The following is a 72089-nucleotide window of genomic DNA, read 5'->3' on the forward strand; positions in this document are numbered from 1 at the left end:
ACTGCTTTACACTATTACACTGCTTTACACTCTGAAATAGTCATAAATATCAAGGCAAATTTTAGGGCTGTATCTTTTGTTACTTTAGAATTTGCCCTGGATGTTGATTTTAGTTGGTCAGTCTGGTGTATTCATGCAAAATAAACAGTGTCTCTATGCAATTTTATTTAACTTGACTTTGAGAAACAAAACCAAGCGGAACAAAAATTGCCTAGAAAGAAAGGGAGGATAAAATAACAACCTTGTAATAAGAAAATTTAGGGGAGAAAAAGGAAAAAAAAATATTACTTTGCTTCTATCAAACATGTAAAGGAGGAGTCCTTTCAAAAATATTCATGTTTCTTTCCTCCTTGTTTATTTTTTTCCTGCAGAGTATCATGCAAGTCCAGCAGGCTGACTAGACAGTGTTATGCAAAAACAAGTGTGTGGCAACGAACCATAGCTCTTTTCTGATGGTTTTCAGTTTTTAATAAGGCTCTTGGCTGCAGCTCAAGTTGAAAAGATGGCAAAGGAATTTCATTAATAATCCTTTTCTTGTCAGTTGATAATTTTCTTCTTCTTCACACTAAAACCATCAAGGCCTTCCATTTGACCTTGTCTGCAGATCAGATATAGTATGGAAAACTGGAATTATTGGAAAAAAAGGGAAAAAAATCCCCAAAACAAAATAAGCAGTCCTTTTTCATATTACATGCAAATCCAAATAATCCTCTCCCTCCCACAGTCTGACCCAATTTTGCCTGGGCAGACTTTGTGCTTGTAAGCTGGGCACTTTTGAAACAGCAATTTAGCAGATACTACTGAATGTGAGAGCACAGCATTTGCAAAACCAAGTCTAAAGCTACTGCACTCATTGCATGAAAATGTCCAGGGTCCTGGCAACTTGCCTGTTCTAATCAAAAGTCCTCCTTAGCCATGGTCACCTAAATGGACAAGCTAAAGCCAAGAGTTTCATTCTTTCAGCAGTTTTAGATAGGAGAACATTTGCCCAAGCCACATGAGGGGAACATCCTATTTGCAGGTAGGAGTATTTAAATATGTTCATCTGCTTATTGCCCTATATACTTGGAAAATGGACACAAATCAGTAGCAAGACATTGGAAAAAAAATGTGTTGATTTCATGCTTTTTTGCAAATAAGCTACAAAGAAATCCCTCCTTCCCAAACACAACACCATAGTTGAGGGACAACTGCTGTTTTTCACCTCAGATCACAAAGCAGTAAGGGGAAATATTCACAGATTTCCTTCTTTTGTTCATCTCACTCTTTTTTCAATCCTTACACATTCCATAAGATGAAAACACTGAGCATCTTTATCAAGCATTTTTCAGAACTGCAATCATTGACACAACTCTTCTCATTTTTTATTAATGCTTTCTAAGAGTAATGCCTAAGAATCCCTCTGTAGCCTACAGCTGCATGATTTCTTCCTCTTCAGCCATGACAAGGAAAATATGGGAAAGTCTTAGAAATAATGTTTTAATTTGTCTTCATAATATCCCACATTTCCTTCTTCTTTAACTCGAATTATTTAGTTTGAAGCAGTGTACTTTGCAAATTTAAGAATCCTTCTTTTTACCTGGAATTTTTTCATTACGCGATCAAGCAGTCAGGATCCAACATTCTCTGAATGCAGAAATGTATTCAACTTGAATGAAATAATTGAGGGATTATAAACATGGGGTAACAAAACCAGCATTGTAATCACTCTGTGACTTAGGCTAGGTCTATGTTAGCAAGCAGCAGGATTCCAACAGGAAAAGCTCTGCAGTGCAAACCAGCTATGTGAAGGATGTAACCTTCTCCCTCTGGAAGACTGGTTTCAGACTGGCTCCATCAGGGGCTAGAATGCAGCTTTTTTTAATGTTTCAGGTGGAACATTTCTTACTGTGTATTTTGGGGCTGTTCTACAAAATGAACCAAAGAGCACGAAAGGAGGGCAACCAGAGATTAGCTTCAAAAAATACATACCTCACCTAAAACAAAATATCAGTGTAGATGAATGCACACTTAAGTTTACCCTTATGAACAAATGGATGGTCATATCTGTGGCAGATTTAATCTGAAATAAACTGATGGAAAGACAGCAGAATAAAATCTTCTTTCTGTAGAAATTTTAAGAAAGAGCTGTTATGGAATAAAGTTCCCTTGTCTATTTTTTGTTGAAACAAGGAAAAATACTTTACATAGATTTGATAACTCCCTGAGGAACAATTAGTTTATCAAAGCATTGAAGTCAAGTTCTTGGTCAAAAGAATAAAGTCCCCTGAGACCAGCAGGTCAGCAATGCCAGCAGCAGGCCCCACCACCCATTCCAGCACTACAGCTGCACCCTGAGAAACACCTGGGCATCATGTCGGGGCACAATGCCACTGGCAAAAATACCATGAGGACTTCACAGAAAATGGACAGGAATTTCCTTGATGCAAATTTTCATCTGTCAACAGAACTAAATTGCCAACACCCATTTTCTAAAACTCCCCCTTGCCCTGATTTCTATCCCTTTCCTCAGGAAATCAATCTCCTTTTTCCAGTCCTTTCATCTTTTTCTCCTTCATATATCCTGGGGTTTTTTTCCCTAGGATGTTGTACTTTTTATTTATTTATTTATAATATTGAAGTTTGGTCCTTCTGAATCTTTCACCAGACAGTTTTATATAGATCAAAGCTGAGAGCCTGTTTTGCTGGCAAAAGCAATGAGGAAGAGCAGTTGCAGTATGCAGCCCTCATCATCCATGAAAAAACAGAGAGAAAAACATAAAATAAGAAACATCATGAAGGTGACTTAGAGTAGGAAAATGTTGTCCATGCTAACAAAAACTGGGTACATTGACCAAACTAGGTTATGGAAAGAGAAGCCCTCCCCATGAGGAAATCCATCAAGAAGGGCTTGAATAGACCTTCCACTACAGAACCAGAAAATGTGAATGTTATGATGATTGGCATCTGGTCCTAGTGATGTAAGCTTTCCTATAAAAATGGGAAGGAAGAAAAATTCTGTAGGGGCTCTTCATTCTACTGCATCATTCACATCTTCATTCACAGTCATCTGAGTAAGGTCTTTCATTTTCCATTCTTTCCTGGGATATATCTGCACATCATAGCCTTATGAAAGGTGATTATTCAGTACAGCACTGAAGTGAGGCAGAACAAAAATATGTCTGGAAAATGAATGAAGAATTGAAATCCTACAAATAAGCAGTTTGGAAGTTTGAACAGGCCTTCTCCAAAACAAAAAACTGTTCCCTGTCATAATTGTTCTCTATTCCATTAAGAAATTTGCCTGTATAGTCCCTTTTTGCTAAATTTAACTATAGCTAATTATGACTTTTTTTTGGTGGCAAAATTGTGTGGCTGACAGGTAGCACTATTTCACATTTATGCACAGATAACCAAGGTTTATAAATCTCACTGATATTAGTTTTTGAATGCTAGAATGTAAGAAAAAAATTTGATTTCTGAAAATGAGTTTATACTGGCAATCACAGAGAGAGCTATTTAATTGTGTTCGTCTCATTCTTTCATTTCAGCCTTTTCCCATTCTGGCCATCCTTTGTGAATCCTTTCTTGGACAGAGTGGTTGCTCAGAGTAACATCTGACAGCAATGGCAAAAAAGGTGATGTTCATTCAGCCTTTAGGTGTTTTCACCATCCTACCAAAAAATTTGCCACTACAGGACAAGTGACAATTGGAGCCTTGTGTACACCCACATGGGGTGGAAAAGAGTGATGCAGACACTTCATGCAACATCCCTGCAATTCTCTGTTCCAGTAGTCGATCACCTTGATTCCTACCTGTCTCTGCAGTGTTTTGCTTAAGAGCTCTTTTTGGATAAAATTTCTGGAGTACTCAGGACAAGTTAATAATTATTTTCTTTGAGAATTTTTATCCCAGAACTTGCTTCATATTTTGATGTATTATGGGAAAAATTTGTCCACACTTTACAGGAAAAAAAAAAAAAAAAGCTAAGAAAAAAAATATTATAGCCTTTTCAGTATTTAGAAATTAAGTAAATACATATAATGGTACTAAAACTAGTTCTCTTTTTCAAAATAGGAGAAGTTGCTCAGATCCTCTGAGGATTCTTATCAGCACTGAGATAAGTAATCATTCCAGCTCTTCAGAAGTAGAAACTCTTACCCCTTCTTATTGCAACAGAACCTTAGCTCTTTTCCTTCCACTCTCATCAGTGGGTATTTTGCAAGGTGCTTTCATTTAAACAAATTTACTCTTAAACAAATTCCAACACAAAATAAAAGCTGCAACAGCAAGAGACAAGCATTGTCACAGATAAATTATTTCCCCCCAGCTTGCCAAGCTGTTTTTCAGAAGACAGATTCCAAAACCCAGGAATCCGAGGTTTTGGAGTTGTGACATAAACGCTATTACGACGAAAATCTCCAAGTGATGGCACACAACATTAATCACGTATTTAAAATTCCTCTTGGAATTTTAACACCTAGCCATTGAGGAAATAAATTTACTAGAACATTGATTCCTGAGAAACCAAGTAAAGCCAAAAATAAACCTTGAGGTGATATTTTATTCAGGTTTTAAAAACTAGGCAATTTGATTTGCCAATCACAGAGCAATAGAATCACTGAGCTTGGAAAATACCACCAAGATAATCCAATTCAACCTTTGAGCTATCATTACCTTGTCAACTAGACCATAGCATTAACCCTTGTGTCCAGCCATTTCTTGTAAAACTCCAGGGATAATTTTTATTTCTTTGGGTTTTTTCCCTTAACTAAACTTTGTTTTTTAGCCTTAACTAAAAGGCTTCTAAATCTCCCGGTAAACCTGGACCTTTTCTGTCGGAGCGAGATGCGTACTTAGGATGCAGTCTCATAAAGCACATGGGGTGCGGACAACTGAGGTGTTACAAGTCGTAAACACCAAGGGGCCCAACTCAGTCAAGGTGACTCAATCACGGGACGCAGATCCCATCAGGATGCAGATCCCATCAGGATGCAGGTCACAGGACACCTCCATGCCCGCTCCGCTCCACAGGCGCACCCCAGGGCTCAGCCTCCTCCCCTCCCCGGTGCCTGGGACTGTCAGAGCCTCTGTTCGAGGAAAGCCTCTCTGCCCCTCTGGGTCTCCGGGCCCGGGCTGTCAGATCCGCAGTTCGAGGAAAGCCTCCCTGCACCTCTGGGTCTCCGGGCCCGGCTGTCAGATCGGCTGTTCGAGGAAAGCCTCTCTGCCCCTCTGGGTCTCCCGGCCCGGACTGTCAGCCTCTGTTCGAGGAAAGCCTCCCTGCCCCTCTGGGTCTCCGGGCCCGGGCGGGGCGGGCAGCGCGGCCCCGCCTGCTGTCGGTGACGCGCCGGCTTCTCCCGGCCCTGGGCGGCGGCAGGAGCGGCGGCGGCGGCGGGTGAGCCGTGCGGGGTCGGTACTGGGATCGGGACCGGGATCGGGGGGTGTCAGACCTCCGTACAACTGGGGGCTACCGGAGCGGCTCCGGCGGGGCTGGCCTGTTGGTGGTGCGGGGCTCGGGGTGCGGCCGTGCCCCGGGCTGCGGTGCCGGAGGGCGCTGCCGGGCTCGGTGGCACCGAGCGGTTTCAGGGGCGGCTCGGCAAGCCCTGGCCCAGCGGGCAGCCCTGCGGCCCCGGCGGCGGCGCTCGGCTGCTCCCGGCCCTTCGGAGTGTGTTTCCCTCCCCGGTCTCTGGCACAGGGCTCCGCCGCGGTTTACGGCGCGGTAAATGACTGCCCTTGGCAATGATTAACGCCGGGCAGCGGGAGATTTGGTTTAAGCAACTACTAATCTTGTTTTGGTCCGCTCGTCTTTGTTTTGCTGTGGCAAATCCATCGCCCTTGGCAACTGCGATCTAAAGATCACAGGGATGTGCAAAAGCTCTGTGTGTATATATATACATATTGTTATTGTTGTGTATATACATTATATAACATGCAGTATACATATACAAATATATAATATATATCATAGCGTGCTTTTGTATTAAATGCAGAACATTCGATTCGATGTTCTGTTAGTCAGGAGACTGTCTTATGTTATTTTTAAATTTCTGTGTTATCCAAGTTAAGCAGCACGAGAAATTTTTAGGTACAAATGAAGTCAGCCTATGAAAAGTCAGTATGCAATTAAAAATAACAGATTTTATAAAGCAGAGCAAGTTCCAGTGGCTGAGGGTTGCTGGATTTGCCTTGGGTCCTGTTCTGGAGCCGGGCACAAAGGCGCGGGGGCAGCTGCCGGTGCTTTTCCTTGAGGCGCTGTGTTTGCTGCCCGTCTCGCACTCGCTGGGGTCACACCCCGAGACACAGTCGCCATCAGATCAGGACAGCTGGCTGGGTGTTCTCGCAGCCCTTCAAGGATTTTAGGGAAATACTGCCTCATTCTGCTAGCAGCCTCCAGGGAGGAAAGGCAGGTGGAAATGTGGAGGCAAGCTCTTGAGGATCAGGGTCTGGCCCACGTGGGTGTGTTTGAGGCACCCACCTGGCATGTGCCCGCATCACCCATAACCCAAGGGAAAATGAAGCTGGAGTTTTCATTGCCTCACATTGACAGAAATAGCTCAAGTGAAGGGAGACGTTTTTCTATTTGTGCTAGGGACAACTGAAACTGAAACTAATGCAAGGCAGGGCCTTCCTGAATGACACAATACTGGACTTTCTTTAGAAAAGTGGAAATACTAATGTTTTCTTTGTGTAGAAGATGCAAGTAATAATTAGGCCTGACTCAGCCTAGGGTGTTATTTATGATGCTTGACTGGAAATCCAGAAACCTCTTGTTTATAATGTATATTTTGCATTGAGTCTAAGGAGTATTTGCCTTTTAATAAATTTAAATATCTTGCATTGGTACACCGTGGTTGTGTTCATAGAAATACTTCTACCTTTATTATAGATGATGATGATTATTTTAAATTTTATTAGGAAAATAATTATACTTGATTATTTTTTCTAAAGGAGGGAAATATTTTGAAAATATTACTTCTAAGGATTTTTGCTCTTCTACTGTTGCAAAACAGCTGTGATTTTCCATGTTAACTCCTGTTTGGAGGTTAGGCAGCCCTGGTGTAGCTGCTTGAGCTAATTCTGTGATCTCTGCATGCCTTCAGTGATGAGGTGCTTTTAGCAGAGGTGCAGTGTAGAGGTTGCACATGAGTAATGATTTGCTGTGCTGAGGCTCTGAGTGTCCTCAGATTTCCCTTCCCAAGCACTAATCCATACTGAGCAAAAACTACTGAGCATTTGGGTGAAACTGAGCAATTCGCAGGCCTAAGAACAAGTGGAGCATTGAATCAAGCCATCAGTTGGCAAACATGGGGTGACCTTTTGGTGGACTGTCACCATTGAGCCAGGACTGGTGACGTGACTGATGCAAGGCAGTTCAGTGCTACCACTGAGCAGATGGGGATCATCATAATGGGGGTGAAGGCTCTGTTCACAGAAATTTTAGATCCGTTGTGCTGCTGCTAAGAAACCCTAGAGTACGTTTCCTTGATGCTTCCCTCCTTCCTTCCCCTGGCAGCTTATTTCCCCTGCCACAGAGCAGCGTTGCCTTTGGCCTGCTGGGCCAAGCCTACAGATCAGGCACTTGCTTCAGTGTGGTGTTCCCCTCCACCCACCCTCCTCCTGGGGAATGAGAGATACTCTCAAGGGTACCAATGCTGAAGTTGGGGCCTTTCTGACCATAAAGGACTGAATCAGTCTTGTGGTCTCATTTCAGTCAATTTTTGCTCAGTATGTTTCCTAATTGCCATCGTTTTGGGCAACTGCAACCTTCTCTGCTTTTATCACGCAATTCTGTAACTTATGCGTGTGAAAGAAGGAAGCACTCCTCCGGCAGGTTGATTTTAAAAGAAAATGAAAACAAAACAAATAAAACCAAACCCAAAAGAAAAAAACCCACACTGTGATAAATCACAAAACAAAAAAGTTGTGAACATTTACTCAGGACTGCTGGAGCTGTTTCTTGCTTCCTGGAAGTAGGTAGGTAGTATGAGACAGGTGACAACTTTGGTGTGTCATATCTCTGCAGTGTGTCACATGGATCTTATTTCCATGTGTGTGGTGTGTAGTATGCATAAGGTTTTGGCTTTTGTAAACAGAGGAGTAAAAGAGATCTCTATAATTTAGGGTATTGTGGTTTTTATTTCTTCTCATTAAATATTTTGCATATTTTTATTATCTAAAAAAGAAACCCTCAGCAACTTTTTTGTTCTTCCGATAAAAATACAAAGAGAAGATGTGTCCTACAGGAATTTCCCAACTTCTTGGCAAGATAAGTCTTGGAAAAGAGAAGCAAATCATGCTTCATGTCTACAGGGAGTTACATGCACAAGTTTGCTGCGTAGTGTTTGGCTCTGGGTCTTCGTATCATAGATTGCTAAATCTCTGAACAGAAATTAGGAACAGAAACATCTTTCGTAAGCATTCTTCTTCTCCAGCTTGGAGGCGGAAAAAAAAGAAAAGAAATCCAGAAGAATCCTTGATTAGTATGTTTACGAAACATTCATATTTTATATATAGAGACATTGAAAGACAGGAAGGCAAAACTAAAAATCTTGTCATGCCACTTCATTGGTGGCTGCAGGTGTGACCTCTCCACCCACAGAAAGCGGACTGCCATCACGATTTCCTTGTTGGCAAAAGCTCCAACTGAATTGCTGAGAGCTTGGTCAACAGCTCTTTGTGCTGTTAAAATCAAGCATCTGTGGGAGGGAAGGAAGAAGCAGAGAGACTGCAAAGGCAGCTTGGAGCTGGAAACACTTACAGCAGCCCTGGCACAGACAGGCCCTCATGGTGGGAGATGTTGCAGAAGGAGCAGGATCTCCTGAGGAATCCATCTACACTGCACATAGCACCAAAGTGCTGCCTGTGCAGCATCCGGAGGTTTGGGCATGGGTCAGTGGCCTGATGTCTGTGGCTGGTGCCTTTCCAGGTGACTGTCCCGAGGGATCCAAAACACTTGTGTGAGGCTGGCACATGACCCACAGTTGATCCACCCTCTTCTTGAGCAGCAGCTGAAAAGTAGGACACCTTGTGAGCATTCACAAAGACACGAACATCTAAGTTCAGCTGTCTGAATCCTGCTTGTCCAGATTTCTGTAGAAAAGGCGGAGCAGTGGGAGTTCTGATGGAACATAATCCAATGATGAAATCACAAATGGTTCTGCAATTCCCACAGTGTTCCTCCAGGGATCGTTTTTCAACTTGGAGAAATTCAAACCAGTATTTGTCTTCTCAAGGCCTAATTAGTGAAATGTCTTCACAGAATCCTTAAATATCCTCAGGGTTCCTTGTTTCAGTTTCCTTTCTGATTTTGTTGGGCCTGTTCTCCACAGACAAAGGAGCCCACATGGTCTGCCAGCCCTTGTGCTGGCCCTTGACTTGCTCCCTGGTGTGCTTACTCCTTCAGTACTTCAGGTACAGACATAACTAACATACATACTGCGTTCTTGCTTGTTTTCTGCTGCTTTGCTGAAAGTCTGCAGTTAAACAGGGCATGTCTCTAGTTTGATGCTGTGCAGGTGTTGCTCAAGGTGTCTGCAGTACCCCAGCACTGCACGTTGTCCCACTGGCACCTCAGCGTGACTTTTGTCAAACTGTCTCCCAGTATGGCAGGTGAATTCATCAACAGATATGAACCTTGAAAAAAATTATTGCAAAAAGCATCACTCTGTGGGCCTGGCCCGAAAGGAAGTACTTGAAGGACTGAAGGGAGTTTCTCTTTGCTCCAGCATCTTCATATGCCTGGTGTTACAGACTGTCACAGATCTGAGGGGCAGGATGCACACCATCAAGTTCCATTTGTTTGAGAATGGGTAAACAAGGAATGATTTCATTATGGATCTTCCCTCTTGTGCATAAAAAGAGGAAGCCAGTTACCCTCCATACTTACTTTTTTGTGGTGTGGAGGAATTTCTATTTCCTGATATTGAAAGGATTTGAGGCTTAAGAAAATTACTTCTTTCTTTCCCTTTCTTCTCTACCAGAGATGTCTAGGAAGATGCACTCACTTATAGCTAAAACCATGTTTCAAAGCCAATTGTTCTGCTTCTGTAATAAAGCTTCTGTTTTTACTGTAGAATTGACAATGAGTAATTTACTCTGACCTCTGTTTGCGTGGTGCCCACGCATCCTTCCAGTTCTTGCTCCTCCTTTCCCTCAGGGAGGCCCTAGCTGCTCACCTACCTTGCTTCTTGTGTACAGCAGCAGTCACCAGGTTGTAAGTTCTGCCTTCTATTAGTCTCATTGTTTTAATTGTGTAATGGTGATGTGTGGTTTTAAATTAGTCATAACTTTAGCTTCTGTTTTAATGAGATCTTCAGTTGTCTTCCCAGAGGGGAAGGCTTTGTTTTCCCAAGAGCAGTGTGTCTTTTCCCAGAAGAAATGAATTTCTACTAATGACATATGAAAAGGTGAGGTGGCAGTGGAGGTGTTGGGGAGTGATTATGGGGAGAAGGGACATATCTGCAAGGCACTGAAGAACATCTTGATAATGCCAGAGCCTTGACGTGCCAGGCGCTTGTGTATAAATAGTCACGTTGGCACACAGTGTCATTGCAATCGTGCTTTGGGAACAGCTGAGTCTAACAGCCTTGTCTCATGCACAGCCCAAAGACACCCTCACGTGTGTTCAGGCATGTGAAATAATAAGGGTGATGTTTAATGGCTGGGACACGAGTTGTTGTGCTCCCCAAGGATTTAGGACTACGTGGCATTTGTTAGATCTGTCTGGCCACTGTTTGCAGGTGTGACTGTTTGGAGTTGGGGGGGCAGGAAGGCAAATGGCTCATCCCAGATGAGAGAAAGCCCCTTGTCTCCCCCTCTCGGGGTGGATGAAGAGGAATCACAGAATATGCTGAGCTGGAAGATCTGTTTGACGTGCTGGTTGGGAAAAAGATGTCAACAATAGGATGTAATCCAGTGCTAAACCTCAGAGTAGAAATGCAAGATCCTCTCCCAGCTGAGGTCTTTTTTTGTGAGCTATCCACAGAGGAATTACAGGGGTTTGATGCAAACCATGGTAGGTTGGTGTTAATAGTGTGGGTCAACTTGCAAAGAAAATATCTTGATTTTCTCAGGAAAACATCAATATTTGCACCAAACCTTGTAACTAATGCAAGATAACCATAAAGATAATTTGAAGTCCTGTGGACTATCTTTAAGAAAACATAAGGCAATCTTTAGGCTTCAGTCAAACTGGGAAAGTAATATCCTATGCTATAGCATATGTGCATAAGCAATAATTTTCTTTCAGAAAAGTATTCTTTCTTTTTCTCCAGGATTTCCAGAGTCACAGATCCTTTGCACCAAGGCGACTTGTACACATTAAATATCTTCTCTTTGAGCAAACCTATTGGTTTGCTTGAAAAAGAAGGCTTTGGAACTTACAGCATCTGAACATCACTGTGTAAACACTAGTTGGCACTCCAGAATTATGTTGACCACCTGAGGATCACTAGAGCTTCTGTCATTCCAACCTTGGGTGGTAAACTGACTTGTCCTAGACCATCTGAAATAGAAATTTGTTATGAAAAAATCATGTAGGTTCATGTATATGATTGCCCTTTCACTGGGTTTCTGGCAAAGTTAAATTCTAAGGAGTGCTGCATTTTCTCCATAGGCTTGGCTAAGCTAGATAACTTTCCAACCTTGAATAGCTTTATTCTCTCTTTAATGTAGATGAAATTCTGGATTTCAGTGGTCAGTTAATAACTAGCTTTTATAATTACAAAAGTTGTATTGTTTTTAGTCTAACCATTTTCCTTCCTGTTCTGCTAGAACAATAATACAGACCCTGTCAAGGACAGTGCTATCTTCACAGAATGCTTTCTGAGCATGTAAAACACTTGCTGTGCATAATGTGGTGCAGGATTTGAAACTCACCTATAAAGGGGAAAAGCATCCTCAGTAGTGGTTGTTTACATTTCCAGTGACACCGAGTGACCTACTTGTGTCAGTTCTGCAGAAAAATTACTGGCAGTGAGGTCTAGGCTGGATACCTGCAGTGGAGCTTCCCTCTGTGGGCATCCAGCTGCAGGGGGTGTGTGGTAGCTGGTACCTTCTGCTCCTGCTTGGTCTGGGCCCTTGGTTTCTTTGGGGTGCTGTGATTGTGGTTTTGTTCTGAGAGCTGGGCTGAAAAGCAATATCACTGCAACATCACTGTGTTTCTACAAACCAGTAGGGCTAGAGAGAATCTCTTGATGGTTATCAGATCCTTCCAGCCATGTGATGGATATTTGGTATGGGTTTAACTGTAGGATCATGAAGTAATACTTCTAATACATCCATTCAAAATGTGTAGGTTTCAGCTGGTTTAGTTAAAGGTGTGGTTGTATGAATTGATACTTGTTCTAAGACTGGGTTGTGCTTTTTTTGGCCTGAAGTAAATTAAACCTAACAGGTAACAAAAAGAATGGGACTAGGCCTGTTGCAAGTGTTGCAAAAGAAAAGGACTTCTGGGACATTGTTTATGACTATAAATTATTTCAACTGGTGACTTCATATGCATTTTCTCACAGTATTTGCCTCTGAAGCGCTCACAAGCAGAAAACAGTCTGGGACTTCCAAAAGTTTAGTGTATATCTTCTGTGTTTAAAGACAGTGACTAAGAAATTAACTTGGAATAAGTGTTATTTAACACAAACCAGTTTCCTCTTGGTCCACTGTTTTCCCATAGACTTGCTATACAGATCTGTGCATTCTGCTCATTTCAGCAGCATCTACTCTGTGAGTGTGAAATCTTTCTCCTACTGAAGGCAGAATTTATTGTTCAGACTACTTAGTGGTCTAGTTGAATTCATTGTTGGAAAAACATCACGTGGTTTGGGCACTGTGAAAGCAAGCTGTGAACCTTACTTGTCCTGCAAACACTGTTTTCAACGTTTGCTTCTCTTACCACTTTATCTTGAGCAGTGTTTGTTCCAGGCTGACCAGCAACTTCTTTGACTTGGCTGTGATGGCAGAGCAGTCAAGTGCTGCTTTTCTTCTCTCCCTCCCATTTTTGTGTATTTGCTATGCCTCCTGCTGTTCTCTCACAACTTCTTAAAGAAATTTGCCACATCACAGGTAAGCCTCTTATGCCAGGAACTGGCCAAAAGCTGACATGAGTCTTATAAAGTCAGGGTGCAGCAGTGGGGTGAAAACAATAAAAATCACATCTTAAAACAATAAAACATTTTATTGTTTTATTGAAAACAATAAAATTCACATCTCTCAAATAAATGAGAGGTAGAAAATCTAGGTAAATGGATGAATCACTGATCTTCAGCTTGTTTTTCTTACTGGTCAGTCTCATGAAAAGTTTCTCCTGCCAAACACTGTTTGTTTTTTAGAATTGCCTGCTTTAGTAATAAGTAACACTATTCAGAAGCCCTTTGCTTCCAAAATACTGTTCTCATGCCACTGGCACAGAGTAGCTTCTAGAAAGGTAACAAAGCCCATTGAACAAGTGAACTCACTGTTAATACATTCTTTATTGGTTAATTTGATGGTTGATAGACCCAGGCCACAAAGTAGTGCAATATGTGTCTGCAGCTACACAAATGTGACAGCAGTAAGATTTTGCATCAGTGATGGGCCATCTGATGCATTTTTCAGGGGAAGAGAGCCCAAAGAGTGAATTGCCATAGTGTGAAGGACTGGATATCTGATCCAGCTGCGCTGTTGTAGTGATCTGCCATGGGCTTGGTCAACTTAGAAGACACAAGAAACACAAGAGTTTGAAGAGAGTTGATCAGAATGCTTTGTGGGCACACTATATTGACTGCGGTATTTCCTGTCTTACCCACTGTCTTAAGCTGCAGTTACACAGACTTACAGACTTAGGATCAGTCTGTCTCAGGATGTTACTGCTTAGCTGTTCATTTCATTTTTTACTATATCTGTGCTGGGTCTTTCCCAGCCATCTCCCCAGACCCATGTCATGAGACTGGGACTTCTAATTCTGTGGTTGCAGCCAAAACTATAACTTTTGCTTTACTTTCCTCTCTGGGCACAAGACCAAACACTAACACTTCCTGGATTGGAGCAGGTAACACATCACAAAAATAGATGCTTTGATAGCATAAGGAAATCCACAGCAGGAAAAAAGCTAAGCTGGAACGTGTAGTGCTAAGTAACAGCAATTCAAGCAGCAGACAAAAATTGTATCATAAATTAAAATATTTTGAATAAGCAGAAAATGAGAAATTTCTGGTACATGAGATTCAAAGTGTCTCAGCGGGTAAGTCAGGAAGGAAGGGGTCAGGTGATGGCAGCCTCTGCGTCTTAGAGACTGAGAAGGAAATGTAGTGATAAGACTGCATAGTATTTGCTGACTTTTGCTCTGCTTACTCAGCAGCAAAGATATAGCTTCCATCAGCCCTTCTTTTCCTGTGATAAATAAAAATTAATTATTACAGAGATACCTTGAGAAGGATACTATTTTTAAGGTAACTTTATTTTATTTTATGCAATGAAATACTTAAGTCTTGAGAAAAATATGATTTTTGAAAGAAAGACATATACATTCTCTGAACCTTCCTTCGGGAACATTTAATATTTTTCTTAGGAATTTAATCTATGTTCTGAAGTGCTGAGATGTTAGTCTCTTTACAACCCCCACCTTGTTGGTTTCTAAAAGTAACAGCTGTCTGATGTATTGTTTGTAACTTGCATCATGTAATAAATACCTAGGGCAGGTTTATCTTTCTCTGTTGGTGTACCCTGTAAGATCTGTGTATGGTTTGTGCACAGTGTGTACATCCTCACTCGTCGCTTCTGCAACTGAACGGAGCTGTCACTTGCAAAGTACACAGTGCTGCTCAGCAAGTGGCTTAGCCTGGAAATTACTTGCTTCTTTCCCTTCTCAGAGGTAGTTTCAGTGCCAGTGGTGTGCCTATTTTGTGTATGTTATCAGTAAGAAGCCTAGTGCCTGTCCAGTGTGTTTTCCATGTTGAGTACAGCTGAAAAGATGGTTGATTTGCCAGTTTGCCAAGGTTGCTGTTTCTTCTGAAATTGATTTTTTCCTAGCTTAAGGAATCTCAAAAGCTCCCTGGAGCAAGCTTACTTCCTGAAACTTTACCTTGAAGGTCACCAATGCTTCCTTCAAAGACTGCCTTATTTTTTTGTCAACCTTCTGAAAGTGTCCTAGCAACAAAACCTGCGATTATGTATGGCACAAAAATAATTTTGCATAGTTTAATCTTAGGCACCATAAAAATTTGAAAGAGTAGCAAAGGCAGGCTCCCATGGCAGACCAGCTTGACAGTCTGCCTGGAAGACACAGGAGCTGGAGCTGCAGGAAAGTTCTGAGTGGCCCCCTGGTTGTCTGCAGAAGCAGTGGCAAGCATTAGCCCTGAGGAATTAATAATTACTGTGACCAGCTCTGGCATGTACTGTTTTTTCAGTGATTTGACCCACAATTACTGTTCTGTAGTTGTTACCTGAAATCCCAAGATGCCTGTGTTAGCCTTACCAGTAGCTTCTATTAAGAGAAAACCATAGCAGTCCTCTGAGATCATCAACCCACTGAAGCTGCAGAATATCCATGAAGTCCTTTGGTTGTGGGTATATCTGAAATTTGAGCCTGAAAAAGAAAAAACAAACAAAACGCTCTTCCCTCCCAGAAACCAAACCAACCCATCAGCAACAACAAAAAGAGAATGGGGAAACATCTGAATAGCTCTCTCCTACTCTGAATAGATTTCTTAGCACTTCTTCCTTGTTTATCTTTAGGCTTTTAGAGGTTTCAGAAGGGCTTGGCACGTAACTCGTGCTGCTGTCCAGCACTATTGTATTAACTTGAAGCAACTGAAAGCGTGGTGTAATACCACTGTAATTGGAAATCTGTGACCCACACCTGACACTGTAATCCTTGTGATGTATTTATTTTGGAGGGCAGAGGGAAATTAGTGTTTTTCATTAACTCTTTGATTGTCAAGTTCCTCTGAAACAAACAAAAATTTCTTATCTATTGTCTTTTTTTTTTTTCCTTTTTTAATGTTCCAGATTCATCCTTCTGGTAAAACATGTCTTACTAGCCAGCAAGATTGCAAGACGGGGGAATGGCTGACTGGGGAGAAATGCTAATGTAATGGTTAAGGAGAAACTGTCTTATACCTCATGGCCATAAAAAAGTGTTTAAAAACTAAGTGAGGTGAAATTCCATAGGAAGGAGTAGTTAACTAAGCATCTTGGCAACAGTGCCTGGGAATTTCAAGTGCAGCCACAAAGGGATGATATTTGGCAGTGTCTTTCTACATTGTATTGTGGTGGAAAGGAAGGTGTGTGAATTCTGTTGGTGGTTTGGAAAGCTCCCATTCTTTTAAAAGCAGTTTAGACAGTGTGCTTATTTTTTTCTCAGCAGTGAAGTGATCGTGCTCCTACTGTGATACAACACTGATGAAACTGGTACTTTGATCCTGGGAAGTGAGAAGGATTTGCTCAAGGGGTACTTCATTTTGTGGACTTCACTAAGCAGGCTGCACACCCCAGACTTGTGTATAGATGAAAATGCTCATGACTTTCATATTCCTTTCACTTTTGACCAACAGATCCTTACAGTAATTTGCTGAGGGTGAGGCATATTACCATCAGGATAGATGAAAAGAGGAAATATGCTCTGTGACCTGCACAGTGTGGAGTTTCAGTGCTCACCATCTGGTTCATGGACAGTGAGGAACAGAAGTGAACTCATGGGTCTGATCAGTACAGTTGGGTTGGCCCCAGGTGTTAAATGGAGCAGGTGAAGTAGAAGGCATTAGCTTATGCTGAGTTTGAGTTATTCTGGATCGACTGAAAGTCCCTGCTTGAGGAGCAGCATCTGAATAAGATTTTTCCCATCAACAAGAGCAGTAGTTCTGTGATAGCCATGTATCAAATTACTGTAAATGCCAAGCTGTGTTAGGATGTGGTCAATTTGGCAACACAAAATGCTGTGTTTTTATAGGTGTAGGGGTTTTTTGAGCTCTCCAGAGCGTCTCTTTATTATTCTTCCTGTTCCTCCCAGTTCCACCATCACCCCGCCTGTGTATTTTCCTTACAAATCCACACAGATTGCTTGCCTTTCAGGAACATAGTGTGGCCAGGTGCACATGGGCATGTTCTTTGACAGTGAGCTCCGTGTATGGATGCAGCTGAACTTTCTACAGGCTCTAAATGAAAATTTTTATGACTTTGTTTGAGTCTTAAGGTGAGCAAACCACAAAATGCAGGAAAGACTTGTAAGCAGTTAGAGATTCAATTTTTCTCTCTTTCTTGGTCATATTGAAGCCTTGAATTAAAGTTTCATTTGATACTGATAGTGGGAACAACCCCGAAAGCACAGCTGAGGACTTTGCTTATGACTGGATAGTACTTTGAATCATCACCAAGGTCTAAAACTAAATCACACTTACCCTTTAAAGCTTGAAGGTGGTCATTTAGTTATATGATTAAAAATAACCAAAGATGGATGGATGGATGGATGGATGGATGGATGGATGGATGGATGGATGGATGGGCTGACTAGCAGCATTTATCCTTGAGAGGAAACACTGACCACATGGAATGCATGAGCACTCCCAGGGCAGATAAGGATATTGTATAGGTCACTGCCCAGTAATGAGTGAAATTGTAAAATTTCAGTGCAGCTAAATACAGCTATTGGTGAGGCAGCCAGGAGGGCTGGCATTTGTTCATGCTGTTCTTAGAGCAAGTTGATGTGGTTTTTGTCTGCACTACTGCTTGAGTTTTCATCTTTCAGTATGAGAACGCTGGGGAGGAATCACTTCCTCCTTCAGGAGCAGTCCATCTACATGATAAAAGTGTATATCCCTAGTAATGTTAGATTATCTGTTTTAATTTAGATTTTTAAATAGAAACTAATCTCTAAAATATGAAATAAAATATAATACTTGATATTATTTATCTCTTACCCTTAAGAAGAGCACTGCAGTTTATCTGTTTTCCCTAAGAAAAGTACTGCAGTACTTGTGGTTTTTTTCCTCCCTCTTCTTCCTGGTTCTTTTTCAGGCACAGGAAGTATGGCAATTCATCCTACGTAATCTTTTTGCTTTTGGATGGTTGCTGTTAGCAGCTGTGGAGCTGTTCCCTGGCAGTTTTGTTGGTTATGCAATTGAGAACCAAAAAAATATGTACTGCAAGAAGCGGTTGATACAGTATATGAAACTAATAAAAAAAAAAAAGAGAAGTTTTCAGACTGATAATGGATCAGAAGCAGAACAAAAACTTACTCAAAGCAATGTGGGGGAGGTTTCCCACCCTCAGCCGGAAGTGTTTTATCAAAACTACAGACCGACCACTGGCTTTTTTTGATTCTGTTTCCCAGCACTTGTTCATTTCCCTGTCAGAGGAAATTTTGCTTAGAGTAAAAAGACCAAAAGCCTTCTGTTTGTCTTCTGATGGTTGTTTTTCTCCATCACTGGTATTTTGAGTAGTTTTTTCTCAAGATACAAAGATAACTTCTTAAGCAGAAGTTTCACTAGGTTTGCTGTGTGTTCTGCTTCACTGGCTTCTCTATGTGTTACAGAGGTTCCCAAATATATGTCTTGCTACCAGACAGAATATTGCATTCAGTATATTTGCAAGTGGCTGCAGTGTGACTGGGCAATCTCACTGAAATCAGTGAAAGAAGGCAGCCTTGGGGGGCTTGCATTTCCATTATTGATTTTTTTTTTCCGAATTACTTGATGAAAAACTGATGTATTTTAAATATTTTAGGAAGCTTTTTGGTGTTGAAATATTAATTTTTTGCCATTAAATATTTTAAATCGTGGTGGCTGTTTGGAGTTTAAGCCGTTCTTGCTAACCTGTACCAACACATAACTCGGTCATTAGAAAAACAGATGACAGAATGAAACGTGCTATTTCAGCCTTGTCATTTGCTAACAGTGTTAGGAATGAGATATTTTGGGCTTGCAAAATTTCTCACTTGAATCAGCTTAGAGGCAGGAGAGAAACACACTGCAGAATTTGATGGAATAAAGATACATAACTGGAAAAAAAATTTTGCATTGCCATTTTGAAAAAAAACCTCAGCACACTCAAACAAGAAAGGGGGGGAAGTTACATCAAACTATATGGGTTTATAGCTGTACTCAGTGGGGAGAGATAGCACAAAGAATCTTCTTCAAACAGCCCAAGCCAAACATAGCTGTTTTTTTTTGTCTGTACTCAGCACTTGTGAGGCTGCACCTCGAGTCCTGTGTCCAGTTCTGTGTCCCTCACTTGTGAAGGACATGGAGGTGCTGGAGCCAGTCCAGAGAAGGGCAAGGAGCTGGGGAAGGGTCTGGAGGCTGAGTCCTACGAGGGGCAGCTGAGGGAGCTGTGGGTGTTCAGCCTGGAGAAAAGGAGGCTCAGGGGAGGCCTTATTGCTCCCTACAGCTGCCTGAAAGGAGGCTGGAGCTGCCTGGGGATCAGCCAGTGACAGGGGAAGAGCACGAGGTGGTGACAAGGGGAAGTCAGTGACAGGGGAAGCTGCACCAAGGAAGGTTCAGGTTGGACCTCGGGAAGAATTTCTTCACAGAAAGGGTTGTTAAGCATTGGAATGGGCTTCCCAGGGTGTGGTGGTGGATGGAGGTGTTCAGGAAACAGCTTCACATGGGCTTTGGCGCCATGGTATAGTGGACAAGGTACTGGTCAGTCAAAGGTTGGACTTGATGATCTTGGAGACAGCTTAAATGATTATGCAATTCCATGAAAGGCCTGTGATGTGTGCTGGTGCCCTCCTGTGAGGTAAAAAGCTAATTATCTCCCTAAAAGGAAAGTTTATAATATACTTTTGCATTAACAGCAGTTAGCATCAGTGAGCCAAATTTTTACCCCCACCTTGCAGAGAGGCTTGACACTGCTGAGCCTGTGCAGCAAGAAGTGTTTGAGTGCTCTTCTATAACTTCAGCTTGGAACATACATGCTAGTTAAGCATATGTAAATGGAGTTTAAAAAAAAAAATATTTAAATATGTTTTTGTTATTCCTACTTTATCACTACCATTCTAGCTATAGAAGTGAAATGATGGCCTTATCTTTGTGGAAATGGGAACTGTACAATGGCACCCTTTAGGATGAAGTCTTATGTATGGTCATTTTTATTTGGAAACAGAGTATCCTATTTTGATATGACTGACCCTATAGAAATTTGACAACAAAGTGGTTGTTTGTTCCAGAGTAACTTCCTGGTCCAAGAAGTGTATATGTGCTTATCTTTGTGCTCTGTTTTATTAAAATGGGTGGGGTTTGTTATTTGACAGTCTTTGTGAGAGGCATTGGTCAGGGGTGGGGTGTTCAGCGCTCCTTGGCTGGACTTGACATAAATGTGTAGTTGTATAATAACAAGAGCAGCTTCAAGCTCTGTCACTAAACAGAAGGTAGTATGTATATAACCTGGCAAGTAAATAAAGCTGTCCCACTCTTCCCATGTGGGCACCTGTCCTGAGCAAACTGTCCAGTTTATTGGACTGCAGACACAGTTAAAGATTTCTTGGGATTTTCAGCAAAAGAGGAGATTTAAAATATAAGTTAATGACAAGATGTTTCATTTTGATCTGATTATCCCCTCCCTACATGGAGATTTGAAAACACAGATGCTGTGAAATTTAGCCTGAGTTTTAGCTCTCCTGAGGGATCAAGCAGTTTGTGTCTCCATTTCTCTGAGTTTGAGGAAGATGGTCGAGATGGGCATTTGATTCTTTTGACTCAGATGTTTTAGGGTCTCTGAACCTCAGCTGCAGTCCCACAGACTTGTTCTTGGTTCCCTGCGAGTGAGGCCCAGGCAGCGCTGCCTCGGCTGTGTTTGAGCACTGGGAATGCTGGCTCAGCAGAGCTCTTGGACGTGGGTGCGAGGATGAGCCCTGAGATGGCTCTTGGAGCAGAGAAGAAAAGCACTGACTTCCAGAGATGAACTGGACTGTCAAGTATGACAAATATATAGAGAAGGGGACTAGCCCAGTGCTTCTAAAAAGGGATTATTTTAAAAATGAATAAAGTCTGAGATACACAGGTAATGCAATGTGTTTTCTGCCATATATGGCACTAAGCCTGGCTTTTTCCACTGTCTACTAATAAAGGGCAAAAGTGATAATGACCTTTAAATAACTACTAAATACCAATCTGATGTCTATTCTGGTTTTGTTTTTTCCAGGTTGATTTTTTTTTTACAACAAACCAGTGAATATGACGCCAAAACATGAAAAACAGGTAAGTGGTATCTAAGCTTTAATAAAAAAGGATTCAAGTTGTGGGTTTAATTTCATTACAATTCGCATGGATTAGAGAAGACTGGTTGTATTCTTCATACTTTTAGTTGCCAGGATACAGAATATTCTGGAATGATGCAGTGCCAGTTTCTTCTGTTAAAATCTGGTAGAAGAATCAGATATTCATTCAGAGTAAGTGACTGTGCATAAAGGGTTCAGACACTGAGACAGGGGAGAAGGATTTGGATGGAGTCTTCTTTTTATCAGTTTTAGATGTTTTATAGGGACAATGGTTGGATCTGGATCTGAGCTCTGATTATCAGCTGCATGGACCACAAGAATCCTGTTTGCATGTTCTCTTCTGCTCAGTCCAATGAACATTAAAAGTTTCAACAAATTATTTTGTCTCAGCTCTTAGTCTCTTATCAGCCTTACTACACAGCATGCATGGAGTGAAGATGCCAACATCCACAGCATGAAAAGTCCCATGTCCTTTGTTGCTGATCCTTTTACTAACAGGCAACCTGATGGGATATGCTGTTTTTCTTGGAAGCTTTGTGGAAAATTACTCTTCAGGGGTTATTGACTAATCACATGTGTAATAGGAGCACAAGCTCATCACCTGATACAGTCTTGAGCATAGACATTTGAATTAAAATGCAGCTGAAATGATTAAATACAAGTAGTCAACCAATGTGAGATTGTTTTTATTCCTCCTTCTTGTGGCAGATTTTCCCCTAATATTAAAAATAGATATTTCCATGTCAGATTTCCTATTTTCCTAGTAGGAAAATGTTAAGAGATTTCTGAGAAAGGCACATTTTTTGTGGTCAAATTCTGTATAAGAAGGCTTCTGCCTCATCCTTTTCTCTGAGGAATCCATTGCATTATGCAGAAATATATCCAAGAAAAGGAAAGAGAGAAGGGGAAGAAAAAAAGAAACAGAAAAATTAAAAGAGAAAGATTTATTGTGTTTGCTTCAGCTGCCTTTATGGGTTGTTTTTCCTTTTGAGGCAGATTCAAAATGGAACATTTTGTTTTTCTATGCTTGTGTCTGTGTGACCTCAGTGCTGTCCTTATAGTCTCCTGTCAACACTCATGTTCTTTGCATGGATCTGTAACCATGAGGGAGTAGGTGTAATCCAGATATGGTGTCACTTTGGCTGTTTTGTCATTTATGTGTGACCCTATGTACTTGGACTGCTCCTGGCCTTGAGGACAGGGTAGCAAAATACCACCAGTGCCATGCTTAAACTGGCTGGTTTAGCACATGCAGCCAGAGAAACTGCTCTGCAATTCCTGCTTGTTAAGTAGTTCTGACTGCTTTTGGGGCAGATTTGAAGATTCTGAATATTCATGAGGATGTTTAGGTCAGCATGGCTGCTGGGCTCCGTATCAAAGCTATAGCTTTAGCAGTTTGGACAGACAATTGTTTGCCTCTGAATTTAGTAGTTTCCAGAGAAAAGGAATAAATGGAGATGCCACATCTTCCAGTACCTTTCTTTTGAGTATATACTGTTTCCAGTGCAAGAGGTCTCCTTGCCCAAGCCTGGACACTTTTAACAGCAAATTTCGGTTTTGAGAGAATTGTTGCTCTGAAGCATTACAGGACACATATTCTTGAATATGCATTGATATAAATGCATATATTGTGCCCCTCAATTAAAAAAAAACCCAACAACACAACCAAGAAAAAAAAAAGAAACAAAACTGAAATTACAAAACTGAAAATATGTGTAATGTGACATAATAGCTAGATAGATCTGCAGTTCTGGAAAAAGCAAGCAGCACTGGGCAATGGGGGGAGACACCTTGTACAGGATTGCAGCTGGCAAAAGTAAAAAGTCCCTGAAACCTTGGCGGTCTTTGTACTGAGTCTCCCATATTGTACAGCTGGACTACGGTGCAGTTTTGTGATGATTAAGTTAGTCTTTAAGTGGTCTGTGGGAGGGAGAGGTCAGCATCACCTCCCCCAGGTGGACAGTGCCTTGAGAAAAGACTTATCTATTGAGAGTGTCCTCAGTTTTATAGCAAAATGGGGAGGGAGTGGAATACATAGAGAGGAAAAAGGTAGTTATTACCCAGAATTGCTGTAATCTCCTGGTTGTTTGTGACCAGTGAATGCAGGATGCACTGAGCAAAGGAGCATTCTCGCAGAGGAGTGAGTGTTCTGCCACCCAACTCTGCTTGGACCATAACACAGTCTGTATATGAATACTGACCTTTACTCTAGGGATGCAAAAGCATAGGCACCTTTTCTGGCAGTGGATCACCACTTATACTGCGTGGTTAGTCTGCTTTGATTAGAGCAATGCTGTTTTCCTAGTGGGATCTTGTATTCTGGAGAAGACTTAAAGGTCAAGAGAAGGAACAGTCTACATGTGCAATGCCACTGTTTCAGAGCAGCAAAATCTGTAATGGGAACAACACTTCCTGGATTCAAGAGATAAATAGGGGAAGTAACCCTAAATCTTGAGACAGGCTGTACATTTTTATTGTTCATTTCTAATTGCTTACTGTATATCTTGCTTCATTCTAAACTCAGTATTGTCATTTTTTCGGTAAGTAAGGGGGGAAAAAAGGAAGAAGTAAGGGGGGAAAAAAGGAAGACCCAGTCTTCTGTTGAAATCCTAGTGTTTCAAATCAAAGCTGACAGTGACTGTGTGTGAGGGCTGCATTTTGCTGAGGTGCTCTGCTGTTCTGCACATCATTTTTCATCTTGGCTCAGTTCTTTACTGCTTAGACACTTCCTGCCACTGCATATACAGCAGGTCACATTTCTTTGGTAGGTAGAGTCTGAAGGGTTTTAACTTCCTCCTTGTTGAAACTCAGTGACTAGTTAATTGCAAGTTAAGAGTGTACAGAAGTTTTCCAGTGCAAATCTTGTGGTCTGGAATGATTTGCAAAGTAAACCATAGCTAACCAGCAGCATATCCAATAGCAACTTTTAATCACAATACTTTGGTACTGTAAAGGTTTGAAAGAAGTATTTTTCTTCAAAGACTGTTTTGATTCTGTACAAAGGAGAAGGTTATGGAAGGTTATTTGGAAATGGGGTAATTTGGGGAACCTGGACACAAGAAAAGTCAACAAGAAGCCGATACAGCAGTAAATGAGAGGAAGGAGGCTGAGGTCAGGTTATAAGCAGGCTGCCTGAGGTTGTGACTCCTGTGCTGCAGCAGTTGAAGGGAAAATGAGTGCAGTGTCCTGTTCGAAGCTTCTTGGCATAATTTCTCTTCTTCCACTTGCAGGACTGATGCATTCAGTGCTCAGCAAAGGAAAGAAAGTATGTTGAGTAAGTGGTTGCAGCTTTGGAGAAGATCGGGATGCAGGGAAATAGGAATTTGGGGAAGACAAAACCTTGTGGCATGAAAAGGTGGTACAGTGGGTCTGAAAGTCTACCTACCTGCCTACCTACCTACCTACCTACCTACCTACCTACCTACCTACCTACCTACCTACGGTAAATACTACAGGCAGTGAGGCAGGTGGAGAAAAACAACCCAAAAATGGTGTCCTCTCCAGTGTTCAGCACATTGCTGAATATCTTCTCTGGAGCTGAAATAACTTCCTCATAAGGCCCTACTAGTGTTTTTGTAAAAGTAAAGGCATGACCCTCAGCTGGTAAGAATGATTAAAGCTCTGATCATTTGTTCCTCTTGTGTCATGCTGGCATGGGGTTAAAAAGCTGCAGGGGAGAATTGGCCCTCTGGTGCTCTTCAGCGATGAAAGAAGCAGCAGAGGTGGCAGGAGGAGCCTTTCAAATGTGCTTTATTTAGCAAGGTGTTCATGATACTCACCAGAAAAGTAACCACCAATTATACAGAAAACACCCCTGGGACCAGGAGCTGGGCTAAGTAACATAAAAACAAAAGCTGTGTCCAGCCATCAGGCCACAGGCTCCCCATCTCAGTAACGCCTGGAAATCAGGGAGGGAAATTATTTCATCCAGACCTTGAATGTCTCTCTGCTACCTACAGAGCACAATGGCTGTCCAGGAAAAAGTGTATCTTCATCTTTCAAGGTTGCTATTGTTCTCCTGTCAGTCCACTGAAGGTTTGCAATGGTTCTACATGCAGGTGTGTGTTAGGGGAGAATACTTGGCTGAGGAATAAAGCTTTTATTTCTGGTGTCTTTGGTTTGGACATAGGAAGACATGCTTGGAGAGCTTTCTAGTTCAAGATTTCTTGATTTATGCAAATATGCACTAAAAAGAAGCATTTTTTTTTACCAGAGATACTGTCATTCCTCCCACAGTTGATTCCTGTACCTGGAGATCCTGTGCAGTGCCTTCTTCTCAGGGGGAATACATCTACTGCTTAAAGTGATACACTTTTCTTTAAGTCTTTGCTAAGTGATTGGCTTAGCTTTTAGGGTGAATAGCTTATTTATGCAATTGGAGTAGGGCAGACTTTACATGTCATCCAGAAGTAGCTGGTATTTAAGCACACTTTTGACCTTTGTATTTTAAAGGAATATTTTCCATCCTAGCATGAATATACAGATTTATCAGGATTTGGGGGTTTGGTTTGGTTTTGTTTTTTCTACAACAAAATTTTGATCATTAGCTGAAAGTATTGAGAAACATTTAATTCTTCAGTCTCTTCCAATTCCCATTAGTGTTACATTACAGTAACGTCCACAGGCCTTCTCTTTCTCTCTTGAAACCCCTCTAAATTATTACATAAATGTAGAAATTATGAGTAAGTAAGCTAGATATGACAACTTCTACAACAAGTACTCTATATGATTGTCCCATCAAAATGGGGAATTTTGCCCTGCAGTGTAGCTGTGTTGCTTCCCTGGGCAGGTTGATGGAACAGAAATGCCCCAATGCCACATCTGCAGCTGTGCTCTTTGTCAGTCTTGATTACAAATGTGGGAAAAGCCTGAATTACCTGCCTCCTTCTCCTTTACATGGGTGACTTTGAATGTTAGACTTTCAGTTTGTCCCTGCCAAGATCTTGTCTCCCATGCATGAAACATGTATGACTTTGCACAGTGTTACTTAATCTGAAATATTCCTTTTCAGCTAGCAATTTGGCAGGGACTTTCCCAGGCATGTGGTGTAGCTCAGATGATTCATTGCTTTATGCTTCTCCATTTATAGGGTTGCAAAATTCAATAAAACAGCAGTTCAGCTTTTAATCTGACTCAGTAGTTTGTGGAACAGCAGAACAATCAAGAGAGTCTTTAAGGCTGCCTTTGTCTTCTGAAATTAATTGCTTGATTTTTATTATGCACTTACAGGAATTTGTAACTGTCTTGGTGCGAGACCCCAGGATACAGAAAGAAGACTCATGGCATTCTTACATAGACTATGAGATATTTATTCACGTAAGTATAAAAATATGAGAACAGATTCTTTTTGCTGTTTCTGTCCAAGCCAGAGTTGTCTTTGGGGTATTAATGGAATTTCTGCTTCTGGGATGCTGAAGGCTATTATTCTCCTTTTAACAACTGGGATGCAGTGGAACAGGTAAAGTGGGTTTGCCAATTGCCACTTCGTAGGTTTAGCAGAGCTGGGGTGGAACTTAATGTGCTCACATGTGCATTCCACAGTGTCTTGCAACAACCAATCCTTAGCTCTACCTATCAACTAGAAGACTGTTACAGACAGTGATAACTTACTGTATGTAGAAGAATGTTGATGTTCAGGTATTCATGGGAAAACAACTTTCTTTTCAAGTTATTTGTACTTTAAATTGTCCTCAGTTCTTTTTGCCAAGTTATTGGTTGCTGCAGTGTGGTTGTTTTCAGTGTACCTTCACATTCATATTATACTAATTTAGTGGTGCTTGGATGTGTGCAGTGGTTGCATTTGCGTTTGTGATTGTAGTCCACCATATGTTAATGGGAGTCCACTTGGCATTATGGTGCTTTTCTGCCATAAATCTGTCCTACATAATTTTATTTTCTTGATTGTTCGTTGGTGGATCACATGTGGAAGATGTTATCCTAATTTGCCAAATCTAGATCCAAGCATTTTAACTGCAGTGTAAAATGAAGGTATTTGAGAGCACCAAGTTACATGATTAATGTTTGGCACAAGACCGAAAGCATTTCCTTATTGTGTGGAAGAGTTAAGCAGTTATTGTATGAGACCAAGCAGTCAAATGATGACTTATTAAATGCCTATGTGATAAGCACTTCTCTCCTGTGTGGCAATCAGAGTTGTGAAACTTTTAAATTTGTAATGTGCTTCAAGTACCACTTCCAAAGCAATTATATTTTTCATTTTTGGTAAATAGAAATTCTGTAGATTTGGTAGGGTGAGTGCTGTATTACTGTTTCACAGACATCAGTGCCTCCAAATAAAAATGTATTAAGGCTTTCTCAGTGACTGCTGAGTTGGGGAGATGTTGTTTAGACCCAGTGTGTCTTCATTCAACTCCAGCCAGCAGCTAAGCACCATACAGCTGCTTGCTCACATCCCCCCTGCCCAACCAGCAGGTTGGAGGGAGCAGATTTGGGGATGAAAGAGAGAAAACCTGTGAGTGGAGATAAGAACAGTTTAATAATCAAGATGTAGTAATAACATTAATAATAATATTAAATAGTAATAATAACAATACGAATAAATTTTAAAAGAAAAATAGATAAAACTGTAGAAAGACAAGTGATGCAAATGGGAACATATGCTCAGCACCAAGTAGCCAATGCCCAGCCAGTCCCTCAGTGGCAGTCCCCAGCCAGCCTCCACCCTAGTCTGTTGCTGAGCATGATGCCATATGGTATGGATCTCCCTTTGGTCAGTTGGGATCAGCTGTCCCAGCTGTGTTTCCTCCCAGTTTCCCATGCACCCCCAGCCTGCTTGCTGTTGGGCTGGGGTGAGGAGTAGAAAGGCCTGGCTCTGTGCAAGCAGTGCTCAGCAGTAACTAAAGCATCCCTGTGTTACCAGCACTGTTTTCAGCACAGATCCAAAACACAGCCCCAGCTACTGTGAAGGAAATTAACTCTCCCCCAGCCAAAGCCAGCATACAGTGATATATGATCCATCACTCAGCACCTCTGAAGTTATTAAGCATCAATTCAGCTTCCTGCCACCACAGTGCCAGGGCTTTTGGACACCAAGTCCCTGGGTCAGTCCTACCATCCAGACTTCTCAATGGACTCCAAGTATTGTGTCTGCCTGGCTTTTAGGCCAGCTGAGTTCCCGTTCTACCCAGATCTTAGAGCATTTATCTTCTCAAACTGTGTGGTATCCTGGGTGCGCTCCTCTGTTCCAGGAGGCTGACATCTTTGTGCTCTCTACAGACTGCACCTTGTGGCTGGCTGGAGTTATGGCTCCTGGCAGGCAGGGAGGGTGGGCTGGACTGCAGGCATTTTACTAATGCAGTCCTGTCTGGTGCATGGGATTTCATCTAAATGTATGCTCCATGGGAAAATTTGGCAGAAGCTTTTAATTTCCACAAATTGTTTCTCTTTTGATAAATTGGCATTTTCCTAGTGAACTAATAGTGTTCTTTGGGAAAATCTCCAAATGATGCTACTTGCAGAGAGCAGTCACTTTGGTTTCTTTGGTTTGATTTCAGGTGGGACTGCGCACTGCAAAAACTCTGTGTACCTGTTTGCAGGATTGTAACTAGAATAGCTAGAATCTTTTTCCCCTGCAAAGATTGGTATTATGTACTGAAACTTTTTTCTGTTTTTCCTGTCACTGTATTTTGTTCTGTAATCCAAATCTCTTGCTTTTAAAAAGAAAGCAATGAAAAATATTTCCCTGAGAAGCAGTAGAAACTGTCAGCAGTCCTGCCTGAGGTAAAGCACAGCCCTTAACATAAACTGAATTAATGTCAAGCTTTCCATTGGTGTCTCGGGCATTAGTATAACATTTTGGATGTGTTGCTAATACCATGCCTGCACTTTAGCTTAAGCTGATTTGCAAAGTAAATGTTTTTTATTTCCCAACAGACAAACAGTATATGCTTTACAAGAAAAACATCCTGTGTTAGACGACGCTATCGAGAATTTGTTTGGCTCCGGCAGAGGCTTCAGAGCAATGCAGTGCTTATGTGAGCAACTTTATATATTTAATAATCTGTCAGTCATGGAGGGAAGGGTTGTTTCATCCTAATTCAGAGAACTACAGAAATCAGATCTGGAAAGTATCCTGTGTTTCTTACTAGCACAAGTTTATTCTGTAGAATGCATTTTACTATCTAAATGTATGCTCCATGGGAAAATTTGGCAAAAGTTTTTAATTTCCATTTAAACCCATAAAATGCAGCCAGACATGGATGTAGGCTTAGTAACTGGACCAGAATTAATTATTTTTAATAAGGTTAATTTATTTTTCCCCTTTGAGGTGTTGTGAGGCCCTTCAGTTTCCCAACCTTGTGTTCCCAAAGTGATTTCAAGAGCTTCTGGAACATAACCCATGATTTTCACATGCTTGGGGTCAGCATTTGATTTCTTGATATTTCTCTGCTGTTTTATATTTGGTTTAACTGTGTATTTTTTTCCTGTTTATAAAGACAGCTACCAGAACTGCCGTCCAGAACTCCCTTTTTCAACATGAACAATCCTAATCACGTGGACCATCGCCGTCAGGGTCTACAAGAATTCCTGGAAAAGTGAGTACAGCCTATCCAGAGGTGTTGGAATTTTTATGAGGTCATCAGTTTCTAGTTTAAAATAGCTCATCTCTGGTACTTGAGAGCCACCATGTGGTCATGTGTACGTGCTACACATTTAGTTATATTTTTTACTTGCACTGTCATAATTCATACACGTGACTTCAGCTCTATTGGTTGGTTATAAGGAGACTTCAGCTGGCGCTTTTCCATTGTGTTTCATTGCACTGATTATAGATAATAGGCTTAAATTTAAATCACTTTGTAACTGCATACTAAGTTTGGGAGATCTTTCACTGTGATGTCTAATTCTAGCTTTCAATAAGAAGCTGGATATTCTTGTACAAAGAAAGCTCCCCCTTTTATTTTCATGGAAAATCAGTGTCTTTGTGGGCTGAACCCCTGCAAGCCTGGGAGAATTCTCTAGTGAGATCTCGTAACACAGAGCTTTCCTAAAATGCCAATTGCTTTGTTTACCAGTCCCACTAGCATAAGCAAGCTCTAGCAGCTGTGACCATTTTCAGTGCAGCTGCAATCTGTATAAAGTCATCCATCAGGTTTAGCTAGACCTTGACCTGCATTACAAGGGAGCAGTGTATGAGTTTCAGTACTGCATCCCTCATTCCCACTGCTATGAACACTTCACCTTCTGCAGTGGCTGAGCCCCTGTTGGTGTAATTTTCTGCTTTTTCTCTGCCATTCTTGTCGTGCCCTGGCACTGCTGGTGTGAGAGCAGGCTGCTCACAGCTGCTGGAGCAGGAGCTGTGTGTGCCTCTGCTGGCTGCCTTTAGCTGCTGCTCAGGGTAAGGGCATGGTGAAACACTGCAACTAGAGACTATTCATCTTCTTTCCAGTCAGTGCATTATAGGCCTCCCTAACAGACAACAAATCATTGGTCCCGAGGTATATTTGTTAGGCTTAGCAGCTGAAGGCAGGGACAGCTAACTGCTGCAGGAATAATATTCTGCATGCAGTTATTTAGGATCTGTGGCCAAAAGGTCAGCCAGTAAATACTGGCTGAAGGCATGTGAGACAGGGAAGAAAAAGCAGAAAAGGATTAGAAAATATTTTTATACCTCAGGAAAGAAAAGCAGTGAAATGGAAGGGCTGTGCTCCTGGAAGCATGTCAGTGATAATATGAAGAGTGTGGTAGCTGAGGTTCCAGTGTCTGAGCAGTTCTGTCTTAGCTGTGCTGGCCCATGGAGTAGTTGTATTTCAAAAAACACTCTCATTTTGAAAGAGGCCTGTCTGGTAACAAGGCATATCAGCATCAGAAATGTTTATAACTGCTGTCTGCACTTCAAAAGGCAAACCAGAAAGGTAGATTATCTTAAAAGGCATCCTTATGCTCCAATTTAGTGGATGACTGTAGCTTAAATGAGTACAGCAGAAAATGACAGCATGTGGAATGTTTCACCATGCTGCTGTTAGTCCAGGAGTGGAAAAAGAAGCAACTCAATTGTAAGGGAATTACTTAAATGTTTGAACTTGAGTGCAAGAAAAGTGCCAGCTTCCTCTCAGCCCTGGGGAGCATTTGGAAGGAATTTTCGGAGGTTGTGTTGAGATGCACTAGCCTGGCACCGTATGTGCTGTACCATTGCCCTCTGCTGGCTGGCTCCACTGTGCTGCTGCTCACACAAGGATCTTCCTATTGGCTCGGCTGCCGTGATGCTTTCCCCCCACCCCATCTATGACGCTGAACCAAAGGTTATGATTCTTTTTGTGAAATTGAATTTTGTGGAACTCCCTAACGAGAGTTAGTATAAAATATTTATATACCTATGTATAATATATACCTATGTATAATATATAGGTATAATATACATGTGTATGTAAAATATACACATATATTCTGTATAGATGTATGTTCTATGTGTATCATATGCATATATGAACAATATACATATGTTACATAGGTATTACATGTAATAAACATATAATAAAAATAATAAACATACACACTGGAATTTACTGAAGCTCTGGGTCTGGATGCTGCACATTCTGACACAGTAGAAAGGGGGGACCCTAACCCAAAACTGATAAGCTGAGAGTTCCATTCACCCCAGTAATGACAAGCTCACAATCCTACTGGCAATTCTTTGTGGCAGTGGGAAGGAATTAGATTTGAGCCTATGTGGACCTGTCTGGGGAAGGGTTTGCAGGGAACATTTTCAAATGCCTGCTTGTGATGCAGGACTCCCACGTGTTACCAGGATCCAAGACATCTCTGAAGAGGGGGTTTAGATCTTTCAAAGTCTTGGTTTGTGCCCTGTGCCTGTATGACCAGGTTTGTGCATGTGCTGTCTGACCAGATTGCTGTAGTGCCTGCCTGTGCAGGAGCCAGGATGCAGCAGCTGGAGGCTCTCTAGTGCTCAGCTTCTGGCCCTGGGAACACTTCCATATTGCCTATATGTGGATGGCTACAGTGCTCTGTTATCTTTCCTCACTTCCCACTCCAGGGTGAGTTAGCACAGGGCACAGTGTGTACTTAGAGCTTTTGTGAAGCCCCTCCGTGCTGAGCACAGTAGCTCAAGAATTAGGCCAACAGCTGGGAAGTTAAGCACTAGACTTTGGTGAAATCTGGGAACAGGTGTCCCATTTTGATTTGGTTTTACTGCACAAATGCAGGGTAAGATCTACTTGTCTTACAGGTTATTATCTCTGAGTGATGAAGAGCTGTAAAGCTCACTTCTTGTCTGGGCATAATTTAATATTTCAAGAGGCCATTTGCATTAACGGAAGTCAGCTAGCCCCTTTTCAATTATGAATTACTTTGTAAGAATAAGGAAAATTTTGTGTTTTTCCTGCTAAGTATCCTTGTCCTTTGAGGATGCCTGTGAATTCACAGAAAAGTTTACTCTTAAACCAGAGGTAAAACACTATCTTATAATTTTAGCTTCTGCATGATCCTCTTTGCTTTCTTCCATTTGTAGCTGTGCAGGTCTAACTTTGGGATTTAGATTACCCTCAGACAAAATCAAGTGAGTTTGCTCATGAGAAAACTAATTAACAAAGCCATTTTGAATGAAGTTGAGTTCATTTGATGACTTTTAAAAAATTGAATATAGTCAGATCCCAAAAACTTAGTGATTTAGGGAGAAGGATTACTCTTCAATTACTTTTCAGACATGCAGTTTATGATGGGGTGGAAGACACTGAGAGTTTTGAGAAACAAAATGCATGGATCCACAGGGAATAGAGGGCATCCACAGTGTTGCTCCTGCAGAGGGCCATGCACTGGCCTTGCTGGGTGCCAGAGTGAGGAAGCCACCCAGATTTAAGCTGCCTAAGGCAGAGCCATTTTCTGAAGGTGTCTGGTGTCAGGCACCTCTTTGCCTTTTCCACTGCAGTCCCACGAGCTGCAGCTGGTGCAGGGTCAGAGGTCTCTTCTGGAGGTGTCTCCGCTGGGTGCTGTCTCAGGGATGTGGAAAGTGGGAGACTGGGGCTCAGGCAGGAGCATTGGCAGTTGTGGGGCAGGTGGAACCACCTTGGGCAAGGTGTCTGTCTCCAGTGGAGCCTTGCTGTTGTTTCCTATCTGGTGAGGGAATTATGTGTAGTAGGCACATGTGGCTTAATCTTCTCCTAACCGCACACATTATCACATACCCAACAGTTGCTTCACAGTTGCTTGATATCAGTAACATTTCCTCCCTTATAAAATGTGAAGGAGGAAACACAGTCAGCTTTTTCACAGAGGAAACTGGGGCTTTGTTTGGTGTGGGCTGGGGCTGAGGGGCTGGAGCTCAATAGAGGGCACCACAGCACAGGCTGTCATCCGTCTCTCAGCTCCTCGGGTTTTTCCCTTGCTCTCGTGAGCTGTTGTAAATGGGCAGAGTAAATTTGTTGAAAACAAAATCGGAGTGTTAACCTTCCACACACATTCAAGTATGCATCTGTCATTGTATTAGGTTACAGTAGATACAGGAAATCTTTAGTTAGGATTAAGTTGTACTGTTCAGCCATATGTTGTTTTTCTCTAGCAGAACAGTGTATAATATACATAATAAAATCATGGTGAAGAAAACCAGATTTTGGACCTTGTCCAAATAACAAAAAACACATGCTTTTTTCTTTTGTAAATATTTTTGCCATAACACAGGAAAAGAGAAATATTCCTCATATAGTATCCAGCATTTCCTCAAAAATGACATTATTTCTTCTGCTTGGGATGTTTTTCAGTCTTGCTTCTTTAAAGGTCTAGAGATCACAAGCATTTACTGAAAGCTGACAAACAAAGATTCACATGGCTGTGAATAAAAAAATATTTTATTATCTAATTCTAATGTAGAGCCTTATCTTGCAGCCCCCTTAATCACATAAGTAGTCATTATGCATGTGAGCAATCTGGCCAAGAGGAGTGAAATCTCTGACAAGTAATGACTGCTGATGGGATCAAGACTTGCAGGGTTTAGCCTTCGGTTCTTGCAGGCGTGCATGGAAGGTCTGTTGTTCCGTCAGCATGCTCAGTCAGTTCACAGCAATGATTACCGTGAGCCGTGACTCTCCAGGAGCGCTGATTTCCATCACTGTGAGCACAGCCCTGCCTGCTCTGGCTGCACTGGAAGTGCAGGAGCAGCGCTGGGAGCTCTCCCTGCTGTGTCGAGACTGCGCACGCGTCCGGCCTCCGTGAACACGTCCGAGTATTAATGTTGTGATGCTCCTCCCTTCCTCCTGCCTTTTTAATTTCTTGGGTGGTGGTTTGTAATTTTCATTTTTGAAGTCCTCAAAGCCAAGTCTAGTTTTTAAATGTCAAGCCCTTCACACAGTGAGCCCCCAGGACAGCAAAAGCCCCCAGAGAGGAACTACTATACCAGCACTAAATACTACTAGTACCATCTGGTGACAAATGTGTGGGTATTCCCTTGAAGAAAGAGTATTTTGAACAGGAAAGCATAACACTCCTGGGGTAGTGGAGAATTTATTTTACAGTTTGGTTGCTTGAAGCTTGCAATTAAAAAGCAGTCTAACCTGTTGGTTCAGAGGGGGGTGGGAAAAGCAGCAGTTATTTTTTAATTAAGAGAAAACAGAAATTCTTCAAGGGTACAACGAGGTAAAAGGTATTTGTATATCTGCTTCCAGGATGGTTTTAAATGACTTGCACAATGCATTGAGTGTTTGGTCTCAATGTGAACACATAGTGAACACACACATATACATATATGAGTGTGGGTGTGATTAGCTTTATGAACATCTTTCCATTTCTGCACCTTGGTTTCTCTTCACTCCCTTCACCTCCAGATGGCACTATGAAGCAGAAAAGAAAATTACTGTGAAATAATGAATCCAATGTAAAGTAAAATTGGAAATTGAATTATAGCTGCAGAAAAAGGACAGTAGCCTTGAGGTCCTGATCAGTCTGTACTCTTATCACTTTTGTTTGCTGTTCCATGTGTTAGGTTACTGCCGAGTTAATAACAGTGCTTTAGCAGTTCAAGGCTTAGCAGAATTGTACTGGACATGAAATAAAGCTAAAATGAATTTGTGTCCAATATCATTGACATTAGTGCTCATTACTTCTCTGGTGTAATGCCTCAAACCATCTAAAATCAATTTTAAAGATTACCCGTTATTTTATAAAGAAAATAAAATACATTTCAAACAGCAACAGAGCTGTAAGTGTAGTGTAATCTCATGAACAGTTAGTTACTCGTGTTTTCACTGGTTGGCAGGAAACTTTTGAAGGTAGAGCAAGAGGAAAATCTGTGAAACTAAATGCCATTCACAGAATTTAATGACTTGGCTTTTTGCTGTGTTACTTGGCATTAGACACGCAAATGTTAGAATTGCAGAAATGTGCATTTCCTCACTGTGCCTGGGAAAAACAGTAACTGTAGTTACTCTACAGGAAACTCCAGCACATTATTTTTCTTTTGTTTTTCTTCTTTTAGTTGTTTGTTTGTTTTTTTTAAAGAGAAGTAGAATATTTACTCTCCTGATTGCATAAACTATAAAAGTGGATTTATTGTTTGGAATGATACCTCTACCTTTTTGTTGCAATGTTTGTCTTTGTTTGGAATGTGCGTTTATCAAGAGTCAAGGCTGAAATCCTCTTTTAGTGGCTGCTGAATGATGGCTTTTCAAACTGTAATCATGAAGCTGTTGCTGTCAGGGTGTGTGGACCTGTAAATTCTGTTTTGAATCATTTTTACACAGCCTTTGCTGGATTTTAGACTACAAAGAAGTTTTTTTGTCTATTAATACATTACCCACATTGATTTTACAGACATATATTTGCTATTAAAATTGTGAGAACTCAGATTGGATTAAAAAGGCTTTCTCTGTGTGTGAAAAGTGTGCTTATTTTGAACTTCAGCAAAATGTGATCATTCTGAGGCTCAATTTCACCCACACCTGGTAGATCATTAGGGTTGTTGGAGACATTTCCTCATTGGAAGGTGCCAGAGCTGGAAGTGTTTGGTTGAGAATGCGTGTTCACCTAGGCAAGTGAAATGTGCATGCACACAAGTCTCTTGTGGTTTCATGTAGATATCTCTTACTACTTATTTTAATTTGACAGATTTTTATGGGCTTGAATGAAGCCAGAAATCCTTTTGTGTGTTTATTAAATGTTATTGTAATCTTGGCCGCTTTAGAGAACAGTTTTCAGAACGTATTTGTGTTTAAAACATTACAGTCCAAACACACCATTAATCTTATTCAAGAGAAGGAACTAATCAGTTACACTTTTCATTTTAGTCAGAGTACCTTTAAAATGCAATATTTCTTTCTGCTCTTACTAGTTCTTACATTAATGTCATCTCTTGTTTCCTGTTGCACAGCAATGACTTTTTTTGGTAAAAACTGTAGCCTAAACGGGTATAAATAAGTAATTATTGAGTCTGAGTAGCTTTGAGATGTTTAAAGATACTTTAATAATATTCTGTGGAGCATTCTTTGGCGTGGTCATAGCCTCTGATGTCTTTATTACATGAGTAAAACGATACACACAAATTGAAGAAGTTTGTTGTTAATCATTCTAGGATTTGTATAGTAAAGAATTCCTTCTTTAAAGAAATGTTGAAGAAAAGTTGTGTATCTTTCATTTAAATATAGAAACAATGATCCTCAATTCTCAGGCCTTGGAAAACTCTCTACAACTTTCTGTGTTACTGGAATGTATTGTATTTTGTTTACTTTCATGTGTTTTAAGTAAATACTCTGTGCTAAATTTATTTGGAAGTTTAATTTAAAATATATACAAACCAAATTTTAAAACCTATTTTTGAAAATAATAGCTGGAATAAAATAAAATTTAAGAGGCCCTGAAAACTATCTGCAAGTAATTGAAAACCAGCATAACTGTAAATCATTTGGCTAGTGTTGGCTCAGATGTTGACAGGTATTCCAAAGTCCTGATGTTGCACATGTATGAAGTCTGTTCTGCCTACACACTGTCTCTTACACACTTCTTTACTCCACCAAACAAATTGATGACTTGTAATTTTTATAAAAGATTGGCTATTAAAAAAAAAAAAGAGACCAAATTTTTGTAAGAGTATATGCCTCCAACTGCCTAAAAATCATTAATTGATCCGTGTGGTAATAGCAGATGGTTAAATGGAAAAATGTCCTTGAAGTTATTCTAATAGCAGATGTACCTAACTATTAACTTCATGTTTTTACTCACCTAAAATTCCAAATAATGTAATAAGAAGGTAACACACATCTAATCATTTTAATATGTTCATTGCCTTCTGTTACTGATTTAGGATTCATCTGAAAACTTTAAAAGCAGGACATCATTTAGAATTTGTTCTGGGAAAACACTTTAGAATATATATATGTGTGTGTGTGCAGGTCATACATAAACATTTGCCTTTGTTTCCTTTTCCAGGATCCTACAAGATGCATTACTGCTCTCAGATAGTAGGCTGCACCTCTTCCTACAGACTCAGCTAAGCCCAGAGGACATGGAGGCCTGTGTGTCTGGGCAGACCAAATTCTCTGTTGCTGATGCCATTCTCAGTTTCGCCTCTCTGAACAGACGTTTTCCTATAGAAGACGAAGAGGAAAAAAAAGGAAAAAACGATGCAGACTCTGATTCAGAGAGGTGATTTCTGTATATCCTTACTTTCTGAGATTATATATCCATACATACACACGCACATGCTTCACTTTTTTGTTGATGTAATACTAAGATAATGAAAAAATTAATTGACTGAGATTTTATTGAGCTGTGACAGCTCATCATAGAAGTCTTCACACACACCTCCACACTGAATTAATGAATGCAGTAGAAATTCAATTATCTGCATTCTGATTATGTGAATTTCATTTAGTCAGACTTGAATTATTCGCGTTTAAATTATCTTGCTAAAAAAATATCCAACTGCACTCCAAATGGCTAATTAAAAGTCCAAATTTCCTGTCTCTCTTTGTGACTGGAGATAATTAAAGTTCTCCTCTGTTACTCAGGCTTTGAGTGTGTTGTGAAAACCAATTTCCTCCTTTTATTTTTTTTTTTCCTCCCCCCCTCTCCCCTTTTCTGCAGTTCATCCTCCGGGCTCGGACCTAGTGATGACAGCATTTCATGTGGATGTAAAGCAAGCCCAGCTTCTGAAGAATCATGAAAAATCATTCCTGTATTGCTACATTAAGGACAGCACAGAGCAGTTTCTGCTTTGTTTACTGGTCATGTGTATGCCACACAAGCAGGGCTGTCTGGTAACATGAATCTAGAAGACCCGTTGTTAATGCAACCATATGTCCTTACAAAATACTCAAAACAGACCTATCTTTTTGATGATTTTTTTAAAAATGTATCTTGGTGAAGGTCTACATGCTACCTATTTATGTTTTTGTGACTTTTAAAATCTTGGTATTGGGTAAGTCATGCTCTTTTGACATATGTGGCAGTTAAAATAATTTCTTCAGTGAGTTCGTGTCTCAGATTTAAAAAATAAAGATAACTTAATTCCTCATCTTAAAAGTTGCTATATCATATCAAACATATTCAAAGCATCTTTTAGACATTTGCATCAGAGAAGTTTCATCTTTAGAAGTCATTTGACATTGGTGATGAAATTACACACCCCACCAAGGTACTCACTTTTTAAAGTAGCTCAGCAACATCAGCAAAACAACATTGGTACAAACTATATGCTGCTGACAATTTGAGATATAAATACATCTTCCTCTGGTCCGTCTGTAATGTTTATGGAAAGACTGGTTTTATCATGCTTAAGTACCGAAGGCAAAAATTCTTGAGCATGGTTGCTTAGAAGTTTAAAAATATAAATAAAAATTACATCATTTCTAGGCTTGCTGGAGATTCTCAGCTCCCAAGGAATTATGGATACTCATTCCCAGTGAAAATCCTGGATGAGGTCCATCGAAACCAATGGCTGAATTTTGCACTGACCTCACTAGGGCCAGGATTTCACCCAACGTTTAACTTTAGGCATCTATATTTGAAGGTGCTGGTAGAGGTGTTTTGGTTCAGCAGCTGAAGTGGGGAGTATCTCCCTCTGTGAGATGATGGTGTAACACCCTGCATGGATGTGGCCCTGCATAGCTGTAACACCCTGCATGGATGTGGCCCTCCCCATTCCCTGTGAGTTACAGGAGCTGCTGATTCCATTGTGGCTGTAGTTACCACGTTGGAATATTGACTTTATTCACAAGCAAAAGGCAGGCTTCAACACAACTTCTTAACCACCAACACTTATTTTGATTAAACGTCAGTTTTGCTCTTTATTGTTCACAGCAGCTGTGTAGTGTCTTGTCCCAGATCCTGTCAAAGGCGTATGTTTCACTGTGGTGTTGTATTTATATGTGACATTTAACTGCTATTAAAAAGAGCTAGGGGGTCTGATCACCCTAGCAAAGCTCCCATTAACTTCAGTGCGGTAGTTACTGGCGTCAAAGTGGATGTAAATACATGCCCCCCTTTTTTTTTTCCTTTTCCTTTTCTTTAAAAAGAAAACTGTGGTTACTTTCAAAGAAGGAGCATTTTAAACCTGTGAATTACAGAAACAACAGATTTATTAAATAGACAGCTAGTAAGGGGTAGCATAAACATGTGTGGGCATGTTTTTTTTCTTTTAAAGCATCCAGCTGGGAATCTGTGTAATTTTAGAAACAGGTTTTAGTAGCCTGGGAATAACATCTCTTAGGTAACTACTTTAAGCCGCTGTATTTTGTTGATGGTAGCACTTTGTAAGATAAATATCTGTGTATCTTTTTGCTCAGTCTTACTGAATTGCACAAATGTATCTATCTATTCACCGTCTCAGCTTCTATGTGAGTTAGCAGTAATGCTATTTTTAATGTGAGCGTGATAATGTTTAACTAAAGCAACAAGTTATCATTAAAAGCAGCGTAAAAATAGCTGTTACTGCCAGTCAGAGATTTTCATTACTTGATTGCTTTTTCCATATTATTTTTAAGATAGCACATTACAAAGAAATTGTTTAGCAAATTTATTTAAAAGGTGGGAAGGATTTAAAAAGGAAAACTGGAATAATGTTGAGAAGAATATTACCATTTTTATTTAAGACAATGTAGGTTTTTCTTTTGTTTTAAAAGATTGAGCTAAACTCTTGAAGCACTTTACAGTTCTGGCTTACTAACACATCCTCAGTACCTGACCAAAATAACAGAAACACAAGGTTTGGAGAGCCTTTGTGGCTAATTGTATTTTTTAATTCTAGGAGCTTATCAGTACACCAGCAAGTGTTTTCCAAATGAAGATGTTTCTGAAATAAATGTTTTTTTCTAATAGCTCTATTGTTACTCTCTTATTTTCTTTGTCATTCTGTTAAAAAAAATCTAAGATACTATAACTTTCTTCTCAGCTTTGAGAGAAATTTGTTCAAATATTTATCTTCTGAATGTTGTTTGTGTAGCTAGTGTTACTAGAATTTTTTTTGTAATGGGGGAGGGAAAGTACTCCATGCTCTCTAGTATGTCTCCTTCATGTATCAGCTGTATATAATCACATATAAAGGCTTTAAGTATTTTGTTTCATTGAAACATTAAATGTAGCTTTTACAAATGTAAATGTTAAACAAAAAATAATTTTAATGTCTTTTTTAAATTTAATGATTTGGTAATTTTTCAGTACTATGACACACAGTTTGATCAGTTGTCACTGGTGCTTTGATTCTCATTTTTTAGCTTTGAACAACGCTGACATTTCCTGCTAGCTTTTTTTTAAAAACAGGATAATATCTAATTTATAAATTAGAAGTAGTAATCAGATTACATTATATCTAATTGCAATAATTATGCATTCAAAAGCTTTTTTCCTCTTTTGCTTATAGCTTTACATCCTCATTTTTATGATGATTTCTTAAAAGCTTTTAAGTAATGAAATAAAACAAGTTACTACTTTCTAGCTCATGTTTAAACCTGACAGTGAGGTTTCCTTTATTTCAATATCAATATCCTAATCACTTTATGACTTACCACATGTAATTTATTCTTCAGTTATTTTTGTAATATGTGTATATATACATATATATATGTATACATATATATAGTATATATGTGTGCAGATATATATACACAGTGTATACGTATACACACTCTGCTGTGTTTGGGTTTCCAGTTTACATTTTCTACAAAAAGAATAGCAAAGAAACTCCACAAAGATGGTGTATTGGAGTGAAAATTGTTGTTTACATTGCAATGTATTTCTGTAAGCACCGAGGGAAATTTACACTCTAAATCGCACACTGTAGAACAGTGCAAACTTCGGTTTCCATGTATTTTTTTCACAGGTGACATACTGAATTTGTTTTCCAGATTAACATTTAAATTTTACATAATTACTATGAATTATTAAACAAAAAAATGTTTGTGGCTTTCTCTGTTATACACGGTATGGATAAGAAGAATAAACCTTGTATGGTCCTGTGTCGTTTCCCTGTAATTGCAGGACTACGCTCAGGGCTAAGGACCGGGGGCTTGACTTTTCTTCCCTAGTTTTACGAGGTGGCAAAAATGTAAAGAATAATTTCCAGTCTCAGGCTGAATCTTTTCACGAAAGGCCTAAACGCTTTAGGAAATTATTACACAATTATTCTCTGCTTCGGTGTTAAAAACGCACCATAACGCGTCAAGCCGCTTCTTTGCCTTCTGGAACAAAACCTCCTTATAAATTAATTCAAGTGGCCTTGTAAAACAGAAATCGAACTGCGGCCTTCGGGCTCGCTTTTGGCTAGCGGGGCGCCCGCGGATGCTCGGCGGCTGCGGCCGTCCGTGGGTGCGTGTGCGCCCTACGAGCGGCGAGCGGCCGGGAGCACTCGAAAAAGGGGGAGAGGGGAAAAAAGAACAAAACAACCAACGCGGGGAAAAGGGAAAGGACGGCAGCATCCCGGATCGCGCTCCCCGCTGCGCCCCGGCCCGGCCCGGCCCGGCCCTTCCTCGCACCCTGCCCTGCCCCGGGGCCGCGGAGCGGAGCGCGGCCAGAGCCTTACCTGGCGCCGCCGCGCTCTCCGCCCCGCTCCGCCCCGCGCCCGCTGCTCAGGGAGCGGGGCCGCCCAGCCTTCATCCGGTAACTCGTGGCAACCGCAGCCCATGGCAACGGCGGAGGGGGAGCCGGGGCGGGGGCGGCCACAGCGCTGCCGCAGCGCTCCCGGCCTCCCTCCCTCCTTCCCTCCCTCCTTTCTTGCCTCCCTCCCTCCTTTCCTCCCTCCCTGCCGCCCCCGCGGAAGGAGGGGCCGCGCCCGTTCCGCGCCGGCCGCCAGGGGGCGCTGTGCGCCAGCGGGAGGCGCCGCCGGGCGGGGCCGGGGCGGAGCGGGCGCGGCCCCGCGCCGGGAGCGCGCTGGCGTGCGCGGCTCTCCGCGGGGGCGGCCCGGCGTTTTTGGGTCATTTCTGGGTTTTCGTGCTCCCCACCGGCTCCCCCCGTCCCTGAGCTCTCCCCGCAGCCGAGCGAAACAGGGAGGCGCCCACCGCGCTGGGGAGGGGCGCAGCCGGCGTAGCGGGGGCATCACCTGCCGCCCCACGGGAAAGCCCCGCCGCCCCTCATGCACCGACCCCCACAGCTCCGCCCTATTTTGAAAGCACATGTTACTATTTATTAATTAATGCATTTTTATTTTTATACAAAGGCAATTAGGGCCCGGCGCAGAGCCCAGGTGTGACATTTGCCGGCCTCGGTGGCAGGCAGGCTGCTTTAAATGGAGGCCTTTCTGCGGAACAGCGAGAGCCAAAGGCCTTGTGTCACCCGGTTATGTAAGACACAATCGCGCCTCAAAATGCACAATGAATCGGGAAGGATTTATGTAATTAATTGACCAGTCTTAACCTGTTATCGTGATGTAAGGAATTTGGAACTCATTAATTTGGGCCCTGACAGATTTCATATTAGAGCTGGCAAATATGGATTGAGCTTCTTATTCTTGTAGCAGCTGGAATTTCCATGACAGTGAGGATTAGTGAAGAAGACCTATTGCTCAAGTCAAACTGCCTCTTTTGTAATCAGCAGCCCTGCTCTGCATTAAAGGGGTAATGGGAAAGAGAAAAAAAAAAAAATACAGAGAGGAAAAAAAGGAGAAATGTATTCATGGATGGAGCAGAGCAAGGGAGGGGGAAGAGGGATTTATCCTGGACAGCACAGGCACCAGAGTGGGGTTTTCCCAGCTCCGTGGCAATGAAAATGCCACAAAGGCAGCCCTGGGATGGTGGCAAGGCAAAGTGCCTGGAGGACAGGTCTGTGCTGTCACCATGGGCCTTGCTGCCTCTTGGGCCGACCTGCAGATGGACCCTCCCAGGAGCCACTTAGCACTTGGGGCAGCAGTGTCAGAGGTTCTGGGAACATGAACCTGCCAAGAGCTGCAGGGATTTAGGAAAAAAAGGTTTGGTTCATGATCCTAGAGAAGGCAGGACTGGGAGGTTCCTGTAAAGACAGGTACTGTGACACTCCCACAGCCTAGACTGTGACACCCTCCCTCATGGGGAAAATGATGCTTAGGGTGGGTAAGAGATCCAGGGCAAGAGTGACTGCACATTATGTGCCTCAAGTTCTCCACTACAAGGACAAGAAAAAGAAAAGTCCCTTTGTCTGCTGCTTTGTGACAACCTCTCAGTTCGGTTTTTCTCTCAGTTCGGTTTTTCGTGGTGCCTGGCTGGGGAGTGCCCTCATCCCATTATCATTTCTTGGCATTGATGTGGTGGTAGTAATAACATTGAGTGCAGTCTGTATGGAAACAGTCTAGGAGCTTATATTTTCTCTCCTGGCAACTTGTTAATGACTGCCCTGGTAATGAATACAGTTGTTAGCAATGACGTTAAAAGGTTTTCATGAGGCCTCATCATATTTCTACATGCTAAGTGTTTACCTACTCTTGTGATAAATGCCATGCAGAAATGGAGGAGTGTTTTTCCTTTTCTCATTTTTTCCTTGCTTTATGCTATTTGGCACTCGAACATTTCCTTTTCACAATTGCTTAGATCCACCATTTGCTGCTGTGAGGAGAAAAGTCGTAAAACGTGTATGGACAGTAAAACCACAATTGTTTGCAAAGACTGTAAAGTCAAATGCAGATTTAAAAAACCCCACAGCTAATAAGGCATATGTGTCTCTTATCCTCTGGACATCTTTGACCATATACATGTTGGCCTTGATGTGTAGGGATAATTTATGAAACCTGGCACTAAAATGTATTCAGTCCTAAATTTGGGCCAACAATCTGCATCATAGCTTTGATCTTCTTGCTGTAAAAACAAACCAAAACAAAACAAAAAAATCAGACCAATAGATTGCAATTGGATTGTTCTCCTTCAAAGAATGTATTTTGTCTTACTGGCTCCTGCTACATTAAAAAATCTTGACACATGTCAACTATCTCATATTTTCCAAAAGGTAGGGAATGATTTATTGTTTATGACAGTACACCCAACTCAACCATTGTCTCACTCAGTTTATCTTTGCTTTTCTGATGATTAGGAGCAGCAAACCACCCAGGTACTGCTGCAGTTATAGGTTTTGTCCAAATGTTCCTCTTATTAAAATGTTGATCAGGCACATCTAATTTCCATGCTAAATGTGCCAGCATATGTCTGAGTTTAGAATTATTTCAAACAGCAATAAAAAACATTTTAAAGTTTAAATGGATACTGTAATTACAAGTATTTGCACATTCTCTGATTTCTTCCCGTAGTTATATTTAAAATATGTGTTAGTGGTAGAACTTTCCTGTGATACCCATGATTTTGAGTGCTTGCAAAATTACTTCTAGTATCTGCTCCTTTTTTTTTTTTTTGGCTTGGAAATAAGAAAATAGTCATCAGATGAGATGAATATTTTGTCAGATTCTTACACTATTTTTATTCTTTGTTAGTTATTCAGAAAGCAAGGAAAAATTATAGAGAAAAAAGCCCCCCAGTTAGGCCTTCTGAGCAAAAATGTATTTGCTTCAGATATTTTGGTACTTAGAACAATACCAGAGGACTGATTTAGTGTTTGTGCAAATACTAAATGCAAATTTCACAGTAAAAGTGGTTAAGACATATCAAGCACTGATTCAGTTGAAGTCCATGATAAAAACTTTTTGTTGCTTGTGTGGGGGTTAAAAAATTCTGGTTTCTGAATGACACTGAGATTAAAAATGACATTCTTGTTGGAACCAATAGGTGGCCTTTTTGAATGTGCTGTAGTAAATTTTTTCCTGAAAACAGAAAAATGTTTGTTTTGACATGGAGAACATCTTAAAACAGTAATTTTCAAATACAGTGATTTTTTTGTTTCTGAAAGACAATATATAGGTGAACTTCTGGGTTTATTTCCTATTTTTGGTTATATTAAGTCATGGGTCTTCATAGGCTCATAGAATGGGTTGGGCTGGAAGGGACATTAAAGTTCCAAACCCCCTGCCATGGGCAGGGACACCTCCCACTAGCCCAGGTTGCTCAGAGCCCCATCCAACCTGGCCTTGAAAACTCCCACAGATGGGTTGTCAACAGCTTCTCTGGGCAACCTGTTCCAGTGTTTCATCAACCTCACAGTAAAGAATATCAGCCTGATATCTAATCTTAACCCACCTTCTTTCAGTTTAAAGCTATTTCCTTTGTCCTACGGGATCAATAATAGTGATGATAAAGTGGACTACAAAGTCTATTCTTTCCTTTTTCATGTTCATGCTTTCAAAATGCCATATATTTCCAGTTTCTAAGACCTCTCATAAGTTCTTATTTCCTGTTATTTCACAGTAACGAAAATGGTTTCAAAAGAACAGTATCTCCTCGTGCTTCAGAAAGAGAGTACTTGTGATTTTTCTGAAGTCACTCCTCTGAGCCAAGTGTCAGAAATCCTGATTCTGTTTTGTTTCCTGTATAAGCAATACATTCTGCAAGGAGAAGGCAGTCAGCAGCCATAGGTGGCCAAACTTCTTAAAAGCCTGGGTCAGACCAGGGTGTTAAAAACTTGAAAATGCAGCCCTGAGTTATTCATAACACTCCTCACTTATGCCTGGATGAGGTATTTTAGCAGCTTATTCTTTGACCTATGCAGTTCTGGACATATGATTATTTTTTGGAGTTGGTTGGTTTTTGATAAATTTTTGGCTTGTATTTTTATCCCTGTGTGTGGGTAAGAGCAGCCAGTGTAGGGCTGAGAGCTGGGCAGGTCTCCCAGGAGAGGGGCACCGCCCTATTCCTGTCCTGCCCCTGCAGTCTACTTTCACCATGTGCTGGCAGCCCCTATCCAAGAGCGGATTCAGAGTCCCAGGACCTGCTGGTTTGACCCAGTTCTTACTTTTCTTGAAGGCAATGGCCATCAGGCAGTAACACACAACTTGGTGGGAACCAGCACTCGTCCCATGAAATTGGGCTTTAATTAGAATCCCCAGTGTGGGACAGGAGTTCACCCACAATGTTCAGCATTCCTGTGTTCCCATTTGCATCTGCACAACACTTCTTACTTTCAATGGTCATTTGAGAGCTTTGTGTGTTGAACTGTGAGACTGAGGCACTAAAAGTGCAGGGATGGCTTTTCTTGGAAGCTAATACTGACCTAGGGAGTTTGGCTCCTAAACAACTTCAGGGAGTGAGCCAGAGTTAGTTACTCTGGCTCACTCCCTGAAGAAGCCCATCACTCTCCTGATGTGCAAGAGCCTTGGGAGACCTGGTCCTAGGACAGAAAAGAAACCATATGAATGTCTACCTTGGGACATTCATGTAACCCCAAGAAGTAACTTTATTGGAAGAGTGACCTCTTTATATAATAGCTTCTTAATTTTTGGCAAGAAATGCCCTCTAAGTGCTGTTTATATGAATCTTTTTTATTACCATTTCCTGTTCTCTAAAAGACTCAAGACTGTTGCTGCTTTTAATGATCTGAGGCATTGGGAGAGGAGGTGGGATATGAGTGTCTGTCCATAAAAATGCTGCCAATTTGGTCACACACAAAAAGAAATCTGAAAGCAAGTTTGGCTCCTAGATGGTTTGAGTTTTGCTGGGAAATCAACATCGACCTTGGCACCAGAGTCCACACATCATGGGCTGGATATAGGAAGTTAATAATTTGTCTGTGTTTATGATAAAGCTTTCCTGTCCAAAGTCTCAAAGTCTTTTGCAATGAGGAATTAATTCAGCCTTACAATAAACAGGATCTACTCTTTTTACAGCTGAGGAAACTGAGGAACAGTAAGGTGACCACAATGATGTACAGGACATCTCTCTTAGATGAGGGAAGAACAGTTTTCCTCCTGCTGCTAGGCTCCACTGCATTACTTGCTGGCAGGGATGAAGTGCCATGCTCCTGAAAATCTCAGCCCCAGCTGCCAGCACAAAGCACTCCAGAGGTAGCAGGGGGGTCCCAGTTTTTGATGTTTGACTTGAAACACCTGAAAGGGATTGCTTTTTTGCTTCCCACACCGTGCACTCTGGCACTGGGAAACCAAACTCCCTCTGGCATCTATTGTATTTGTAAATTTTGGGCTAATTATCTTTTGGGTTGCAGCATTCATAACAGAGATTCATGTCAATTTTGGAGAAAGAGAGTTACTCACTCTTCTCACTAATTAAAAAACAGGAAGTGAGAAGAGAGAGGTAATCAGGGTACCTTGTTTAGCTTGGTTAAATAAGCAGGACTGACAGGATTTTCTCTGAGGGACACTTGCAGATGTGCTGTGGTCTTGTTGATATTAGATGGCATTATCACTGGAACCGGACTGAAGGAAAGAGAGCTGATGTTGACTAAAAAGTATAGGAAAGATTGATTTTGGCCAGATCTTTCAGTCTTTATTCATCCATCCATTACTCTAGTTATGAAAACAATTTACTCATAAGGACCATTTACACCAATTGTCTTTACTCATATTGTTAATACGAGTAAAGACCATTGGTGTTAGTGAGCACTGCAAACTTCCTTTTCTAAAGCTGTGTTGCCTGTAGCTGATTTCAGCAGGCCTCCTCTCCATACGAGTTTATTTTGCTGGTGGGATGTATGACCTGACCTTTCATAAGCAAAAACAATTCTCAAAAATTGACATGACATGCAAGCACTATAGGTAAATATAATTTTCTAGATTACAATAACCCATTTGATTAAATCCAAGCAGTATCTTTTAAGGTTCATATTTTGCTTTCTGACCAGATTTTTTTCTTGGGGTAAGGACAGAGACTTCACCAGAAGGCTCTTCAAGTTTATCCTTAATTCTGTATTGTTTGTAGAAAGTGATGATGACTTCTGAGCAGGAGATGAAGACTATGCCAAGGACAGGGCATTGTGCTGTTCCTGGAGCTTGACTGGCTCTTCCCTCCCACTTTGTTCCTTACTAATCACAGTGGCTTCCTACAACACATTTATCAGGGCAGGCCACTGCCTGTAAATAAGAGAGGTTTTTGTCCTTTCCAAAAGCCAGAAGTACAATGTTATCTTTCCTCTTTCCCACAGAGGAGAACCATGAGGAAATTCCTTGGTTTAGTTTGTCCCTCCTTGTTCCTGGATGATGTTGGAGCCATTGTAAAAAGATGAGGCTTATGTTTCCTTCTGAAGATGGCCAACTCATTGATGCTTTGGATTGATGAGCTGAATGTTCCCTGATGCATTGCATCCTGTAAGAAGAGTATTCTGGGCTACTTCAGGGCTTAGAAGTCCAAAAGGAATTTTGGTGGTCTGAGAACTGAGTACTTGGTATTTTTCTGGGTGCAACACAAGAAAGCAGAGATCTGAATGTTAAATGTAGTGAAACATTGGTGAGACAGATCATGGCAGTGGTGGTGATGTGCTTGCACTAATTCATAACCATCAACCTCAGCACCCCCTGAAATTTCTTAGAAGACAGGACCCAAATTCCCCTGTGGGAACAACTCAGGAAAGAGACCTTAAAGATTTGCTTTTGTAACATGAATTGCTGTTCCTACAGAAGGTTCCTCTGGCGCTTCTCAGTTTCTCTGTCTGCCATAGCAGGAAGGACAGTAAGGGGCCCCTGGCTAAAGTTCTCCTGACCCACAAGGGCGGTGGATATGTCAGGGATGTCAGCAGCAGGTGAATCACCTCTCTTGCTCATTCTCTGTTTTTTTTTTTTAATGTGGTTTTGTCCTGCCTAAATCACCCCCCAAAAATGGTGCTTTGGAGCCTGCTGAGAAATGTATGCTGAACTCTGCTGCTTGAATGCATGATGATTTGCAGCTCCCCTGAGAAGTTCAAGCTTCCCTCTCAGTTATGCAGGTACTAATACTGTGCTCATGCAGAAACTCTACAGCCACATAAAAGATTTTACTTCTTGCGAGTCACAGATTAAAAACCAAACCATTCTCACTTACAGAAGTCATCCCCTGGGGCCAGAAGAACAATTTGTGTTAGCGAGAGGTGAGACCTCCCAAGATGTGCCAAAATCATCCTGAGATGAAATTGCCCAGCTCTTCCCGGGAGGGCCCACTGCATCTCGCAGGGTCAGCTCCATAAATTGTATGTTCTTCAGGGCAAGGACCTTGCCCTCCGATTTGTCTGGGAAGAGTGTGTTTGGTGTGCCATACCACAAATAATAAATAACTGCTTTGGCCACTGGCTGGGCTTGGGATTATGAGTCAATTCTCCCTCCTGATTAATTTCTTGTTCTGAGATACCAGCAAGGCAATTTTACTGGAGTAAGTCAGTGCTGGTGTTAGTCCCCTGCTCTTCCCCTGCTCATGGTAAGGCACCTGTCATCTCCTGTCTGCAGCATACTTCACAGCACTGAGGAAGAATATTAATAAGATTTCCAAAAGGCTTGCTGCCACTTTGGGTGGAAAGGTTCCCTGCAAAGAATGTGCAGCAAAACTCCCAGGAGACAGACAGAGAAAACCCTCACACCAAGAAGAGCTGGTGTCATCCAATTTCATTGTCTCTGTGTCACTGCAACACCCCTGTGACTCTGACACACTGCTCTGTGCTGCCCTAGCTTGTGCAGTTCAATGTAATTTCCTTGGTTGAACATCTTTATTTTAAAATTGCAACAAGGTATTAACTAGTTTCCCTATGCCTAACTGTTGGCTGTTTGCTGTTTAAATAAATGTCTCTTTCCTGTTCAGGTCAGCTGGATTTTTGCTTTTACCATTTGATTTTGCATAATATTTAAAACAAAAAAAACCACAAAAAACCAAAAACAACTTTATATGACATATTTCCATGCAGGTTTAGGGTTCAGGATCTCAAGAGTTCATGGACAGGGAAACAAGAAATACCCCTCATTAGTGAGTAACAAGCACATGTAACCAGCAGTCAAGAAAAGAAGGACATAGACAGAGAACCAAATATTAGCTGATGAGGCCTGAGGTTTACTAGAAGTCTTTCTTCTGGGGGAGCTGGCAGAAGTCAGTGTTAGGATGGAATTTCTACGAGTGCCTTCTGGAAAGCAGTGGGCAGCCCTGTTTGTGGTTTCTTAGCTGTGTCTCACTTGCTGCCGTTGCACCTAAGCCGGTGCTGGGAGGCCCCGAGTGTGGCTGCTCCTGCCCTGCTGTGGTGGAACACTCTGTGGTCCCACTGCCCCTTGCCAGCTCCTCTCCATGAGCAGCTCTGGCAGGATGCAGCTCTGCCAGAGGCACCTCCTCAGGCTGTGCCTGCTACCAGCAATCAGGGGACAGGCTGCCTTTTCCAGGTCTGCTCCTGAGAACACCCCTTAAATGCAATCTCGGCATCCTCAGTAAGTCTGTGGACATAAGCAGGGCTGCTTTCTAAATTGAGGGATAAAGTGCAAAGAAAGATTGTTTTAATGTAGGAAACTCCATAATGTTAGCAGTCTTTGAAGAGCTCCCGTTAGATGCTGGCAACATCAAGCCAATCCAGCAGCTGCACTTGCAGGTCTTGACCTTTGTTATTTTTATCTTCTGTGGATTCAGCGAGACGACTCTTAAATGGAATTAGGAGTCTGTGAGTTGGCTCTGTTCATTGGCTTGACCAACAGAGTGCCATACTTTGTATTGCTCATTTATGCATCATGTAGATATATTCATATAGCTGAAAAAGTGTAATACTTTAAAAAGTTTGACTAAAGTTTACATCACTCAGACACAGATTCACACGGAGCAGTGATGTTGCTTTGTGTATTCAAATAATATATCCCTAACTGCTGCATAAGGCACAGTGAGGTTTTGTTTCATTTTGTTTTCAGATTGGAACCAGGAAGCTAATGTACATGAGTTGGCCTATTCTGAATCTTTGTCATCTTAGACAGCCCTGCTTATTGCCAGCTCATTTCACAGAGATCTATTTCAAATCAACTCATAAATTATTAATAGTACATGTGTAGGTCAGAGAGACGCTAACCCTGACAATCACACCCTAATATTCTCTCTTTAGCATCAGAAATAAGAAAGGAGATGTGAATAATCAATATTCAACAACCATGGTACATCTCATACAGATATGGTATATGCACTTAGAAAAAAAAAACCCACATCTTTGCAAAACCTGTCAGGCTGGCATTAATCTTGCATGATGAATAATGTGGCAATCTATGAATTTTTAACACCTTTAAAATGATAAAATTGTGGAATGTGATATCCAAAAGTAAATTTGCTCAAATTGGAGAATATTTTTGATCAAATGGAGATATTGAATAATGTGTAGAGAAATATTTAAACATCAATTTAAATTGCACAGCAGGCAAGACAGTTTGTACGGGTTTGTGACTGGGAGCAGCTTTCCGTCACAAATAATTCTCTTGCAGATTTAATTATAACTCACAGCTTAAGCAGTAGCTCTTCTGAGAAGAACCCTAACTCTGGAGGCCCTGAGCAGTTCCTGGGGCTATCTGGCAGTGCAGGAAAGGCCACATAGTTCCTTGCCTTGCCTGGTTCCTGCTGTGCAATGCCCTCTACAGAAAACCCCACCAAAGCCTGAGTAGGATGCTTCCAGAGAGGATGTAACACAGCAGCAGAGAGGGGCAGGAGCAGAATTTCACCTTTTATTTGTAGCAGGGCTGCTCAGTGAGCAGGATCAGGCCCTTGCTTAGCTAATTGTGCTTGATGGGAGAGGGCAAGCTTGGATTTTTAGTCCGGAAAAAATGAACCACTAATATGTAGGAAATAATGGGATGGATGCTGTCCTGCTTGAAGTTCAGTACAAATTTGCTGTTGACATTCATGGGAACAGGATCAGACTTTACATTTGAAGTCACCTCCCTCTGACAAACTGCCTGACAAACACTAAACCAAAGTGCTTCATTTAGAAACTGTCAAAAGGGAATTACTAACCTTTTATACCTGTTAAAATTGCTGTATGTGTTCCTGTAAAGGGACTAGGGACCAGCTGGACATTTTAATTTTCACTCTATGCAAAATAAAAATGACACTCAAGAACTTTACCTATTTTTTTAAATCCTTCTAATGAAAGCATTTTATTTTTTTCCATTTTTTATTGAACAGAAAATAAAATGTGTTTGTTTCCCCAGATTTGAGGAGAATTAACATGTATCTGATTGTTAATATTTGATCCTTCTTTAATTATTTATGGTATCAAGGAATGAATCTGTCAAGTAAATAATGAAATGCGTACATGCAGCATATGTAATTAGGTTAGGTGCATAAATCCAAAGTGTTCACTTTATAGTTGTCAGTGCAAAATTTATTAATAATGAGAAATGCTAAGTGAAGAAAATTCCTAACAGTCTACTCATTAGTGTAGGTTAGAGCAGTTGCTGAAAAGGAAAGTTAGCATTCCTCTCCTACTGTATTACATCATTTTGGAATGTTAGTAAATCATGATATATTTTCCTCATCTCTGTTTTAAATGTGTAAGAAGAGCAGTCTTTAAGTTGTGCTGGGAAGGTGCACTTTGTCATGTCTGCAAACAGACAGCTATCAAAGGAGAGAGGTTTTGCAGCTTTGTGTAGTTTAAAGCGAATGTTATACCCCACTCTTGCTTTCCTTAGGACACAGGAGTTCCCAAGTGTTTAAAAGGGATGAACTGCACTGTATTTATCCCCTGGCATTTTAGGACTGTAGGTGATGAATGAATGCTTACACACAAGCACAAATATGACTGAACATTTGTTGGGGGGAGGATACAGGGGCACAAAAGGGTGGGTGATGCAGTCTGTGTTTGCTCGAGTCGTGTGTCGTGTCGTGCCTCAGCAGAAGTCACACAGACACCATCTTCACACCATGCATGTCTGCCTGGGGCATACATGTATTAGAAAGGCTCAACTTCTAGAGGTCCAAGATTATAGTCAGGTGTAGCAACCATAAGACATTTATGTTGAGTGGAGCAGTGCATCTGAGCACTTATTGGGCCATGGGTGAGTTGGTCCACACAAACACAAACCTTCATGTATTGCCAAGGGTGGTGTCCTGAGCGAGGAATTGTGTGGCTGTGCCTGGACCCAGGAGAATATCAGCCAGACTAAAAGGCTTTAAAAGTGGAGCTGTGTCCCATGTCACTCTTACCACTCCTTCACCTTAGCTGGCTATCAAGTTGTTTCTGCTTTTTGCAAATTAAGGGAAAAATGGTTCTAGTTAATAAGAAAACAAAACAAAATTACTCTGTGAGCCTATGCCTTCTGGGGTCTGAGAAGAATGTGTGTGAGAGATGAAACACCTGTTTGAGACAGAGAAGTGTTGCTGTGGGACCACAAAAAATCTTTCTCATTCCCAAAAGGTATTTTTCAAAGCTCCCTCTCTGAAAGAAGATTTGATTGCTAAAAGCATATTTAAATGATATTTCAATATCATTTTGAAGCTTATCATTATCACAAGCACTTCATGGGCTAATTCTCTCTATCCAAGGATAGGCATTCACCCCAGCTCACTTTTGCTGTGGAAAATTAGATATCTAGTCAGAATTAGTCATCTGGGTTCCATTCACAGTCATTGAGATTCATCCCAGCCTGAAACCGGTGCTCAAGGCTAAGCCTAAGTTACAGGAGGTGAATCACTCTCTGGAGATGCTGGCTCTCTTTTTGGGATGCAGGAAGCTGATAAGCCTAACATTTTAGTCTGCTAAGTGAGATGAGCTGAATCCCACACTATGCCTCTGGATCTGACTTCTGCTGAGGATCTTTAAGGGAAGGTCATCAAATGATGACCCTAAGGTAGCTGAATCTCTGGGAGACTGAGCACACAACCATAGCAAAGTGCTTATGCTGGCTGTGCCTTATTTTCCCAAAATATTAAAATAAAGAGGACTGGGTTTGCTGATCAGCAGAGGCTGACCTAAGCCTGGGCTGTCACTGAGAGCCCCCAGCCTGAAGCTGCATTGCTATATCTGTATCCCTCACTTCTGCTGGCCTCAGCATCCACACAGCACAGCAGGCAGCTGCTTTGAGAGCTGATTTGGCTGAGCACAAGTCTTTGGGGGGTGTCACAGTGTAACTTTTCATTTTTAGAGATCTAGCTGACCATGCAGCCCCACAGTCACTAGTGCTGGCACAAGGGAGAAAGATGGGAAGGCAGTGATTGCCGATGTTGTGAGGTGGCAGGGTTGCTGCTGCTGGTGGTGGTGCAAAATTAAACAGATTGTGAAATTGAACCTAGAGCAAAAGGATGCTGACAGCCATTCATTAAATTTTGTATCCTGCTGTTAGATTTTAATCACAACATTTTGGATCAGAATCACAAATCCTCTTATTGTCATAAGAAGCTTAACATTTTTATGCTTCATGTAGGATGCAACAATATTCATCTCTGCTAGCCAAGCTTAGAAATGCATTAAACTGTCCAACCAGAAAATCAGGAACAGGCATTTAGTGATGCAAAATGGTCATTCTGAAACCTAATGCCTAAGGGACAGATCAGTCATCACAGACTCCCACTTCTCCCTGAAAAGACCAATTAGGTGACTCTGTCTATTCAACTATCGATACAGGATTGTTCCCAACAGTATATTCCCCTGTGCTTTACTCACTCTAATTTTAAATTACTCAAGTGCCAAGACTTCTATCACTTCCCTGGGGTGACCATTGCACAATTGAAAGCTTCACTGTGAGGAAACGTTTCCTGATATTCTGCCACAATTTTCCTATGCTTAGACTCACTCCTTTTTACATGTTCTTGAACAGTTCTATCTTCTTTTATAGCCACATCATTGCAAAACATAATGACAGTTACCATCCCCCCCCTTGCTTTTATTTTTTGGTATAATGATTCCTAGGCAGGAAAGAAAAGAAAAAGTCAATTATTTCAGCCGCTATTATCATTATTGGTGGTGTGCCAGTGCTGATGTGCCTCGATCATTCTGCATTGAACGAAGTTGCTCCAAGAGAAGTTTTCTGCACACAGCCTTTGAAGAAGGATGCTAAAGGCTGAACAAAATAATGTCTAGGAAAAAAAAATAACCAACTTTTCAGGTGTTATGCACTATTGTGGAAGGAGAAGTTTGCTACTAGCACATGAGAGTCTCCTAACAACAAATAATTAGGACAAAGCTCTTTACAAGAAGAGCTTGAGGCTTCCTCTGTATTTCCAGGTTTTGGTAGGTAGGTAGATACTAGAGCCCAGTGGGCTGTGAGTGGTTCAGGCAAGAGACAGCAGAACTGTGCCACAACCCAGGACTCTCAGGCACTCTCAGGTGCCCTTGCTTCAGGAAATAATGCTTGGATGCATCTTGTACAGCAGAAAAAGTCTTATCTCCAAATATCTTGGGCAAGTGAATGGCAGAGCTCCTCCAAAATAGTCTCTTCATGATCAATAAGGGGGCAATAATATTTCGTTCCTGCTTCTTTCATCTGGACCAACACCACCCTGAATTTTTGGTCAGGTGCATTCAGAATGAGCTTTCCCAAAGTCATTGCAGGACCTTTCAGCCTGCTTTAGGTGGGATTTCTTTGTGAATTTTTCCCCCACACAGTGAGTGTCGTATAGTCAAACCGTTCATCTGTTTTATCAGACAAGCAGAACTGGGAGTCTGATATCTTTTAAAAAAAGATACAGTTCTCTGATTAACTGAAGAGTAATAGCATGAAATTCTAGTCTCCAATAAGTAACATATTGATGCTTATGTCTAATTTAATCAGCATCAGGGGGGACGGGGGTGCCCATTCCTTCACCATCAGTTATACAGCAGTTCAAGGTGATAAATCCTATCTGCAGAATGATATTCTGTCGACATTTCTATAATATTAATTAGATCACCGTGTCAGGCTGTAGGAAATTTGCTTAACATTCATTAGAAATTTCTTATAGATAGATAGGCATCCCTCCCTCCTTCTCCCCTCGCTTTCTTTCTTCTGTGATTGACAGATGAGGTCAAGCCGGAGACAGCCCCCCTTCTCTCCCCGTGCCTGAAGAGCCAGGTCACCGGACTCCATAATGCATGGGGAGTGGGAGGGGAGGATTATGCCTTGAAGAGATATCCTATTAAATTGGACAAAAGCTCGTCTGCCTCCAGGCTCCATTGCCAGGTCTTTTCAGCCTGCAGCCGGCACGGAGAACGCAGGCGAGTGTACAACGCAAAAGCCATTTGCATTACCCTGCAGTCATTTTTATATGTGGAGGTAATGAAGTTGTCAGCGGAGCCTCGAGTGTGGCAGAGCCTGATATTCAAATAGACCTGCCAGCTCTCCCCTCTCCTCACCACCGCCCTCTGCTCCCCGCTCTCCCCCCATCCCCACAGCTGATCTACTGACTTCTTGGATTACTGCTTGGCTGGTTCCCCGGCTCCAACTGCGCTTGCACTCTTGCCCCTGTCAAGTGCTTTTGTTTCCAAGCCAGGGAGCAGGCAGCCCCAGCCTGGCTGCACACCGCTGCCCACCCTCGCACGCTGCCCACGCTGCCCACGCACACGGGCTGTCAGGGCTCACTGAAGTGCCTGGGCAGTCACACCATGGCCCTGCCTGCAGCAGTCCTGACAAGCTTGCAAGGAAAGCTCCCAAGACATCACATTAATCCCAGGCTGAATGTCTGGGGCACTTTGTTGTGGTCAAACAGAAGAGAAGGGTTTCACGCTGCTGTCAATTTTCAAACTCAGGTGGCATTTTTGTGCTTGGTGTGCCCACCATGCCCTTTTGCTGTGGAGCAGCAGAACGTGGTCCAAATTGTGCATACAGCTGGGAAGGAGGCAGCAACCAAGTGGTACCCAGCACTCGTGTTCACCAGGGGATGCTGGCAAAGGGCATCGCAGAAATACCTTGTCCTCATAAAGGGAGCCACAGCATCATAAATAACAAGGCAGTTAGAACTGGCCTTTGGTAAATTTTACATCCATTTTAGGAGGAAAAGAATTTTAAAAATTCCCTGTGGCAAAGCTGCCTGGTAAGCAAAAGGTCTGAATCAACCCCATTAGCCTTGGAAACTAGCTTTTACTAAATATGGGGCTAGGCTGTCAGCTGGTGTTAATTGGTGCAAACCTACTGAAGTCAATGGAGTGACAGTGATTTATACCAGGATGAAGACTTGGGCGATGGATACTTAACAGAAAGGCTGTCTTTTCTCTGTTTTCAGTAACTGGACCCACTTGTGGTCACAAGTCATAGCTTCTAGGCTTGATGGGCAGATGTCATTAGGTAGATAGGAATTTGCAGGTTGTCAAATATATACCATGAAACAGAAAACCATTAAAAAAAATTCATCACCCTGGTAAATATTTAGGTGCCTCAATAGTCTCATTTTTGAATTAGCAACTCATTCATTATTTGCAGAAAAGGATACTTTTGGTGGTCTTATGAAAATGATCAATGATTCTTTAGCACAGAAGGCCCCTGGGATTAATTTATTTTGTAAGCAGCATGCTAAAAAGACTGGTTCAAGCATTTTTTAAAAATTTAGAGGAGGGTCAAAACCACAAAGGTTTCAGCAGCAGCATTTTTTGGCCTTTGTTCTTACACTGAGATTTTGAAAGATTCCCTAGAACCCCAGCAAGCTACAAATTTTCATGGCATGATACATCATTGGAATTCATATGCCTTCAGGAGCTCCTTTTGGAGAACCCAAAATTTATTTAAGAAAGTGAACTTTATGTTTACAGTACAACACTTAGCCTACAAGAATTTCCAGTATACAGGGCTACTCTAAATGCACCAACCTGCAGATTAAAGGCTCCCTGAGTATAAATTGGCATGATGCACTGTAAATGATTCACAAATGGAGGAGTCCCTAGGTGTGCATTGACTCGCTACACCATAACGTCTCCTACAGAGATTTTACAGCATCCTATGCCAATGATCCATGGATTAAGGGCTCCCTAAGTGCACATTGACACGATAGACTGGAGCTGTTTTGGTCTATCGTGTCAATGATCTGGTGATAATGACAGTGTCTTGTGCAGATCCACTGAGACCAGAGTTGTTGTGGTTCCTAAAGGAAAAGCTAAAATTGTCCCACTTAAGTAATATTGACTATTTTGGGTGCTACAGGAACATGGACAAAGTTTTCACAATGTTTCTCCTCCTTCATATCAGTTGAGGAGTGTCTTCAGTGGTGCAGTTTTGCAGTCTGGGTGGCTTCTGCTTGTGTATCTATACACATATGCAGGTTCATATAAAAAAAGTGGACAGGTGCATTCTTATACATTTTACATGGATAAATCTTTCTTCATAGAGAGGCAGACTGTCACCCTAAAATGTTGTCACTATCATTGAGGGTACCAAGACTCAAACTGAGGGAGAGTCGCTCTAGATACAGACTGACTTCCTATGCAAAAGAGTATAGTTCTCCCTATTATAGAGCAGGATAGAGAGGGGAAATGAGAACCCAAACCATAATAATGCTTAATTATTCTGTTTATTGCATCTCAGAAAATGCTTCTCCAACAGTTGTAAACCTCCCCTTGCACAAATGGGAATATTGGTAAATAACAAACTTAATGTGGTAAACCTTTGACTACACTGCAACTATGAGCAAAATACAGCCTTTCCTAATATGCCTAAAAACCAACAGCAGTGGCTTAACACATATTGAAATAATATTGTCTAGTCCTTGTACTGTTTCTGTGGAGACAGGAGAGGAGAAGTCAGGAAGACAGAGACATGTAAGAAGAGAGTGTTAGCAAGTGTTTGTCATCCAGAAATTGTCTGGCATTTGCAGCATCCTCCGTCAGCATTTTCACCTTCGGCTACTCAAGCTTTAAGAATTGCTATGGTGGAGGAAAAGTTAAGACGTCAAAAAATCAGGTTGCAAATGAAACAGCAAGAGAGGCAGAGTCAAAAATATTAAAAAACCCAATTTTGGAGGATTGAAACAAAAATATAAAATTTTAAACATACAATTAAAACTGGAGTTCCATCAGCCTTCACAGAGCTATCTCAGAAGAAATTAATAATACCCTGAATACATTTAATTGAAAAAAAGGGAGAAGGTCTTTGACTGTGATTACAATATAAACAAATAAATTATACATTGACAACTGGATTCTTTGATGAAATGCTGCTTATAGATGCATTATATTGGCTTTTAAGGTCCACTGACATTCATTATAAAAATTTCCATTATAATATACTATCTTCTGAAATGTTTAAATTCCTTGACTCCTGACAGTCAGGGGAAAAAGATACATATTAAGAATTTTAAGAGTATTTCCATCTTCTGCATAATTTTACCTTCACAGAAAGTGAAGTCTGACTTCCATTTTATTTTCAGAGGTAAAATATGTGCTACTGAGAAAAGTCCAGGGATCATCACTGATGCTTGGTGGTTTAAATTCCAAATAATTTTCACTGTTTATGTACCTGAAATTACAAATTTCATTAAATTTAATGGAAGATAGAACTTTATCTATAGCATACACACAGCTACTTTAATTATGGTTTAGTGGAAGAATTGCTTTATTTCATAATGTATGAGGTAAAAGTTTCTCTTCCCAGGAGAAAAATCCTAGCTGATTTTCAGGAGTAAACTACTCTAGTTTCCCCATTTGTAGAAGTTCCCTTTCCATAAAGGTTTGACAATTTTTGATGACAAGTGTGGAGATTTGCGAAACAGAAATTATTGCAAACATTCAGCTTGCTAATGGTTCATTTCAAGAAATATGAAACAGAAAAGGTTATAAGCAGTTGTTCAACCAACCTCTCTCTCTGCCATAGAAAGTCAACTGGTAGCTGTTATTTAGTGTTAAGGTACAGAAAACTGGGACCCCATCTTGGACAGCAAAATAAAGATGCAGCTAGCTTTGACTTCTTCACAATCTACCTCCACACAGAGGCTTAAGGAACCCATCTCAGTTGACAGCTGATGGTTCTGCTGATGTTCAGACATCCCAGATACTGAGGTGATGTCTTGTTGCATTTAAGGAGAAACTATGGGACTTGATTCCAGGTGAGACAAACCACTACTTTATTAATAGCAAACATCCCTAACATGCTCTGTGTGTGCATATATATATATATATATATATATATATATATATACACACACTGTGGATTCGCCCATTTTGAGAATTATAATGACTTTTTCTCCTCAAGAACATTATTTCCACAAATCTTGCTGCATTTTTAGCCAATCTTCCTCTATACTCCTTTGCTTGCAAATTTGTGCATCGTGAAATTGCAGTATCAAAAAGAAAAAAAAATACTGCCCACAGTATTCACTACTTAAAAAATAATTGTATAATTGTTTTGATAAGCTAACCAGAATGAGCCTTTTGCATATCTTGCTCTGAGGCACTTTTGCCAGTCCCTGGTGTATGTAGAACTGAACTAAAAATTTCACCCAAGCTGACTAAACTACAAGGCATCATTATACTTCAGTGGGGCTGGGGTAAAGCACAACAAATGGTACCTGTTTCTGTTAAGAAAGATGAAGAGTGAAGGCAGAAGGAAAACATGTGGCATCCCTAATATCTACCATGGCCCTAACCTTGTGCCGTAGTCCAGACAGTTTATTCCCAGTAAGAGATCTGTGAATACCCACACACAATTTTACAGCAAATTCCTATTTATCTGGAAATTTTCAGTGCAGAGATGCTTGGTATGCTTTCAGTAGCACCAGATAATGTCTGAGCAGGGCTGAATCTGTCCTCATCAGTAGCAGCAGGATACCCTGGGGACAGCCACTATCTATCTCCCGCTGAGGTTGCTCCTAGACATACTGCACACTTCAGCCAATTTGAGAGACAATACTGCTTTTCTTTGCAATATTAATGGGAAATGATGCAAAAGTGTAAAACCTAACATGGATCTGTTGCATTCAGAAGTTGAAGGGCTGGAATAATAGTTATATTAGCTCTCTTTCTTGCGAAACCTAACCATTGTCAGTTACTACTGTGCTCAAAATCATGCTGCAAATTAGACCTCCAACACTCAAGTTGTTAAAGAATAAAAATATATGGCCACAGTCCTGATATATGTGGAGGAATGGAAAGTCCAAGTAGGAAAAAGATGGAGAAATGGAGGGAAAAGGAAAAGTTCTTGGTTGATTTCAGCTTGGCAATCAGGATGTAAGTGGATCTGAGAGAGTCAGTTCAGGGAAGGATCTGAGGCTCATTTTTCCACAGAAGTGAGGAAGAAGAAAGGGAAAAGTCTGGGATCTGAGGAAAGAATGCAAGAAATCCATCTCTGTCTCAGAATTCCCTTTTTTTTTTTTTTTTTCTCAGATGGTAAGACCCACTTTTCAGTGGGTATCTTGAAAGACGAGCTCCCCGGGGTCTGGGGAGACCTCCTGACACCCTCTGGTATAAAGGTGCATGAGATTTGTGTGAAGATAGATGGGGTGAATCTCAGTTATGTATCTGTACATGGTTGCCTCCTCCCATTGGATATGTCCTTAGCCTCTTCAGGGGTTTGTTCAGGCTGGGTGGGGTGACACAGGATCTGTGGGAGACCTCTGCCCATCTGCAATCCCAGCTGTCCAAGGGCATCTCAGGTGGTACCAGCCCCCTTGTCTAGGTAACAGATTCAGTCCCATAAAAATGCAGGTCTTGTTGCAAAACTGGTGCTTTGCATGTGCAATTTATAGCTGTCCTGAGAACCTTTAAGTCCTGTGCACATGCCTGAGATAAATATACCCTGAAAAATACTCTTCTTCTTTTTTTTAGAACTTCCAGATTTTGACATTTGTACCCTAAGTATTTAATTTTGAGATTAATAATATACAGATGAAAAGTACACTAAACTTTTCCTTATGAAAGATCTTTCAAACATTGGCTGAATAATATTTGCCCATTTGACCATCTGAGTAATTACTTTAGAATGTCCTCTCCTGTAGTGCTTTGCTAGCAGTCAGGCTTCTGTAATAAAATATTATGTTCAAAATATATTTTAGAAGAAAGGTATATAATCCTGTTAATGGATTTCTTTAAATTCTCTATATGTGTTTTGCAATGAAATAAGCATATCTGTAGCAATATCTAAACTTCTGCTTCAGGATTTATGCACTCTTAATGGATGGAGATTATTTCTTTGGATAATATAAATATCCCAAAGATTTAATGAAGCCATAAAGACATTCATTAGACTTCTGTAATTAGAATTATAGCTACAAAGGCTTCAGAGTGCTAAATATACATGCAACATTTACTTGTTTCAAGCTTTCAATAAGCACCTTTCATCCAGAGAAGAACTCAGAGCTGTGGAGGAGGGATTCGCCTCCAAACTGGTGAGAGGGCTCTGAGTGTCAAACAGGGCAAATAACCCACAAAACTACATTTTTGGAGACCACCTCCTCTAGACTCCCTGCAGCCTTGCAAGATCCTCTTTTTGGGGGCTGCTGTGGAGCATGCCTCAACTAAATGTCACCTCCAGCTTGCAACAAAGGTTCAGATAGATCCCTAATTTCTCACCCTGATGTTTTCTTCATGTCAGATGAGGATCACAGGTATGTTTTGGAAATTGCTTGGAGACCTTGCACAACCTTGTGTAGGAATGTTGGGGCGGAATCTGGCCCTGACTTCTTATGGTAAGTGGAGCAGAGTAATACTTTTGAGTGTCACAAATCCAGTAATTTCTCCAATTCTCTGGTTTGCTCAGGCCACTTCACTCTCATGCAAATGTTTTCTCTGTCTTCTATGCAAAGAACAGCAAGACACAGAGCCCAGCGATGATGTCTCAGAATCCAATCAGAAAACCTGCATAAAGATGAAAGGTCTTACCAATGAGAAGTGAGCTTGCTAAACTACACCTTTCAATGAATTCAGACAAAACTGAAAAATGTTGTTGATATCAGATCCTTAGGCTGATTACTGAAGCGTTCGATTTTTCAGCATGTCAATTCATCACTGTCTACCTGGTTATATTTAACACTTTCTCCTGTTTCCATCCTGCCTGCTGAGATAGGCAATCTCTGTCACACGGTATCTGCTTCACCAGAAGGTCAATAGACCATTGTGGAGGCCCATGAGCCCTGTTCCCAAGTCACCTTGATTGTCTTCACGATATTGCTGACAGAGGGTGGAGCTTCCATGTCTTGTGGCATCTAAAATATCAATGAGATTAGAGCTTGCATCCTTCACAGAGTTCGGTGCTTCCTTTTCGGTGCTTTGCAATTATGCATCCAGTCCATGGAATGCAAAACCTCTGCACCAATGTTTGCTGGCCTGGGCTGGTCTTGCCAAAATTGGTTACCCCAGTGTTCATTTCCTTTGAGAAAGTGCCAGTTTGCTTTTTAAGCTAGCCATAAGTTCAAAATTCTTGTGGAGGATAGTAAGCTTGGGTAACTCAGCCTGGAGCTGAGAGGTTTGGATGTATATACAGCGTTTATGTTTGGTTACAGCTTATTAGTCCTGGCCAAATTATGCAAAATATACATAAGGAAATGGTGGGTCACAAGTTCCATGTGCATCAGTCTGCTTTTGGGGTTATTTGGGAGGAGTTCTTAGGCTTCCACAACTCAAGCCTGACAGAGGCTACCTGTGGTACCAGAACTGTGGTGTGGGACTGGTGAGGATTAAACAACCTTCTCTGCTGCTATTTCATTGTCAACAAGGGGACAGAGCAGCTGCACAACCTTTTAGGTTGCCTCTCTGTTTCTGTCAGACTATCCCTCATAATGTACCTGGATCCTGGATGCATATATAATGTATATACAGCATGTATAATGAATATACTTTTGGATCATCTTATAAATCAATTGTTAACTGATTAAAAGGCATTTATTGTTAGAACTTGCTGATAGTTTAGCACAAAGTGGCTTTTCTGGTTTCTTGAACAGGGATTGCCTTTCCAGTGTGAGTCCTAAACCAAACTCTGGATCGGGAACATTCTAGATGTTAGGGAAATCACTTTTTGATATTTGGCATCTCCCCTTTGTAAAATGATAATCACACAACTTGCATAGCTTTTTAAAGAGCGTTGAGATCTATGGGTGAGACACAGTATAGGCATTCTAACCATGATTTATTTCCTTGCTGGGCCTGTCCCTAAGTGGCTCATTGAAGAAACAACATTTATAAATATGCATAGCTTCCTGGTATAGAATTTTTCCTATTCTTTTCAGAATATACAGGCTAAGCTATTATTATTCACTTTTCCATTTTTAGAATCAACAATTAAATTGCACCACACTGCTGGGTTGTAGCAATTAAAATAACTACTGTCTATTTGGCAGTCCTTTAATGGGAAATGAAATTCACTTTTAGGCATATATCATGGTAATACATATATCATATGGTATACAATTTAGATCATTTTCGAGCATAGTAGCAGGATTAGTTCTTATTCCCTACCTAACCATTGCTACAAGCATCAATTTTGTTAATTAAGAATTTTAAGCCCGGTGAATTTATAGTACAATTATGTTTTACTTCATAAGTAGGTCTTTACCCCTCTACAACTATTAACAAAATGTCCACTTACATTATTTACTGGTGGTTTCAAAGGCTTATGAAATTTCTGATGAAGATTTACCCTTTTGTCTAAGCTTTGCTCACTGTGTGTCAGCTGTTTGTCAGCAAAACATAACAGTGAAGACTTTTGACTTAAATCCTTTTTTTTTTTTAAAGAAAAGCCAATTCATCAGGTAAGAAAGACTGCTGCTCACACTCTCAAGTCCTGCCAAAGACAAATGGCTGTAAAAATTTAAAATCAATCATTAACAGATTAGCTGTTGGTCCAAAGTAAATAGCAATCAGCTTATTAGGCATCAGGCAGAGTGAGATAAAGGGGAAGAGTTATTGAAAATGAGGATGTTTGCTGGGGCTGTGCTGATGGAGCAGAACAGGGAAAGGCTGTTTCTTTGTTGCTCTAATTACAAATGGAAAATAACCTACAGTGCTGAACAAGTTGAGCTCCCTAGCTGAATTGAATGGAGCATAGTGCTTATGTTCTACGTCATGGCTTGATTTATCTTGATTATCAGTAGTTTGCACTACTTCTTCCGTCCCCAAAAGGCTCTGTTTGGCATTCTCTTATATCGAAGTAAATCAATTTTTGGCTCTGCAAAGAATGGGATGTTGTGGGGAGAGTTGCCACAAGAGAAATGCCCTTCTCATCCAAAAATATAATTTCCATACAGGAAATTCCTCTCATATGATGGAATTTTGTTTGTGACAGGCTTTCATTATGGTTGAGTGACAGATTGCTGGTGACTAAATCACAGCAGGCTTTGTGCCATGGTTGTATTCGGGCACTGTGAAATTCTGCAGAGCAGATAAATTCAGAAAAAGGCGGATGTTGTAAGAGGAAACGGAGAGAGAGAAGGAATGGAGGGTCAAAAAGGCTGAGAAAACAGAAACAATAGAAGGTGGGTAGGAAGCAAAGCTGAGGGGAAAGAAGATAAACAATAGTTGGGAGTAAAATGACATGAGGAAGCAGAAAACTCGAAGTGGGGAGGAGAAGGAAATGGCTACAAGTTAAAGTCAATTACAAAAGCTCCCTTTCATCATATAAACACTGAAGTGTTTACATAGAGAGAAACTGACTATTAGAACGATTTACTGGGAGTGGGGGCCGTTTCCTCATGGCTGAGCATGTGAAATCCAGATTAAGATGTTTTTTCTAACAAAGTAACATACCTGAGAATTGTGCATTCAGTGTTTTGAGCACAGTGAATTGAAAGGTCTGTTTGTGAAAAAATCTGGAAATGGCACCTTTCTATTAATGATGTGATTCCACATGTTACACTTGTGAGCCCTCAGCTAGTAGGTAACCTCAGACAAATTGCTGCTCACCAGGCTGGTGTGAGCTGTAGTCCCTTGTACCCTGGGCATGAGGTTACACACTGCTGCCTCCTGGCTGGCACCCATGCTGTGTGACTGTGTGACTGTGTGACTGTGTGACTGTGTGACTGTGTGACTGTGTGACTGTGTGACTGACCTCTGCATGGATGCAATGCAGCGCCAGCGCCAGCTTCAGTCCCTGGCAGCTGAACTGGCAGCACCTCATCCAGCTTCATTTCAGCAGCTGCCCCTTCATCTAAGCCCCAGCAGAGTTCTACCCTTCCCAGTTACATGTCTGGGGCCACTGCTCAGCCCTGGAAGAAGAGGGAGGCTCTTCTAAACCACACTGGCACTGAGATGGTTTCTCACCCTAGTGCAGGGCTGTAGTAGAGCTACAACAACACATCCTCAGCCAGGGCTCCTCTGCCATGTACAGTACAGAGACCAGACACAAAATGTGGGCATCCTTTTTGCAGAAAGGGAAAATAAGACCAAATGAATAAGCTTCTATATGATCTTACTTCTTTTTCCTTAGGGAAATATACATACAGCCTGACAGAAGAAAAACTATTCTGGTATTCTTTGAAATCTTCCATTAAATAGCTGTGGAAAAACAGGAGAGAAGGTATTTCTTTTTCACTTTTTTTCTTCTTTTTTTTTTTCTTTTTACCCTACTTCTCATGTATCAAAACCCAAAGGGTCTATATCTTCTATTAATTTTCTGCTGCTTTTGATTTAATTTACTTTCAAGGATACCCAAGCAAAAGTCATAAAATTACACAAATATGACTCCAACGGAAAGAAAAAAGTGAAAACTCTTAGGAAAACACACCCTAACAATTACTTGACAGTGTTTCCACAGAGAAGACCAGTCAGCTGGCAAAGTAGCAGAGGCCTCTTTTTCACCTGCTGAACTGGCTGAATAAGTTACACAGAACAAAAAATTCCTTTTCTGCCTGCAAATCATGGAGTCCTGGGACACCAGCCCATACCTGGGGGTGACAGAGCTGTGGCAGCCTGTCATCCTTGAGCTGTTTCTCCATGCACTGGGGAGCAGAGGGGTGGTGCTGCTTTCTGTCTACAGCGGGAATTTTTTAACTATTTGCAATGGACAGAAAGCCAGTGTGGAGAGAGCACAGGGACAGTGGTGTGATGCTGTAGACATTGATTCTGCCAGAAATAAGAGCAAATTGACTTGCAAAATGAATGGTGGTGTTGCAAATATAGAGGGAGGGATTTTTTCCAGTGTCATCTTCAGCCTAAAAGAAGGCTCCTTGCATATTACTCAAAGGAGATTGTAGTGTTGTCTAGGGGTTGCATATGTCAAGATAAATTCTTGTCTTCCTTTTCCTACGTATTGGTGTCCTCCGGTCTGCTGGAAGCTGTGAAGTGAATTTTGTGTGTTTGCAAAATTTATCTCCCTGAAGAAAATTGCCAGGTTTTCGCTCAATTGCTTGTAAGAACAGATGAAAAGCAGAAGAAGGGTGGAAGGCTGACAGCTAGCCAGTCGCTGGGATGCCCTACAGAAAATTGAAGAAGGCAGCTGCAGGACTGGCTCTTAATAACAGAGAAAGACTAGAAGTAGTTGACATTAAGACTGTAAAGAAACAGTTACACTGGTGACACATATTATACAAGGACTGCCTTACTTATTTTTCCATCCACATACTCCTTTTACACAATTTTTGCTTCTTTTAATTAACTGTTTCAAGAGAAAATAATGGAATCTTAAAGCCTCCTGTATTTTGGAAAAGGTAGTAGTAAATTGTGCGGTTTTGACCTTTTCAGCTTTTTGTAATTTGATTGGCTGTCTGTTCCTCTCCCTCCACTATTTACAGCTGCAGTGAACTGTGCAGAAGGGGTAGGACGGCTAGCCAGCTGAAATACGGAATATTTAAAAGGTTAAAATGCTGCAACATACTGGTGCCTTCTACACAGTATATGGGCATTGTAAATTTTGCTGCGCTGATCACATAAAGGATTGAGAAATTAAATGACTTCATGAATCAATTTCTGTGGGACAACAAATGTGACCAAAATGAGGAAAAATTGTATCACTGTGACCCCAGATCTAGGAAGCATATTTTTTTGTGTTTATTATTTTTGCTGGAGTAATAGATGAAGACTCCTTCTGAAGAACAGGATCATTTTGGCAGGTGTTGAGTATCAATGAATGACACAAAGAAAACCTGCCCCAGAAAGCCTGCAATCAAAGCATCTTGAATCCATTCAACAGGTGACTAAATAGAGGTGGTGACCTTCTTAGGGATAAATATTTCTTTTTTAGCATACCAGAGGGAGATCTTCAGGAAAACACGGTATACTTTGAAAGTAATTCCTTAGCAGATGGAGACAGTAATACAGAAAACACTATTACCCATGTAATGAGTCCAGAGGGCATCTGAGGGGCAATGCCAAATAATTTGATACCCAGGCAGTGTGCTGAGGAGATTGACAGGAATGTAGCAGGGCAACAGGAGATCAACAGAATCCCAGACCAGGATGACAGCTAAGACGCTAATAACTAGAAGAAATAAAATCTTCAGTATTTGGTACTTCCCTTTGTCATCAATAATGAGTCTGGTAAACAGCATTCAGTTCTATGTAAGACTTTCTCAGTGGAAAAGGCTGCTAAAGGCAAATCTGAATAAAAGCTTCTCAGGAAAAAAAAGGCGGGGGGGGGGGGGGGGAAGAAAGGCAGCAAATCTTGGCTTTGCTGAAAAGAAAAAGCTACAAAAATGTGTAATTTTTTTTTGTGCAAGACAAATCTTAAAAGCGATACCAAAGAGCTGTGGGGTCTCATAAACTCCAGCAATGGAGTTTATGAGACCATGAACACCATGAACACTGTTAAGGCAGATCAGCAGTAGCTGGACCTCTGCACTGAGGCTGGAGGATTAAGGCTGAGTCTCATTTCCCTGCCCTGACCCCACACATGTCCACGCACGGCTGAGCAGAGCAGAGCAGGTGGAACACCACAGGAGCACCACAGGTGATCGAGTGGGAACCAGATACAGACAGAAAGAAGAGATGAATCAACTGGGGTTGCAAACACAATTCAGAATTGTGAAAATTTTGTTCTAGCTCCTCCGTGATCTTGGAAATCAAAAGTTTCACCTCATTCAAGTTGTAGCTCTGGATTAAAGTCAGAAGTGTGGGGGGAAAGACTGTTACCACACTGAGCTACTGGGAAAATATCTTCAGAAGGAAATGGCAGTATTGCTTTTGATGCATCATTTGAAACACACTCATGATCTTCAGGGATTTATTTTCTGTGGTCATTAAAACTGAATGTTTTCATTGATTCGGATAGCTTCTTTCTGGAGGAACTGCAGCTGCTGGGACAAACAAGCCTCCATTCTGCTGTGCTGATCCCCCTGGGAGCCAGGAGTGATTGACAAGGGGCTCTGGTTAGGGCAGACTCTTACCCCAGGGTACAGGAATTGGTGCGTGCATTTCAGTGAGAGCAGCCTTTGCAGCACTGAGCCAGGGGTGTTTTCCTTCTTTCCACGAGCATCCAGAGGCAGAGAAAAATGTTTCCAGCCTGCCTGTGATGACAGGACATGCAGAGACAGCCTATAAAGCTAATCCAAGTCTTCTCCTGCTGAACAAGATGTCCTCTATCCCTCTCCTTAGGCTATCCTCGGAAGCAGCAGCAGGGAAAACATGCAGGAAATGGGGGATCTCTGGTGGTAGCTGGTCCATACATTGCTTGATGGACAGGAGGTCCAGAACAAACTGCATCACCTCCAAAATCACTCAGGAGTGGAGATGGGTTTGACATGCTGTGGGACTTGTGCCCAGGCATCCTTGCATGTATCTGAGTGCAATCTCCTGATGCCTCACCCATCCCTCCCGCTTCGGAAGAGGGTGTCCATCCCAAACATTACAGCTAGCTCAGAGGCTCGGGGACTTCACCAGCCCAGGGACCCAGCTGCTTGCCTCCTCCTCCCCCATCCACACCACAGCTGCTCTGGGACAGCCTGCTGCATTTATTCTGCATTCAGGGAAGACAGAGCAGAGGCAGACAGAGGATTTGAAGGAGCTGAGCTCTGAGGTCAGCTGCTGGGCATGGTGGTGCCTTGGTTTGCCCTCGATGGCTGAGGGAAGGCAACATCCACTCCTGCTAAGTGGCTGAAGCTCAGGAGCCCTCATCTCTTCCCCCTCTTGGATCTACAACCAGACTACCCACAGGAGATACCAACATTAGAATATACATATAACACCTGGTTACATGGAGATATAATTTATTGAAGCCATTGTTTAGGCACCATGAGTGGCACTACAAGTACCTGGCCATGAAACAGAGTGCGTGAGGGGGGAAGAGTCTCTCCTGGAGGTGGTGGTGGCCTTTGGCAGTCTGGGGACCCAGACAGAGACCATCCATGGGTGAAAGGGGGAAGCCTCTCCATGAGGCAGAGCTGAAGGTGGGCGAAGGCAGCTGCCGAGTCTGGGAGGGCACAGCCCTGCACCCAGAGGGCACTGACAGCCCCCACCCACAGTGCCGGGCTGCTTCATTTTCATCCACTGATCAGATATATTTACTTCTCGGGTATTTCCCTAACCAGAATTGACTGCACTATAATTGCCTATTTCTTTGGTCCATTGGCTGTTAACCTTGAAGCGCGTCGGGCGGAGGCAGGGAGGCCCTCCCTGTCAGGCCTGACCCCGGCCCGCGCCGTGGGCTGCCATGACAACCGCGACAGATGTCACCCATGCTGCCCGCGCCCCCCGGATGGGGAAAATCGATCTTGCGACGGCGCCGCCGCGCACAGCCACCGACCTGCCAAGTGCTCCTGGCTCAATCATTTGTTTCATCTAGCGAGGAGAGGAAAACATAAAAGAAATGAAATGAATTTGACCTCTGTCTTTCGAGTGACTCCGGCGCTGCGCTGAATCCTAGCAAGCGCCTCTTATGAATTTGAAAAAATTACATTAGGAATAACATTTTGAAGTGAAATGACTCTTGTAATGTCAACCCTCCAGAAACATGTTATTTCAAATGTCAGATACCTAGCAATCGTTTGCTATTTTCTGAATGTGTCCGGAGGTTATCTTCACCTCAGATACATTTCAGATAAATTATTTTAAAGAAACTACCTGTGAAGTACAATAAAAGTATTGTCTGATTTTTTGCACTGCCCAGTGAGGAAACCTTCTTTGTGGCTGCACAGAGCCTCTCCATGATGAGAAGATGGTAAACAATGCTCTGAATTGACAATGTGTCTCCTTTATTAAAACTGTGCTAGAGGATAAAGGACTTTCCCAGTCTGGAGAAGGGTTTCCTGAAATTGTGGAAGGTACACCAATGAAGGCAGAGGGCACAGGAAAGCCACCCCCCAACACACACCCCTCTGAGGGTCTGCTTGCTGCATATGCAAATAATTTAATGACCAAACGCTACGACTCTGAGCTAACATTTGCCAATGCATCAATGTCATCCCAGCAACGTTGCACACGTGTCCAACAAATAGGAAAAACCCAAACCCCAAGAGGCTTGGTTCATGCCTACCACTGGATGGACCTGCTGGCAAATTTAAAAGGCAGCCCATCACAAATCTGTAGAGCTGGAGAAATCTCTAAGATAACCTTGTCCTTAAAAAAAAAAAGAGGAAAACAGCATGCTACTGAAGGTGATTATACTAAAAAAGATGTCTTAAGATTTTGAATGCGATATGTCTGTCTCTCTGATGTGGGATATTTTATTGCATTTTTGCCCTCAAGTGAAGCTGACGGGAGCCAGGCTTGCAATTTAAATCAATAAGAACCCTTTACCATGGCCATAAAATACTTGGTTAAACCTTTGAAGTGGCCACAGTTGAATGCGCAGTGAACACAGCATAAATGCTCCTTGAGATGTATTGCGTTAGACCACTGCTAAAGTGGCATTCCGAGGAAGCAGTGCCTGAGCACCTTCTGGGGGCAGGGCAGAGCAGTCTGTCTTCTCTGGGGCACTGGGGGGTTGCTGTAAGTCAGTGCTCA

The 72089-nt window shown here is 41.5% G+C and overlaps 1 protein-coding gene across 2 annotated transcripts; it reads left to right on the forward strand.

The window, feature by feature from the left end:
• The first annotated feature begins 5352 nt into the window (after positions 1 to 5352).
• Positions 5353 to 41581, forward strand: SNX10 (sorting nexin 10). 2 transcript variants are annotated; one of them, XM_059476903.1, is made up of 7 exons: positions 5353 to 5375; positions 21092 to 21147; positions 26397 to 26483; positions 29061 to 29161; positions 29624 to 29722; positions 37557 to 37772; positions 38214 to 41581. In XM_059476903.1, exons 2-7 carry the CDS (start codon positions 21124 to 21126, stop codon positions 38290 to 38292), a joined length of 606 nt encoding a protein of 201 aa, XP_059332886.1. In that variant the 5' UTR covers positions 5353 to 5375; positions 21092 to 21123; the 3' UTR covers positions 38293 to 41581. The 2 variants fall into 2 exon arrangements, with proteins under 2 accessions (XP_059332886.1, XP_059332894.1); XM_059476911.1 differs by having other exon boundaries at positions 5372 to 5389.
• Positions 41582 to 72089: the final 30508 nt, after the last annotated feature.

The sequence above is a fragment of the Ammospiza nelsoni genome, chromosome 1 (assembly GCF_027579445.1).
Source record: "Ammospiza nelsoni isolate bAmmNel1 chromosome 1, bAmmNel1.pri, whole genome shotgun sequence".
Classification (NCBI taxonomy): Eukaryota; Metazoa; Chordata; class Aves; order Passeriformes; family Passerellidae; genus Ammospiza; species Ammospiza nelsoni.

Bases quoted from the DNA above. Each gene is read 5' to 3' on its own strand.
- SNX10 (XM_059476903.1), top strand. From the start codon at position 21,124: ATGACGCCAAAACATGAAAAACAG. The intron at 21,148-26,396 runs GTAAGTGGTATC...ATGCACTTACAG, and splicing joins CGCCAAAACATGAAAAACAG to GAATTTGTAACTGTCTTGGT. The intron at 29,723-37,556 runs GTGAGTACAGCC...TTCCTTTTCCAG, and splicing joins CTACAAGAATTCCTGGAAAA to GATCCTACAAGATGCATTAC.